The sequence below is a fragment of the Centropristis striata genome, chromosome 19 (assembly GCF_030273125.1).
Source record: "Centropristis striata isolate RG_2023a ecotype Rhode Island chromosome 19, C.striata_1.0, whole genome shotgun sequence".
Classification (NCBI taxonomy): domain Eukaryota; kingdom Metazoa; phylum Chordata; class Actinopteri; order Perciformes; family Serranidae; genus Centropristis; species Centropristis striata.
The window spans coordinates 4,132,129-4,204,217 of NC_081535.1; the positions used below are offsets into that span (position 1 = coordinate 4,132,129).

General features: G+C 35.4%; 2 protein-coding genes and 1 long non-coding RNA gene across 4 annotated transcripts in view; 2 read left to right on the forward strand and 1 right to left on the reverse strand.

The window, feature by feature from the left end:
• Window positions 1-1,455: 1,455 nt before the first annotated feature.
• Window positions 1,456-5,480, reverse strand: si:dkey-175m17.6 (N-acetyllactosaminide beta-1,3-N-acetylglucosaminyltransferase 2). The gene is made up of 2 exons (XM_059357648.1): window positions 5,277-5,480; window positions 1,456-3,151 (listed from the first exon to the last, which is right to left on the reverse strand). Exon 2 carries the CDS (start codon window positions 3,146-3,148, stop codon window positions 1,796-1,798), a length of 1,353 nt encoding a protein of 450 aa, XP_059213631.1. The 5' UTR covers window positions 3,149-3,151; window positions 5,277-5,480; the 3' UTR covers window positions 1,456-1,795.
• A 2,044-nt stretch (window positions 5,481-7,524) lies between these two features.
• smad2 (SMAD family member 2) lies at window positions 7,525-48,006 on the forward strand. Its single transcript, XM_059357647.1, has 11 exons — window positions 7,525-7,675; window positions 14,280-14,782; window positions 27,875-27,964; window positions 30,748-30,941; window positions 32,878-33,012; window positions 33,273-33,347; window positions 34,916-34,969; window positions 36,069-36,281; window positions 38,270-38,407; window positions 43,126-43,270; window positions 47,324-48,006. The coding sequence occupies exons 2-11, from the start codon at window positions 14,526-14,528 to the stop codon at window positions 47,445-47,447; spliced, it is 1,425 nt and encodes a 474-aa protein (XP_059213630.1). The 5' UTR covers window positions 7,525-7,675; window positions 14,280-14,525; the 3' UTR covers window positions 47,448-48,006.
• Window positions 48,007-56,372: 8,366 nt separating this feature from the next.
• The window catches only part of LOC131992601 (uncharacterized), a 58,047-nt gene continuing 42,330 nt past the window's right edge, over window positions 56,373-72,089 (forward strand). For both annotated transcript variants that reach the window (XR_009396232.1, XR_009396231.1), the window contains exons 1-3: window positions 56,373-56,548; window positions 60,276-60,368; window positions 70,926-71,026. This is a non-coding gene — a long non-coding RNA (uncharacterized LOC131992601). The remainder of the gene's footprint in view (window positions 56,549-60,275; window positions 60,369-70,925; window positions 71,027-72,089) is intronic.

Here is a 72,089-nt window from a genome sequence, read left to right on the forward strand (position 1 = left end):
TGATGACTGAAGTAAACAAAACAGGATTAGATATTAAATCTAATGCTGCCCCCGCGACCCGGCCCTGGATAAGCGTAAGAAAATGGATGGATGGATGTTAATGGTGATTTAACCCTATGGAGTCACCAAAAGCGCCAAAGTATTACTTCTTCATGACATCAAGACATAAAAACAAAGCAGCGTGGAGCCCTACTGTAAATTTACCTCTAAAGTTCTGGCTGTAAACTCCATGAGGCCAGTTTCAGTTTGATGATGATATACCAAGTAAAACTGGAGACAAGCTCAAATAGATTTAGTATCAAATGATAGAACTGGATGGAACCCTCTTATATGTTAGATTTGACACCTTTGTTCACATTTGACACATTTAAAATTCTTCATTGAGCATGATAGTGTTTTGGAAGTTAAAATCACATTTTATGTTGAACTTAAGGATTAAAAAAAGACACAAAATGACCAAAAAAAGACACAAAATGACAAAAAAGACACAAAATTACTAAAAAAAAAGACACTAAAAGAAGACACAAAATGACACAAAAAAGACACAAGAAGACCAAAAAAAGACATAAAATAACTAAAAAAGACACAACAACAGAATACAAAATGACCAAAAAAGACACAACAACAGACACAAAATGACCAAAAAAGACACACAAAAAAACATGAAAAGGATTCAAAAATGGACAAAATAGCCCAAGACTCCATAGAGTTAAGTCTACTGATCAAATAGTTTACTGAAGCTTGTTTCATGTTTTATAACTTTGAATCACAGTGTGGCAACCTTTGTTCACATTTCCAACATTTAAAATTCTTACTTGAGCATGATAGTGTTTTGGAAGTTAAAAAAATGTTGATTGTTGTTGAAATTATGTTGTTTTTTTCCCAGTTCAAACTGTTGATCCAGTAATTCAAAATGAAAAATAATTAGCAGGTCATATAGGTGAGCTTGTGCAGAAAAAAAAAGACCTAAATGCCATTTAAACATGTTTTAAGTGGTGTATACAGGCAGGATTAAAAGGATTTAAAAAATGGGCAATATAGCCCAAAAAGACTCCATAGAGTTAAAGAAAATATGAGTAAAACAAAAGAAAAATAAAGATATCTAATCATGCAACATTATGAAACAATATGTATGGTATTACATTTCCGGTTATAGGTAGTAAAATATAACTTTTAGGTTAAAAGGGTACAAATACATACCTGTGTTGATTTAAAAAGTAGCATGTTGTGTAATTTCCCTATATTAAAAGTACCTTTTGGAAGTAAAAAAAAAAGATTAAAAATCACATTTTATGTTGTTTTTTTCCTGGTTCAAACTGTTGATCCAGTAAGTCAGGATGAAAAAATAATTATCAGGTCATATAGGTGAGGTTGTGCAGAAAAAAAGAAATACAGGGGTACAAATACATACCTGTGTTGATTTAAAAAAGTATCATGTTGTGTAATTTCCCTATATTAAAAGTACCTTTTGGAAGTAAAAAAAAAGATTCAAAATCACATGTTGTTTTTCAAAAGAAAAATGAAGATATCTATTACGAAACAATATGTATGGTGTTACATTTCCGCTTATAAGCAGTAAAATATAACCTTTAGGCTAAAAGGGTACAAATACATACCTGTGTTGATTAGAAAGTATCATGTTGTGTAATTTCCCTATATTAAAAGTACCTTTTGAGGTAGATCAGTGTCCTCAGTGTTTGGAAACGTTCGTTTTAGAGGAAATGTCCGTGTTCATCGGGCGTGGCAGCATTCATCCTGTAGTCTATGAATCCTATTTGGCATGCAAATGAGCCCTTTAGCATTTACCTGGCAGGTACTGCAGCTTCTTCCATAGTGTCAGCATCTGTTTGGGACTCCGTCTGTGAACCAGCAGAACAGATTTGTAGGCGCAGGGTTTGCCCCGGTCCGTCTCCGGGAGATCAAAAGTTAAAAACCCCGGGTGATGACTCGGGGTTAAGCCCAGTCTGCGCATGCACATGCCCAGATACACGTCGTCTATGGGGAAAAGGCGAACCCTCTCGGAAACCTTTTTCAGCCGCAATGCAAGCGAGACAGAATACACCACCCCTCCTCCACCTGCATACGGAGGGTACACGCCTTTGTAGAAACGTGCAGGGATGAAGTATTTAGTGGACGGCTCTCGGTTCGGCATGGCGTTAGTGATTACGTCCCCCACAAACAAGTTGATGTCCGTTTTATTTGTATTTATTTCCCGCTGGTTGTGCTCCTCTAACTGCTTGTGCAGGTAATCCAGAAGAGCACCCGTTCGGACAAACACGTCATCGTCCCCTTTGAAAACAAACATGGCGGCCGGGCAGTACTCCTGAAGCCAATCCCAGAAGAGCAGATCCTTTAAGGTCAAGTTAAAGAACGTGTCTCGGAAATCCCACTGGAGGATGTCCCCGTATTTCTGGTTTTCCAGCTCCAGGAGGTTCCTGAGGTCCGGGTGAGGACCCGTGCTTGAGTCCTGGCGTCCGAGCAGGAACACCGTTCGCACTAATCCGCCTTTTTTTTTGGATTGCCCCTTCACCAAACCACTGCGTCCCCACGTTTCACGGATGGCCTGTCTGTTTTCAAAGTTCCCGACTTGAGATTTGATGGCCATGAGGAGCATTGGAGACTCAAAACCAGAATCAGAAGTGTTGCTCCTGCACATGTCAGGCTGGTTGACAAGGAGCTGATAGTCCCTGCAATGCATTGACCAAACAAAAGCTTTTATTTGATCTGGGAAGTTCTTGTACTCCTTCATAAGAGGAACCGAACACTTCTGAGACATGCAGTCCGAAATGCATTCTTTTTCGATTTCTGATAAAAGCTCATTTTTAGGTTTCCTCGTGAGCCCGGTTGTGTTTCCACGCAGTATCGGGTTGTGTTCGCGGTCCCAAGCGTGCTGCAACCGGTTCCACAGGGCACTGTCCACCAGACGGAGGTTCCAGAAAGGGCTGAGTGGGTGAGAGGCCATTTCAGAGGAGTTAGCAGAAACCCCAGAGGCGACATAGTGGACGGTTATTTTCGGAGGAGCGTATGAGATGGTGACAAATATGGTGACGGTGATGTAAACCACAAGGTGGCCCGTCATCATGCACGGCAGCAGGCACATGCAGATCAGTCGGCTGTTGCATTTGCAGATTTTGCAGAATTTGGCCATTTCCTGTATAGTGTAGAAATCACACACACATTACACAGAATGACACATTTATATTTTTATTTTGTTATGTATTTTTTTCTTATTATTCTTCTTTTTTTTGTAGATAGATAGATAGATAGATAGATAGATAGATAGATAGATAGATAGATAGATAGATAGATAATGGATGGATGGATGGATGGATGGATGGATGATGGATGGATGGGAGATGGATGGATGGATGGATGGATTGATAGATGGATTGATGGATGGACGGATGGATGGATGGATGGATGGATGGATGGATGGATGGATAATGGATGGATGGGTGGGTGGATGGATGGATGGATGGGTGGGTGGGTGGATGGATGGATGGATGGATGGATGGAAAATGGATGAATGGATGGATGGAAAATGGATGGATGGATAGATGGATTGTTGGATGGACGGATGGATAGATGGATGGATAATGGATGGATGGATTGATGGATGGATGGATGGGAAATGGATGGATGGATTAATGGATGGGTGGATGGAAAATGGATGGATGGATGGATGGATGGATAGAAAATGGATGGATGGATGGAAAATGGATGGATGGATAATGGATGGATGGATGGATGGATTGATAGATCGATTGATGGATGGACGGATGGATGGATGGATGGATGGATAATGGATGGATGGGTGGGTGGATGGATGGATGGATGGAAAATGGATGAATGGATGGATGGAAAATGGATGGATGGATAGATGGATTGATGGATGGACGGATGGATGGATGGATGGATAATGGATGGATGGATTGATGGATGGATGGATGGGAAATGGATGGATGGATTAATGGATGGGTGGATGGATGGATGGAAAATGGATGGATGGATGGATAGAAAATGGATGGATGGATGGATGGATGGGTAGATGGATGGAAAATGGATAGATAGATAGATAGATAGATAGATAGATAGATAGATAGATAGATATACTTTATTTATCCCAAGCTGGGTAATTACAGTGTAGCAGCAGCATTACACACAGAGACAATAACAACACAATTAAATAAAAAGAAGAAGAACAACAACAACAGAAAGGATGAAGAAGGCAAAGGAGAAGAGGAAGGGGAGGGGAAGAATAAAAATTGAAAAAAGGAAAAAAGAAAAATCAAGCAGCTTCTTTCTTTTCTCTCTTTTGTGACTGCTTATTTATTTTATTAATAAATAACAGATTGCACATTTCTATTTTTTAAATTAACTTGAGTAATAAGCTATGCTTCCGCCTTTTCGGTACAAATGTCTATTATTGTTCATTTTATTTCTCTGTTAACTTATTGTTTACTTTGATCAATGTTTTTATCTGGTTTATTACTTCTGTTTTAATGACATGTATTGACCAAATAAACGGATACGAAACGAAACATCTTTCAATAAATAGTCAAGTGAATATCATTATGAGTTAGTCAGACTCAACTTTTTTTCCATAACAGATAAGAACAAAATCAATCATTGTTGTGTTTTGTCTTTAGTAACAATGAATGAAAAACTATTTGTAATATTCAATCCCTGGTATTGAATCAACAACATTTTCTGCAGCACAAATTACACATAGTGACACTTTTTTTTGACTCACAACCGAAAAAAACAGAGAAATGGCCCACCTGCCTGAACACAACAGTATGGCTGCACCTGAGAGATTTTTATAGCTAACAATGCATGCAACCCTCTGGAGTTTTGATCTCCGTGGTGATGGTCCAGTGAGGGTTATTATCTCTCCTTGTCTACACACTCAGAGCATCATCCTGTGCCTACCTGATAAAAGTCACACAGCCCCTGTAGACAAAATATGGAACATGTAATATGTAATCCCTTTTCTTTTTAGCTCTTAAACATAGAGTAAACCCTGACTGACACGTTATTTTGGAATTTATTTAATAAATAGAGTACTTAAAAAGGGCTTTTCAAGTCCTAAATCTATGTTTCCATTTCCTTTTTAGCACCACTTTGAATCAAAATAATAATTTTGACTGTTATAGATGGAAAATACCAACCCAAAAATCCTTTTTTTGCATCATAAATTTCTCTTTCTTATTACTGTTTGTCAAATCCTTATTAATGAAGGCAAAGGCTGGAATAAAAAGCTTTAAGATACTTACAAGTGACTGAACTGCCTTCGTTGATGAGGTCGACTGAGGTAAAAGACACAGTGACTTCTGGTGTCCACTTCTTCTTTTTTTGGTCTTTTCATCCGGCTTGGTTACAGTTTATAATAACATCATTTATGTCCATAACGATGAAGGATAAAGACAAGCATCCTTTAAATCCACAACGAGCGTCTTCTTTCCGCTGTATTATCGCTACTGAGCAACAGGTCCCAGGTGACTGCACGCACTGCGCATGCGCATCTTTGGCTCTGTGCGACCACAGTGCATGGGGAGGAAAATACTGACAGGCTTAATGTGAAACGGGAAAATGATTTTGCCATAGAACACTTTCATTTGCATGCAGGTGCTGCAGGTTTATGTCGACATATTTGCATGTTGTACCCAAATGACTTATGAAAGGTTTGCTTGACTGCAACGTCCTGATTATCATTAATAGTTCAACATTTTACTAGTTTGGCCAATACAAACACGAATGGGAAATGACTATGGGTCATATAATTACCTTAATTTATACATAGCCCTACATATGTGCCATAGGATAGTAGATTTAACCTGTAGGCTTAAGTAAAATCCTATAATATTATAAGGATAAACTCTAAAGTCTAAAGGATTTTGTATATAAATCACTATAAATTATTCAAAACTACATGTAAACCAATCCAATCCACTTTATTTATGCAGCAGATTTATAGCAAACACAAAAACACAATAAATAGATAACACAATAAAAGCACAATTAAAAAGATAAGTAGACAAAAAACACTAACATACAATATGATTAAATAGAAAAAATTTAAATGAAATAAAATGCACGTAAACACAATGACAAGCCTACTTATCCATTATATACATTTACGTATATATATATGTATATATATATATATGTATATATATATATATATATATATATGCATACACACACACACACACACACACACACACACATACACATACACACATATACACATTCCACACAAGTTAGAAAGACCAACATCACACGAGTGCAAGTCTGTAAAAATGTGATTTGATAAGTGATTTAAAAGAATTCACTGATTCGAGAGGGCTCTGATGGCAAAAACAAACAATGTGCAAATAAAAAAATAGAAAAATAAGTGAATAAGTGTTTTAGCTACATGGTGTAAAGAAAAATACAAGGGAAGCCAAAAGACAGCAGAAGAGGGAAAATAAACAAACAAACAAATAAATAATATAAATATAAGAGTGCAAATATAAAATAAGAAAACATCCAAGGAGGCAGACCATATGTCTTGCTTGTGTCTTATATATACATACATACATACATACATACATACATATATACATATGTATATAATATACATACATACATACATACATACATACATACATACATGCATACATACATACATACATACATACATACATACATACATACATATATACATATATAATATACATACATACATACATACATACATACATACATACATATATCCATATATATATACATACATACATACATACATACATACATACATATATCCATACATACATACATACATACATACATACATACATACATATATACACATATATATACATATATATACATACATACATACATACATATATATATACATATATACATACATACATACATATATATATATATACACATATATACACACACACACACACACACACACACACACACACATATATATATATATACACATATATATACATACACACACACATAGATATATGTATATTTGATTTCTTTTTTGGAGACTTATTGTGTTTTTATTTATTTTTTTGTAAAGCACTTTGTATTACATTTCTATGTATGAAAAGCGCTATATAAATAAAGTTTGATTGATTGATTGATAATAATAAAAATATTAATAATAATAATACTGCTACTAATAATACTAATCATAATTATAATAATAACCAGCGCATTTTCTATTTTTTTCTGTCTTTGAGACTTGTCTTTCTTTGTCCTATTGTTCTATCTAATTGAGCTATTAGATCAGTATTATGCAATTGTAAAAGGACAATCAAGGTACCCACTGATAAACATCACCGACACGTAACAACATATGACGAACACGACCGCCAGCCAATAGAAAACACGCCTGGCAACAGGTTATCGGCTGAACCCCGGGAGCCGGCCAATAGGAAGAGAGAGGAGGCGGGACATGGCGGCGTCGCGTTCCCTGCTCGTGTTTAGCATGAAGCGATACATGTTAGGTTGAGCTTTGAATGAGGGGCCATCATCCCGGCGGCTCGGTCGGTCTGAGCTGGAAAATACACTTTAAAGTCTCTCTGGATGCGTTTAAAATAAAACAAGCAGGCTTTTGTGACAGCTAGCTAAAAGCCCCTTCAACGCCCGTTCATCTCCTCGCGGGGTAAGTGTGTTTTTAGCTACAAAACGTGTTTGATTTGAAGCGACAAAACATGCAACAGACCTGTTTATTTGTCTGTGATACAAAGTAGCGAGATTGCTGCGGATTTTTTCGTACTCTTTTTTTTTTTTTTTGGAGGAGGAGGAGGAGGAGAAAAGAGAGGGAGGGGAAGGGGGGATCAGTCATTTCGAGACAAAAGAAACCTGAATATTTTCACTGTAGCGGCAGATTACAGTAAATGACACCCAGGAGGGGAATAAACTCGCTCTTTGTTGCTTGTTAAAGTCCACATTTGCTGGCTGTTTAGTGTGAAACGCCGCCAGTAGCGTTATTCTTCCAACCGTGTGTGTGTTGTGTGTGTGTGTGTGTGTTGTGTGTTATGTGTGTTTGGTTTCAGAGAAAGAAGTAACCCAAACACACAGTTTCTCACAAGAAAAACGAGACCTTGCAGACAAAATAACGTTTCTTATTTTGCCCACAAGGCCCTGAAAGAAGCCGGAGTCGGCATTTCCACTAGACGAGGAGATACATTGGTTTATTATGGCCACAACATCACATCATGTTGTGCTTTTTGTTCTTTACATTAAGACTTTCTGTCCAAGACAAGGTTTGTCCTCGGGACACCCCACCAACAAAGGTTTTTTTTTTTTGTTGTTTTGGGAGTTTTGTCCTCCTTTGTGTATCAATATTGTGCAAAAATATATACCAACACTCTTGCATTTAAGTGTTTTAATTAAACCTTTAATGCACAACATATAAACATCTACTTCTTTTTTTATATTACAACAGATCATTATAGCCGTTTTTCCTTTCATATTTTATGAAGGAAAATAGTTTTCGTATCATTACATCAAGTTTACACACATGGGTCAAAAATTACCTTGTGCATTAGAAGCATAGTTCTATGTTTGTCTTATTTTTAAAGTTTAATTTTAAAAGAGCTGTTAGAACCACCAGATTATATTCACATAAAAAATCACATATCACATATTTTAACATTTGAGACTTATTAGAGCCACCAAATAATAATTTCAATTGGAAAAACACCAATTTTGTCCCCGGGACACCCCACCAACAAAGGTTTTTTTTTTGTTGTTTTGCGAGTTTTGTCCTCCTTTGTGTATCAATATTGTGCAAAATTATATACCAACGCTCTTGCATTTAAGTGTTTTAATTAACCCTTTAATGCACAACATATAAATACCTTGTAATGCACCACATGGGTCATAAATGACCCATGTGGTGCATTAGAAGTGTAGTGATACAGAAAGTGATGCACTAAATTAACAACTATATTTGTCTTATTTTGAAGGTTTAACTTTAAAAGAGTTGTTAGAACCACCAGATTACATTGGAAAATCACGTATTTATTTTTATTTAATTTCCGTATACATACATTATGGCCACAACATCACATTTTGTGCTTTTTGTTCTTTACATTAAGACTTTCTGTCCAAGACAAGGTTTGTCCTCGGGACACCCCACCAACAAAGGGTTTTTTTGTTGTTTTGGGAGTTTTGTCCTCCTTTGTGTATCAATATTGTGCAAAATTATATACTAACACTCTTGCATTTAAGTGTTTTAATTAACCCGTTAATGCACAACATATAAATACCTTGTATTGCACAACATGGGTCAAAAATGACCCTGTGCATTAGAAGTGCAGTGATACAAAAAGTGATGCACTAAATTAACAATTTGAGTATATGTGTAACTATGTTTGTCTTATTTTTAAGGTTTAACTTTAAAAGAGTTATTAGAACCACCAGATTACATCACATATTTTAATATTTGAGACTTATTAGAGCCACCAAATAATAATTTCGTATACATACATTATGGCCACAACATCACGTTTTGTGCTTTTTGTTCTTTACATTAAGACTTTCTGTCCAAGACAAGGTTTGTCCCCGGGACACACCGTTTAACATCAACAAAGGTTTTGTTGTTTGAGGAGTTTTGTCCTCCTTTGTGTATCAATATTGTGCAAAAATGTATAAAAACACTCTTGCATTTAAGTGTTTTAATTAACCCTTTGATGCACAACATATAAACACCTTCTAATGCACAACAATTTGAGTATATGTGTTCCCAAACTAACCCAACCTTAAAAATAAGACTAACATAGTTCTATGTTGTTGTTTTTTTAAAGGTTTAACTTTAAAAGAGTTGTTAGAACCACCAGATTACATTAGAAAATCACATATTTTAACATTTGAGACTTATTAGAGCCACCAAATAATAATTTCCATTGGAAAAACACCAATTTCTTCATTTTTTTCCCTCCAGTATCGTCCCATATTGGCTTGAAAATGAACTATGGGACATCGGCCAACACGCCGATATAATAAACAGATTAAATGATGGGGTGACATCACCTCTCTGTTGCACCTTATTTGTAGCTCATAGAAACCTATTTATTTATGTTCTGATTAGGGACTGAAGCTGCTGATATTTTTTGTGATTTTTTTGTTTGTTTGCACAGTGCAGATTGAGTCGTCACATATTGGGCTCCTGTTTTAAGTTAAATTTGAATTTAAGCAGCAGTCTGTAAGGTACATGTAGTTTTATTCAGTTTGGGTTTAATTGCTGTACAGTTGCACTTTTCACATATGTGTATATATGTTTACTTGTTATGTCAATTGGGGGATTGGCCAAATTTGCCCTGATTGTGGATATTAGTTGTGTGGGAAAAAAATATCTGTATCGGCTAAATAAGTTGTAAAAAATCGGCATATCGGATATCGGCATTTAGGTGTAGTATTTAAAAAAATAAAATAAATCATAAATGTGTTCTATGTGTCCACTTGTTCTGTGGTATATCCCCCATAATTTTCCTTCAAGGATAAATAGGTTTGGGTTGTTATGGGTTAATGGAAAAGATGGTTTTAAAAAAAAATTAAGAATGTATTTGATGTCAACACCTTAATTATATCATAATTTTGAGTGTGGTAGGGCTGTGATACACCAATTAATCGGCACCGATTTCGTTAATTTTGCATCGATCGGCCGATTCTTTCACGTCAAACCGATCTTGTCTAGCGATCTTATCTACCTCTGCAAAGGTCTGAAATTGCGTCTTCGATAATAACCCCCCACCGGCGAAGCAGTGCTCCCAACTTTATTGCTAAATTTAGCAACTTTTCAGACCCCCTCAGCAACTATTTTTCAAGAAAGCAACTGGAGACAAATCCAGCGACTCCTTCTTACTCTTCTTAACGAAGAGCCGCCGTTAGCGGCAGTTAGTTACAGTTAGCTCTGTAACAGTACAGTGTGATTGTGCTAACAGGCTAACAGTTAGCTCTGTAGCAGTACAGTGTGTATGTGCTAACAGGCTAACAGTTAGCTCTGTAGCAGTACAGTGTGATTGTGCTAACAGGCTAACAGTTAGCTCTGTAGCAGTACAGTGTGTATGTGCTAACAGGCTAACAGTTAGCTCTGTAGCAGTACAGTGTGTATGTGCTAACAGGCTAACAGTTAGCTCTGTAGCAGTACAGTGTGTATGTGCTAACAGGCTAACAGCTAGCTCTGTAGCAGTACAGTGTGTATGTGCTAACAGGCTAACAGTTAACTCTGTAGCAGTACAGTGTGTTTGTGCTAACAGGCTAACAGTTAACTCTGTAGCAGTACAGTGTGTTTGTGCTAACAGGCTAACAGTTAGCTCTGTAGCAGTACAGTGTGTATGTGTTAACAGGCTAACAGTTAGCTCTGTAGCAGTACAGTGTGTATGTGCTAACAGGCTAACAGTTAGCTCTGTAGCAGTACAGTGTGTCTGTGCTAACAGGCAAACAGTTAGCTCTGTAGCAGTACAGTGTGTATGTGCTGCTGCTGCAGGAGGTGTTCACTTAGCGATCTCTGTTTGTTTACAACAAGCACCGGACACTCTGTGCACAGTTAGTGATGCTGTTAATTCACAATCACTATGTTCATGAACAGCAGAGACGCTGTGCATAATTAGCCATGCTGCTTTATTAGACTTATTAGAGCCACCAAATAATAATTTCCATTAGAAAAACACAAATTTAACAAAATAGAATAGTTAATATTTGTAATAATGCACAACATGGGTCAAAAATGAACTTGTGCATTCGAAGCGCAGTGATTAAAAAAAGGGTTTTTATTCAAAAAGTAAGAAATGAAAACAAAAAATTAGGATGTATGATGATCAAAATCAAGTTATTTGAGGAAAACCTGCAATACTGAATGATGGAATTAATTTATTGCAAAGATATAGAAGATAAAAACTCCATGTTGTGCATCAAAGGGTTAAATAAACAAATAAACTAATAATAACCCCAATCAAGGTGACAAACCTTAGAGCATGTTCTGTTTTCTCAGCCGTCTCTTATTTTGCCATCAAAGCTTCTGGTTCTAATAGATAACATGCTTGAATGTTTAGACAATATCAAGCAACTGCAGCTACTGAGATTGTAGTTAATTATTTTCAGGAATGGACTGACTTGTTCTAAAAAAGCTCTTCCTACTCCTGCACTAATAATAAGCAGTCCAAGGGTTAAGCCAGTGAAATTAATTCCTAGAAGGAGCTCGGCCTTTCAGAGTAACATGTTAAAGGCATTTATCCCTTCCTCCCTGGCAGCTAACTTGATAAATCTGCATCTCTGAGTGCTTCTGTCTGCATTTATTTAAGTCTAATTGATTAATTATCTGCTGAACTTCTCCTCACACAACAACTTGTCCATGCAGCGTTGGGTCCAGGGGAAAAGATGTGTTTTTAAATGTGATTTAACAATTCAATTAGAGTATTCTCTGCAGGGTTGACTCTGTCTGAGCATGTGTGTTTCCGCCTCATTAGGCTGGAAAATGGATCTTAGCAAAAACTGAGAGCTATATTATCAGATAATGTTACAAATGCAAGTCAGAGCTCATGTCAACGCCCAGAACTAACAGTTTACTATGTTGCGGCCGTTGAATTCTGCCTTTTAGTAACAGCTGTTTACAGAAACGCTTTATGAATTTCAGTTCAGTGAGTTGCTCACCTGCTCCAGAGACAAAGACGCTGCTCAGCTTCACCCTCTGGAGTCTCCAAAAGCGCCAAAGCATGGCTTCTTCATCATATTCAGACGTAAAAACAAAGCAGACCAAAAAAAGACACAAAATGACCAAAAAAGACAAAATGAGAAGACAGAATAACCAAATAAACCCCACAGAAGACACAAAATGACCAAAAAAAGACACAAAATAACTAAAAAAGTCACAACAACAGACATAAAATTACAAAAAAAACCCACAAAAAAGACACAAAATGACCAAAAAAAGACACAAAATGACTAAAAAAAGACACAAAATGACCAAAAAAGACAAAATGAGAAGACAGAATAACCAAAAAACTCCACAGAAGACACAAAATGACACAAAATTACCAAAAAAAGACACAAAATAACAAAAAAAGACACAAAATGACAAAAAAGACACAAAATAACTAAAAAAGACACAAAAACAGAGACAAAATAACTAAAAAAGACACAACAACAGACACAAAATTACCAAAAACCCCACAAAAAAGACACAAAATTACCAAAAAAAGGACACAAAATAACAAAAAAGATGTTTTGGATAAAATCCTCGTAATTCATGCTAGCAAGGTTTGATACAGTAAGCTAGTTCTGCTCAAATGAATCTTCTTGTATTTCACAGGAGGTAACAGTGGATTTTTTTTTGTAATTTTGTGTCTTTTTAAAATAATTTTGTGTCTTTTTCGGTAATTCTGTTTCTTTTTTTGGTAATTTTGTGTCTCTTAAATACTTTTGTGTCTTTTAAAAAAAATAATTTTGTGTCTTTTTTAGTAATTTTGTGTCCGTTTTTTGTACTTTTGTGTCTTTTTCTACTGAACATGAAACAGAATCAGTTGATGCTTCCAGACTGTGTGCAGGGTGTGTGTTAGTACGGTGGTGTGTGGTGGGGGAGTTAGCAGCAGGGGGCTCTGACAGATTCTGCTCTGGGTAACAAAACTCTTCATGTGTCTGGATGTGTGGCTATAATTGGTGTCATCATTTCAGAAGAACATGTTGTACAGTGAGATGTTTCATCTTCTTATCTTGCTGTTTGCTTTAACCCATTTAGGCCTAAAACGCCTGGAAAAAATGCCTGTAAAACCTCTGGGCGATTTTAAAATAACCCCCTAAAACCTGAAGTTTTTCTGGAAATTCAACGCTCCCTACTAAATAATAGATTTTTCAGCCTCTGTAGCAGATAGAAATGTGCCATTTTTGTGTCTTTTTTGTCTTTTTTTAGGTCTTTTTGTGTCTTTTTTTGGTCATTTTGTGTCTTTTTGTGTCTTTTTTTGGTCATTTTGTCTTTTTTTGGTCATTTTGTGTCTTTTTGTGTCTTTTTTTGGTCATTTTGTGTCTTTTTGTGTTGTTTGGTAATGATTTCAAAGTTCTGGAAAAGTCCCATGTTGCATTGCGACACTCCCACATGTATTCTGATGCATTTCATTGGCCAAGAGACAGAAAATAGGTGGAAAAAACTACAAATACTACAAAACGACGTATCCGCTTTCCCGGCTTTAATTGTTGAAATGCGATAATGCTTTCCCGCCTTAAATGGTTTAACAAGTGTTCTTGTGTCCTTTTCTCTTGTGTCTTAGGTTCCTTGGGTGCATCCTCTCTGCTCCCTATGTTTGGTGCTTCCCAGCTGCCTTAGCTCTTACTAGACATTCATTAAAAACACACATACATACACTTATAACACAGTTTAAAAAGAATCTCCAGCATTCAGAAGAATCCAGCCCACCACCTGCACCGCCCTCCTCCCCCTCTCCCTTTTTTCTCCTTAAGGGCATAAAAAAAACACACTTTAGGACACACGGACACACTTCCAAACACAAGGCACCATGTCCTCCATCCTTCCCTTCACTCCCCCGGTAGTGAAGCGCCTCTTAGGATGGAAGAAGACTCCAGCAGGGAGCGGAGGAGCAGGAGGAGGCATCGGAGGTGTGGGGGAGCAGAACGGAGGAGGGCAGGAGGAGAAGTGGTGTGAGAAAGCGGTGAAGAGCCTGGTGAAGAAGCTGAAGAAGACGGGACAGCTGGATGAGCTGGAGAAAGCCATCAGCACGCAGAACAGCAACACAAAGTGTGTCACCATCCCCAGGTGAGACTCACTTCCTGTGTTTTTAGTTTTTTTAACTCTTATCTTGTTCACGATAACACACAAACACACACAAACACACACAGCGTCACTGTCGGAGGGAACAGTGAGAAGATGTGCCAAGATATTTATGTGAAACACACTGTCTCACCCACACACACACATGCTGCTGGACATAGTACTCACACAAACAAATGTGTTCACAGTGCAAGAAAGGGCTGTCTAAAAATAAGATAAAAACAGTAAATCTGAGGGAAATGATCTAAATTAAAAAAAGTAAATCTGAGGGAAATTATCTAAAATAAAAATACTAAATCTGAGGGAAATTAAGATAAAAACACACTGAATCTGAGGGAAATTAAGATAAAAACACACTAAATCTGAGGGAAATTATCTAAAATAAAAACAGTAAATCTGAGGGAAATTAAGATAAAAACACTAAATCTGAGGGAAATTAAGATAAAAACACACTAAATCTGAGGGAAATTATCTAAAATAAAAACAGTAAATCTGAGGGAAATGATCTTGCTGCATGGACAGGTAATTTCACTTGACAAGATTTCTTAAATTAAGATTATTAAATCTAGAAATAAGCATGTTGAACACTTAAAATAAGAAATTAACTCTTAAAACAAGACAAATTAAAGCTGCCAGCAGTGATGAACTGGCCCGAGCAGATTGCACTGACAATTATTTGTCTTTTTTTGGTGTTTTTTTTGTCTTTTTATGTCTGTTTTCTTTCTTTTTTTGGCCATTTTGTGTCTTTTTACATCTTTTTGGTCACAAAATGACCAAAAAATGTACAAAAGTGGTCAAATTAAAGCTGCATCTCTATCTTACCAAGATAAAAAAAAAAGATTTTAAAGTGTTAGATAATTTGAGTTAATTTCTTATTTTAAGTTCAAGTTACTTTATTTGTACCCAGAGGTCGATTTTGTTTGCAGTAAATAGTCCTCATACACACACACACACACACACACACACACACACACAAAAGAGGCACACATCAAACATCATTCAACTTAAGACAGTGAGTTAAGAAATGGCAAATAAAATAAAAATTCAATTAAATTAAAAATGAAAAGTTCTTACAGGTCCAGACTATACTTAGATATTGATGTGAACTAAAATACGAATAGCAAAAAAAGAAGACAGAAAAATAAAAACAAAATAAAACGGCAAAATAAAATAAAACTTAAGCATTCAACATGCTTATTTCTAGATTTAACAATCTTAATGTAATAAATCTTGTCAAGGTAAATTATCCGTCCATGCAGCAAGATCATTTCCCTCAGATTTAGTGTTTTTATCTTGTTTTTAGACACCTTTTTTGCAGTGCAAGTAAGACAAACTGATTAACTTCTTCTGGCCCCTTTGTTGTTTGATAAATGTCTGAAATCGTCTACTGATTTTCAAAACAAACTGATAAAAATACATTATTTCCGCACGCTTTAAGTTTGTGCTTATGTTCTCATAAACACATATCCGCAGTCCTAATGCACCCTGGTGTACCACAAAACCACTAAAATAGATCAGCAGGGCGATATGTGCCAGCACACATGAAAGTAAGGAGGGTGACAGGCGACCACATGCTTGCAGAAAGAAAAGTCTGTGTTGTGCAACAAGCAGGTCCACTTCCTCATGTTGTTGTGCCAGAGGTTACCAGGGCAGAAGAAGTGAAACCTGATTGGAGGAAACAGATGTCGAATATGTTGCCAACTGAACTTAGTTTGAAGTTGTTAACTATATGGATTAAATGTATTTTAGTGGGGCGGCATGGCTAACTTATTGTTCATTTTGTGATAAAAGCACCAAATTTAGTACATATGTAGCTTATTATATTTGGAGAAAGACTGGATATTGGGCCATCGCATATTCACATTCTGATGACCATGGGTCTCCCTCGCCGAAACGCCCCTAATTTGTATGTGAGCCGCCCCTAGCGGCCGTTTGACCGGCCGTTTTTCGTCCCTGTCGAAGAGCAGGGCCATTTTTCTCCCCTGAAAAAAGCCTGGTTGCTGATTGGATAGAACGCTAAGCAGGATGTGACGTAGTACTCGACGCCCCAGCAACTGTTGCATAATTGCTTAGCAACAGTTTCGACCGTGACGTCACAAACGCGACGGATTAAACACGGGAGACGCAACTGTGGCCGCCGTCGCTAACTGTGCACAACGTCAGCAGCTGATCATAAACAAACCAGCATGGCTAATTATGCACAGCGTCTCCGCTGATCATAAACATAGTGATTGTGAATTAACCGGCATCACTAAATGTGCACAGAGTGTCTGGTGCTTGTTGTAAACAAACAGAGATCGCTAAGTGAACACCTCCTGCAGCAGCAGCACATACACACTGTACTGCTACAGAGCTAACTGCTAGCCTGTTAGCACATACACACTGTACTGTTACAGAGCTAACTGTTAGCCTGTTAGCACATACACTCTGTACTGCTACAGAGCTAACTGTTAGCCTGTTAGCACATACACACTGTACTGCTACAGAGCTAACTGTTAGCCTGTTAGCACATACACACTGTACTGCTACAGAGCTAACTGTTAGCCTTTTAGCAATTTGCAGACTGGACGTAAAGGGGTAAACATCCCCTCCAGCTCTGCAGCTGGGAGAGACTGCTGCAGGAGGACTGTGCCGCTTCCACTCGTTTTTACTCTTCTTAACGAGCCCCGGAGTCTCCAATAACACCAGAAAAAAGTCGCTGGATTTGTCTCCGGTCGCTTTCATGAAAAATAGTCGCTAAGGGGGTCTGAAAAGTCGCTAAATATAGCAACAAAGTCGCCGGCTTTTACAAATGGCGTGTGTTGTTATCGGGAAGAGTACGATGTCACTATCTATCCAATCAGTAACCAGGCTTTTTTCAGGGGAGAAAAAAAGGTATATATGTATATAAATATATATATATATATATATTTAATATATATATATATATATTTAATATATATATATATATTTAATATATATATATATATATATATTTAATATATATAAATATATATAGCATGTATTTTCCCTGTGCTTTGATGTACACATTACCCCCCTCAGTCGCACAGAATTCCACTTCTTGTTCCTAGTGCACAACCTTTTCAACCTTCATAATAAAGGCTATAAAGCAGTCTGAGCCCTGAGACAACGCTGCAGAGAGAAGAGTAATGACACGAGGTATTAATGCATCAAACACTGCACAGCTGTGAAGAAATCATTTCATGTGAAGAGTGTCTTGTTATCACCCCGGAGTCTTTGTGAAGGCTGTCAAGAAGAAGCAAAGCCACAGTGAAAACAAAGCACTTTTTATCCATTATAGTGGTACATCTTTGAAAAAGTAGAACATCTTGAACTTTTATCTTAACATTTTTCAAGGGGAAAAAAAAAAGTCATTTGATAGACTTGAAAGTAATCTTTGTTTGTATAAATGTGCTTTTCTTGCTGAAAGAAACTCTGTGCACCCAGACCTGTCAATGCTGCAGACACTTAAGCCTGAATGGTTACAGGTCATGTGTATTTCAGTATAGATTTCTCCTGTGTCGCATGCATGACAAAGTACACGAGCCGAGTCACCAGACCAGGTGAAACCTTATCATGACAAAGGTGGCAAAGTCAAGGGGAGCCCCATGAGGAGCATGTGATTAACGTCAATCAATCCCCAGAGGAGATAACGAGGCCGCTCCGTGAACATTTTATGAGCTTCCCTTCTCAAATTTTCTTTGTAATCTACCCTCTCTTCTTCTTCTTCCCTCCTCTTTTAGTTTCCTTTGATTATACACTGCAAAAAAAAAGAAAAGTTGGATGAACTCAAAATTTTAAGGCAACAAACTTCGATAAAATTTTAAGTTGGACAATTAAACTAAATATTTTAAGTTTTGTTTTTGAGTTTGCTCAACTCTGAATTTCTCTGGCACGATTGTAACGCCGCTATGAAATGTCAGCTAATGTTGTGACCACAATTTTGAGTTAGCATTGATACGCTAATGGCTACTCTTGTAGCTGTAACAAGCAGCGCCGCTAGCGTCAGTTAGCCGCTAGCATCAGTTAGCCACTAGCATCAGTTAGCCCATAGCATCATTTGCGTCAGTTAGCCGCTAGCGTCAGTCAGCCGCTAGCGTCAGTCAGCCGCTAGCATCAGTTAGCTGCTAGCTTTCGCTAATGACCGAATTTCACAACAAAGAAATAAGAGTTATCAGAACTATTGTCCCTTGTTGTGAACCCCAACTTAAAGATATAAGTAACAACAACTCACCAACTTGTTTTTTGAGCAGACAACTGGCTTCCTTTGTTGTGCTAACTTACATTATTGCCCTAAATGTCAATAATTTCCAAGTTTTACCAAATTAAATCACAAGTTGGCTTTTTTGCAGTGTAAAGTCTCAATAATAGAATTTGTCCCTGCAGAGAAAAAAGACACAAAATGATAAAAAAAGACACAAAATGACACAAAATGACTACTAAAACACACAGAATGACTAAAAAGAGAAACAAAATGACCAAAAGGACACAAAATGACTAAAAAAAGACACACATATATATATAATAGCAGAATAAAAAATTGATTCAAAAGCGGACAAAATAGGCCGAGACTCCAAAAGGTTAATCACCAAACTGAAAGGAACAAACGTGGGAAATGTAAACCATCTTCCTGTATATTTAAATGTGACCTAGATAAATGTGGCACGAATTTCATTGGCAATCAAATCCTGTATTTGCATTTACACCATGTTGTATTGACATGTGTTTGCCTATGCTTTGTGAAACAAGTGATAGGTTGGAGATAAAACAACCATGGCAGGCGGTGGCAATAATGTCCTGCGTGTGTTGACTTTTCCTTTAACATTTAAGGTTTTTCGTCTACGACTCCGGTAATATCAGATTGTGATGTTCCTGGTTCCTGCGTAGTTTCTCAGCAATGCACTCAGAACAGATTGCTGGCAGAGGTCTAAGGGAGATCTAATCACAGTGAAGTCTTAATGGACGCTGTGTGGATCATGGACATGCTACTTTATATATAATGTCTTGATATTAAAGTTATTAAAGAATTGAACCAGTGTAAGTATCAGTGCTGGCTCAGGTTAGTGCAGTTCAGTGGAGAAAAGGAAGAAGTTGCATTAGAGCAGGAGTCTTAAACTCAAATTACCTGGGGCAAAATGACCAAAAAAAGACACGGAATTGTTAAAAAAAGACACAAAATTACTGGAAAAAACACTAAATTACTTACAAAAGATACAAAATGACAAAAAATACACAAAATTATTACTAAATGACCCAAAAAGACATTAAATGACCAGAAAAAGACACAAAATGACAAAAAAAAAATGAAATTACTTAAAATAAAGAAACAAAATGACCAAAAAACCCCACACAGAATTACTAAAAAAAGACAGAAAATGACCAAAAAATTAAATTATAAAAACAAAATTATTTAAAAAGTCACAAGATTATGAAAAAGACACAAACTTATAAAAAAACCCCACAAATTTCCAAAAAAAACACAAAAAAGACACAAAATGACCGAAAAAACGAAATTACATTAAAAAGTCACAAAATGACAAAAAATACACAAAATCATTACAAAATGACCCAAAAAGACACAAAAAAGACACTGAATTACCAAAAAAGACACAATTATTTTTTTTAAAAAAGACACAATTATTAAAAAGAGACACAAAATTACCGCAACAAAGTAATTAAAGGGACCTTCCACACACAACATGGTAAAGTGCCATTCATATAAAACTCACATTAAACTTTCATATCAAGGTGGGGGCCACAAAATATCATCACGAGGGCCACAATTGGCCCGCGGGCCGTGAGTTTGAGACCCATGCTTTAGAGCATGTGAGGCTGAAGTGTCAGATGTCAGGCTGCTGTATTTCTTCACCCTGAGGAATGTCGGATAGATAGATAGAAGCTTCTGAAGTGGTTCTGATAAGGAGATGCTGCTTCTTGTAAGACATTTACTTCAATACTGCTGCTGTCATCTGCCTTCACTGCAGAAAAGGTGTTTAGTCTAAAAACCAGATAAAACAGTACATCTGAGGGAAATGATCTTGTTGCATAGACAGATAATTTACCTTGACAAGATTTCTTAAATTCAGATTATTAAATCTAGAAATAAGCATGTTGAACGCTTAAAATAAGAAATTAACTCTTAAAACCAGATAAATTAAAGCTGCCAGCAGTGATGAACTGGCCCGAGCAGAGTGACCTGATGATTATTTGTTTCTTACCAAGATAAAAAAAACCTTTAGATTTAGAAGTGTAGAAGAATTTATCTTGTTTTAAGAGTTCATTTCTTATTTTAAGCGTTCAACATGCTTATTTCTGGATTTAACAATCGTAATTTAACCCTCAAGTCTCCAAAAGCATCAAATCATGACTTCTTCGTTAATATATATATATTTATTTATTTTTTTTTCTTATATGTTATATTCACAACCTTTAACCATTTAAAATTCTTTATTGAGCATGTTAGTTTTTTGAAAATTAAAGAGACCAAAATAAGACACAAAAAGACACAAAATGACTTTAAAAAAGACACAAAATGACCAAAAAAATACACAAAAAGACAAAAAATGACTTTAAAAAAGACACAAAATGACTAAAAAAGACACAAAATAACTAAAAAAAGACACAACAGACACAAAATGACCAAAAAGACACAATAAAAACACAAAAAGACGTGAAAATTATTCAAAAATGGACAAAATAGCCCAAGACTCCATAGAGTTAAGAAATCTTATCAAGGTAAATTATCTGTCTATGCAGCAAGATAATTTCCCTCAGATTTAGTGTTTTTATCTTGTTTTTAGACTAAACACCTTTATTGCAGTGTTCATCTTATCCCCACGTCAAAGACCCAGACAAATAACCAAAATAGTCTCACAGAAATCCGTGAAATAGCCACGGATTCGCTTAACTCAAAGAGACTAAACACTTTTTTTGCAGTGTTGAAAGAAGAAAATTAATATTTTATCTCAGGATTACAGGATTTGGACCATTATAACTTATGATTTTTAACTCTGAGTTGTATCACCTACTCAGTTTGTGTTACTTTTTATGTTTGTGTCAAACCATCGGTGAATAAGGCAATTATTGGAACACAAACAGAGACAATAAAGACATGATGAAGTGTTTGGTTTGCGGGGTTTCTTGTAATAACTTCACTTGTGCAGCGAGCGTTCAGAACGTGTGCTCACAACGGGTCAATTACTGGCCTCCACTGTTGCTGCTCGCAGCTCTTTTGAAAACCACTCATCCAAACAACTGCACACCCAATACTTTACTTCCTGGGGTCCTCAACAATACACCTGCCAAGTGTGAAATCGATCAGATGAATGGTTGTCAAGGAAATCGAAGGAAAAAAGACACACAGGCGGATATTCCAGTTAGATGCCACAGGGCAGTTAGTTCTCACATGCACAGTTCAGATCAGACAAACTCAGTTGATACGACTAATTTTGGACAAATAATGAAGCAGACGACAACTAAAACATCTCTCTGTCTGTGCATTTATATATTTTTTTTATATTTTATTGTTACTTTTAATCTAAGTGCTTTGCTATCAGTTTAAAGGTCCATTCTGACCTCCTGAGTGTGTAACAGTCAGCTTCAAGCCAGAAACTCCTTGGAAAGTAACAACTTGATACTTTGGGATTTGTCAGAAAAGACACAAAATTACCCAAAAAAGAATCAAATTGATCACAAAATGATCAAAAAAAGACACAAAATGACCAAAAAAGGAAACAAAATGACCAAAAAAGACACAAAATGACCCAAAAACGAAGAAAAATGATAAAAAAAAATGACCAAAGAAATTACATAAAATTAAGCAAAACATGACTCAAATTTACCACAAAATGACAAAAAATGACTACAAAAAGACACAAATTGACCAAAAAAGAAACAAAATGACCCAAAAAAAGAAACAAAATGACAAAAAAAAATTACATAAAATTAAGCAAAAAAGGACTCAAATTGACCAAAAATGACCACAAAAAGACACAAATTGACCAAAAAAAAAAGACACAAACTGACCAGAAAAGACACAAAATGACCAAAGAATTACATAAAATGAAGCAAAAAGGGACTCAAATTGACCACAAAATGACAAAAATGACCACAAAAACACACAACTTGGCCAAAAACGACACAAAATGACCCAAAAAAAGAAGCAAAATGACACAAAAAGACACTAAATGACCAAAAAAGGAAACAAAATTACCAAAAAAAGACACAAAATAACTAAAAAAATTGCATAAAATTAAGCAAAAAAGACATTAAATGACCAAAAAGACTAAAACACATGAACACATGAACACTTTAACACAGTGGAGACAGAGCTGACTAACAAAATGATTTGGAAATCATCTCGAGACCCCAATTGGTTGAGAATAGCTACTATAGGCCACAATAACTTATTGGTCCAGGAGATTGAGGGATAGTGAGTTTAAAGTGAAATATGGCTGTCCAGAAATGTTTCTTTTTCTGATAATTCTTGTCAGAAGGCGGCTGCTTGGTTGAACCATCTATAACTCTCTCTAATATTGAGGTGATTGTGTCATGCAGCCTGATGTTAGTGTGATGTTGGAGCTGACAGAGAACAGTTACAGCAGATAAAACTCTCCTGGCCTTTGATGCTCAGCTCACTTCCCTTTCAACTCACACAAATAAGGTTGATGAAAGTCAAAGATAAATTATCTCTTCCTTTTTTTTTTGTTAGTGGAGGATTGTGACGAGATAGCAGGGCTTTGTAGATTTCTATTAGAGTGGAGGGAAGCAGGAATGTGACGAAAGAAGAGAGCAACAGCTCAGCTGAGTGTTCAGATAGCAGCCGGCAAGGAAACAGACATGACGAGGACTTCAGGAAGAGAGTGTAAGCTGCAAAAGTTTTTTTTTATCTTGGTAAGAAACAAATAATTATCAGGTCACTCTGCTTGGGCCAGTTCATCGCTGCTTGCAGCTTTAATTTTATTATTTGATTCATTTTGTGACCAAAGAATATGTAAAAAGAGACAAAATGACAAAAAAAAAGACACAAAAGAAGTCACAAAAAGACCAAAAAAAAGGACACAGAATTACAAAAAAAAGACCCCAAATGACCAAAAAAATACACAAAATGACTAAAAAAGACACAATTAACCAAAAAGATACAAAATTATAAAAAAAAGACACAAAATTATTTAAAAAAGACACAAAATTACTAAAAAAAAGTAATTAAAGGGACCTTCCACACACAACACGGTAAAGTGCCATTCATATAAAACTCACATTAAACTTTCATATCAAGGTGGGGGCCACAAAATATCAATTTTGTCGTTTTTTTAAATAATTTTGTGTCTTTTTAAAAACAATTTTTTAGTGATTTTGTTTCTTTTTTTTATAGTAATTTTGTGTCTTTTTTTGGTACTTTTGTGTCTTTTTTGTACTTTTGTGTCTTTTTTTTAAATAATTTTGTGTCTTTTTGGTAATTCTGTGAATTTTTTTGTCATTTTGTGTATTTTTTTGTAATTTTGTGTCTTTTTTTGTCATTTAGTGTCTTTTTTTTAAAGCAATTTAGTCTTTTTTCAGTCATTTTGTGTCTTTTTTTTAGTAATTTTGTGTCATTTTGATACCACCTCCAGCGGCCCCCAGGTCATTTTTTGAGTTTGAGACCCCTGGTTTAAATCAGTTTTTCTCAGTTTCACCCAGTTCAGTCTACATGGGGTTTGTAGTTGTTCTACTTATTGTAATACTCTGAGTAGTAGTACTCTACTTTCAGTCGGCTGCTAAGTGTTGAGTTCTGTCTGTTAACTTACCTTGTTCTGACGGCAGAAAAAGAGCAAAAAGAGTTTTAGAGAAGAAGTTCGCAGCATCCTGGATGTCTGCTGGTGCTTCCTTCAGTCACACACACACTTCAATCTGTTTGCACACATTTGTGTTGTATTTTCCTGTTGTCACATCTTGTTTTATACATTTTATACAGTCTGTTAAAACATCTTTATTTCCTCATGTGCACATCACTGTTGTGTTCACACATCACACTTCTCATTTCTTAGGAATAACTTGCAGAAATGCCAGTCATGTGTATGGCAATCAGGTGTTGCAGAAGCTTATTTAACCTTAAAGGGATAGTTCAGATTTTTTGATCTGGGCTGGTAAGAGGTATTTGTTCATAGTAGGGCTGGGCGATATGGACCAAAAGTCATATCCTGATATATTTAGGCTGAATATCGATATATGATTTATATCCTGATATTTTAGCGCTAATTGAGAGCAAATGTTCAGTCAAAGTTAAAGTCAAATATGACATGTCACAAGTAGTTTTATTGAAACTGTTTATTTAAGTGAACATAAATACTGTCCAACAACCAAGGTTATTATAGTTAACGAAATAACGAAAATTTGAATTGAAAAAACACTTTCGTTAACTGAAATAAAAATAAAAACGAGAGTTTAAAAAAAAACAATCACCAACTGAAACTGTATTTTGTGGTTACAAAATTAACTAAAAGTAACTAAGTACTATAATAATGATTAACTATAGTAAATTATAGTGAAAATGTCCTTCGTTTTCGTCTTTGTCAACTTTTTTTCATGCGTAAACCTTTTTGGTTGATATGAAATCTTTTTCATCTATCTGGTTTTATGACTTAATAAACTTCTTGAGGCTGAGATGGATCAGACAAAGGAAATAAAGGAAACATTTATTGTGACCTTATTGAATCTGGTACCCAACAAATACCCCATTATAAAAAAAACTAAAACTAATAAAAACTAAACTAAAACTAAGCATTTTCCAAAAACTAATAACTAACTAATTAAAACTAGCAAACTCACTCTAAAAACGAATTAAAACTAACTGAATTTGAAAACACAAAAAATAACAACGAAATTAGAACTAAAACTAATGAAAAATCCAAAACTATTATAACCTTGATAACAACAGGAGTACCTTAATTAAAAAAATAAAAATAAAACAAAATAAATATATATATATATATATGTATTTATTTTATTTTTATTTTTATTTTTTTAATTAATTATATATATATATATATATATATATATATATATATATATATATATATATATATAGCCTTTATTTCCATTGTATATAATACCACGGGAAAAAATATCTTAAATGAAAATAGTCTAAGAAATAAAATAGGCCAATCTTTTTCTGAAATAAATATATTTATATGAAAAAAAGAATAACGAACATTTCAAAAGAACTAAATATGACAAACCCTAGTAAGGGCAGCATTTATATATAAAGAAAAAAAAACAAACTATATTGATATATGTTATATGGTCTAATTCCATATCACATTTAAAAACATAGCCCTAGATTTCAGTCATTTCTATCATATTTGGAGAAGCAGGAAGGAGAACAGAAACAGAATCTAAGCATTGTACTGCTTTGAAGTGTTTTTAGCCACATAAAAGAAAAATCAATGTACTTTTAAGTTCACGCTATGTGTTTATGTGTATATTTTACTGTTAAACTGCTGTGGCACGTCCCTGTTTTAAGTTCATGCAGGAGAAACTGAATGTGTTTTCATTCTCTCCTAAATGTCACCAAACTCTTTGACAAAAACAGTAATTTAACTCTCAGAATGCAGGAGATGGTCTACCACTTCCTGCATCGGTTAGTTTGTTTGTGTTATTGTGTGACTTTGTTGTTTTAAGGGTTAGTTTGGATTCACCAAAGTTGCACAATAACACAAACAAACTGTCAAATTGGGGCAGCGGTACACCAGACACTCCAAACTCCAAATATGGGAGCAGGAAGGAGGAATAGGAAGATAAATAAATTCATCTGGTTTTATAAATATGATAAGTGACCATTAAACACACAAAATTACCAAAAAAGACGCAAAATGGCCAAAAAAGAGATAAAATGACCAAAAAAACACATAAAATTACCCAAAATGACACAACAAAGGCAAAGAACCCAACCTAAAATTACCAAAAAAGACAGAAAATGACCCAAACAAAGAGATAATGGCCAAAAAAGAGATAAAATGAGCAAAAAACACACAAAATTACCAAAAAAAGACACAATAATGGCCAAAAAAGAGTTTAAATGACCAAAAAATACACTGAATTACCAAAAAAGACGCAAAATGGCCAAAAAAGAGATAAAATGACCCAAAAAACACATAAAATTACCCAAAATGACACAACAAAGGCAAAAAAACCAACCTAAAATTACCAAAAAAGACAGAAAATGACCCAAACAAAGAGATAATGGCCAAAAAAGAGATAAAATGAGCAAAAAACACACAAAATTACCAAAAAAAGACACAATAATGGCCAAAAAAAGAGTTTAAATGACCAAAAAAAATACAGTGAATTACCAAAAAAGACGCAAAATGGCCAAAAAAGAGATAAAATGACCAAAAAAGGATAAAATGACCAAATAACACATTAAATTACCAAAAAAAGATGCAATAATGGCAAAAAAGAGATAAAATTACAAAAAAAAACATAAAATGACCAAAAAAGACGTGATAATGGCCAAAAAAAAATGACCAAAAAATAGATCAAACTCCCAAAAATGACACAAAGAAGGCAAAAAAACACACAAAATGACCAAAAAAAACCTGTAAAATTCCTGAAGACTTCTCTCTATTTTCTCTCTTTCTATTATTGTGTCCACCTATATGACTCAATACTTGGTTGGAGCTGTTTGACTTGAACTGGAAATGGACTTTTCCATCATATTCTAATGAATTGAGATGCAAATAGAGATTGAGATGTAAATCATCCAGCATGCATCACCTGATTGCACCACATCTCCGTCTCCATGTTGGATTTGTCACATGATCACCTGTCATCAGCTCGTGTCTCTTAAAAAGCACAAGGAGGATCTTTTTATTTCCTCCTCTGTGCCCATAAGAGACTCCACAACTGTACGTATTTGTGATTTCATCCTAATTATTTGGAATGAAACGCCTCATGTTTACCATCTGTCTCATCTTTCTTTTATTTTTTTATCCTTTTTGCACTTGTCCTGTGTGTGTGTGTGTGTACATGTGTGTGTGTGTGTGTACATGTGTGTGTGTGTGTGTGTGTGTGTGTGTGTGTGTGTGTGTGTGTGTGTAGTAACTGCTCAGATCTGTGGGGTCTGGGCTCAGGTCACACGATAGAGCAGTGGGACTCTACAGGCATGTACGGATACCCTGACCACAGCAGGTGAATATACATCTCATCACTCATTCATTTTGATTTTTCATGTGTCTTTCTGTGATCTGCAGCATCACTACACACTGTTTCATGTCTGTTTGTTAACCCATAAGAACCAATGGTGACACGGTTGTAACAAACACTTTAAATCTCCTATAATCTCCCATACTCAGCTTTATTATTCTAGGGCTGGGCCATATGGACCAAAAGTCACATCCAGATATATTTATGCTGAATATCGATATACAATATATATCCGGTTTTTTTTTTTTATCCCGAAGTTTATTGTTGTTGCGACTGCTAGTCTTCCTAGGGTTCCTAAAAGACATAGAACATGACATACAAGCAACATAAACAAAAACAGTACATACAAGAAAAACAATAACAAACACGATTAATACATACATGCAATACTGTTTAAAAAAAAAATTCTACATTCATATTTACCCGACGAATGTTATACTGTAAAATTCAGATGTCTATGGTGTCAATATCAGCTGTATACACTTATAATTTATCATTTCATTAAAGAACATTTAAAAGGAAGAATCATCCGGCTACAAATAGAGCAAATGTTCAGTCAAAGCCAAATATGACATGTCTCAAGTAGTTTTATTGAACCTTTTTATTTAAGTGAATATAAATACTGTATAACAACAGGAGCACCTTTTAAAAAAAAAAAAAAAAAAACCTTTTTTAAAAAAAAAAAAAAAAAAAAAATCAATGCTCCATAAATAGAATAGAATAGCCTTTATTTTCATTGTATATAATATAACGAAAACTCAATCTTTGACTTTTAGGGGGAATATTTTTTTAAAAAGCATCATAAATGTGTTCTATGTGTCCACTTGTTCTGTGGTATATCCCCCATAATTTTTTTTTTTAATTTGGGTTCTTATGGGTTAAGAACGTTGAAAGACTTTCAGACCTTTTAATATAATTATCACTAATAATACAGTCTTATCACAACCAATAGTGTAATAATTCTTCATGCATATGAATGAATGAATGCTTTATTTTGGTTACAAAAAAACAAAAAAATAAAATCATGTTTTTACAAAAGAATCCATCAGACAGCAACTGAAAAAGGAAAAGGCTGAAGCCCCACTAAAGGCTTATTTTTGCCTCTCCTGTAGCATCTACATTTATACATTATATACATTATATACATTACATTAACTGAATAATTCACATTGTTACAAAACACATGATGCCTTAAACTGATAAATCAGAATCAAATTTCGAATTTTCAAATTAATTTTAGACTTTAAAGTCTTGAAAACTAACATAGAATTACACATCTTTATTTCATCATTTAGTCCATTAATCCATAATTTTACACCCAAAACTGGGTAATAAGGAAATAATTGAGCTGCATTTGAGTTGCAAAATCTATTACATTACATAAACAAATTGAGGGGTGTGCATATCAAGTGGTTTTATTGATTACTCATCAAAATACATGAATAAAGATGATGGTGATGTCTATAAATATGCTTTGTCTATAATGAAGATGATGTTTTTTCTCTAAAAGGAGGTTAGTCAATTATAGGCTGGATTTAAAAAAGATCATTGTGTTTTTCTTTTGCAAGGTACTTGTTTTAGTTTCAGATTGCGCAGTGGCTAAAACTAAGACTAAAACTAATAAAAACTAAACTAAAACTAAGCATTTGCCCAAAAATAAAAACTCATTAAAACTAGCAAAATCACTCTTAAAAACTCATTAAAACAAGCTGAATTTGAAAACAAAAAATCACAACGAAATTAAAACTAAAACTAATGGAAAATCCCAAACTATTATAACCTTTAAAAAAAAAAAAAAAAAAAAAAAAAATCAAAAGCAGGTAATAAGGAAATAATTACAATATTAATAATAATTACATTACGTAAACAAATTGAGGGGTGTGCATATCAAGTGGTTTTATTGATTACTCATCAAAATACATGAATAAAGATGATGGAGATGTCTATAAATATGCTTTGTCTACAATGAAGATGTTTTTTTCTGAAAAAGGAGTTTAGTCAATTATAGGCTAGATTTAAAAAAGATCATTGTGTTTTCTTTTCTTTTGCAAGGTACTCCTTTTAGTTCAGAGATCACTCTGATTGCGCAGTGGCTAAAACTAACACTAAAACTAATAAAAACTAAACTAAAATAAAGCATTTTCCAAAAACTAAAAACTAATTAAAACTAGCAAACTCACTCTAAAAACTCATTAAAACGAACTGAATTTGAAAACAAAAAATCACAACGAAATTAAAACTAAAACTAATGAAAAACCCCAAACTATTATAACCTTTAAAAAAAAAAAAAAAAAAAAATCAAAAGCAGGTAATAAGGAAATAATTACAATAATAATAATAATTACATTACGTAAACAAATTGAGGGGTGTGCATATCAAGTGGTTTTATTGATTACTCATCAAAATACATGAATAAAGATGATGGAGATGTCTTTAAATATGCTTTGTCTATAATGAAGATGATGTTTTTTTCTCTAAAAGGAGGTTAGTCAATTATAGGCTGGATTTAAAAAAGATCATTGTGTTTTTCTTTTCTTTTGCAAGGTCCTCCTTTTAGTTCAGAGATCACTCTGAGTGTCTCTTTAAAACTCTGCTGCCGAGCCTCTAAAAATAAAGTTGAGCCATAAAACCCGGGTCCAGTGATTGGCGAGCCAGTGGCTTTTCTGGTTCACCAAACCAGAAAGAAAAAAGCTGAGAGATGTTTAAAGCTTCCCTCCCAGTTTATCGTCTCCAGCAGGACATGACTGAGCTGTCTCCTGTCCCCTCAGGTCCCTGGACGGCCGTCTGCAGGTGTCCCACCGTAAAGGTCTGCCCCACGTCATCTACTGCCGCCTGTGGAGATGGCCCGACCTGCACAGCCACCACGAGCTCCGGGCCATCGACGCCTGCCAGTTCGCCTTCAACCTCAAAAAGGATGAAGTGTGTGTCAATCCCTACCATTACCAGAGAGTGGAGACGCCTGGTAATGACCAAACTACATGTGTTTAGTAGTGTTTAGTTTTGTTCTAACTTTTAGATTAGTTAGTTTGCATAGTGGGAAGCAGTTTAGGTATGTTTTAAACTGTATTTGTCTGGGTTTTTACTAGAGCTGCAACAATTATTTGATTAATTGAACAATAATCGATTATTAACCCATTATAAACCCCGTGCCGTCCTGATCAGATCACGTGAAGTTTAACAAAAAACATTCAACATTGACATTCCTAGGTCATGTAAAACCAAATATATGATAAGATAAGATAATAATGCTAATATGTAATTTTGCACATAGCTTTGTTTTTTTGAAGAGTTGCAGCTAACAAGGGAAAAATGCCTATAAATATACATGTTTTTGTGGGACTTTTTTGTATATAGTTTTATTATATTTAAATTTTACCTTATTATATGTTCATATATGCATCCTATGTTTACATTTTCAAGTTCCAAATCAGTTCATTGAGCATATTTGTGGTTTTTATTGTAGTAAATGGTATCATTTTTCAACTCGAATTTCATGATTTTTGTGTATTTTTGGGCTCAATATGTTGATCAAGTAGGTTAAAGTGAAAAAATAATTGTCAGATCATATAGGTGAAGAAAAATGGATACCAAATATGGGTAAAGTAAACATTTTTTATGACGTATGAACATTTTATTGACCAAACAACTAATCGACAGATGAATCGATAATGAAAATCATCGTTAGTTGCAGCCCTAGTTTTGACGTGGGGATAAGGAGAACACTGCAAAAAAGGTGTTTAGTCTAAAAATCAGATAAAAACAGTAAATCTGAGGGAAATGATCTTGCTGCATGGACAGATAATTTACCTTGACAAGATTTCTTAAATTCAGATTATTAAATCATATAATTTTACATCTTTTTTTGGTCACAAAATGACCAGAAAAGACAAAAAATTTGTAAAAGAGACAAAAATGAACAAATAATGACCAAAACAACCCACAGAATTACCAAAAAAGATGTAAAAATGACCCACAAAATATCCATAAAAAGATACAAAATGACCCAAAAAGTAACAAATTACAAAAAAATTATAATAATTTAAGAGTGTTTAAGATTATTAAATCTAGAAATAAGCATGTTGAACACTTAAAATAAGAAACTAACTCTTAAAACAAGATAAATTAAAGCTGCCAGCAGTGATGAACTGGCCCGAGCAGAGTGACCTGATGATTATTTGGTTCTTACCAAGATAAAAAAATATAACCGGTTAGATTTAGAAGTGTTACACCAGGGATGGGCAACCTAAATGCTGCAGGGGGCCACAGTTTTTCATGTTCACTACCACAGGGCCACATATAGGAGCGTACACTTAACCAGATATGATGAAACTGCAATTTTAAATATGTTTACAGTGCAGAAACTTAACATATTTCATGCTCAAATGCATGTTTAACAGTATAAATAGGAATACAAAAGGTTTGAAGTAAATAAAAAAAAACACTTACTGTGATTTCTTTTTTTTTCAGTGCAAGAACAGCAGACCAACATTAATTACAAGAAGTATTTTTGTGCATTTTTACACAGCACTTTTAAGATTTCATGCTCAAATGCATGTAGTTGTACTGAGGGCCACTTCAAGTGAGGGTGAGGGCCTTATGTGGCCCCCGGGCCTCCAGTTGCCCATCCCTGTGTTAGATAATGTATCTTCTTTTAAGGGTTAATTTCTTATTTTAAGCATTCAACATGCTTATTTCTAGATTTAATCATCTTAATTTAAGAAATCTTGTCAAGCAGCAAGATCATTTCCCTCAGATTTACTGTTTTTATCTTGTTTTTAGACCTTTTTTGCAGTGAAGAATGTTGTTCACTCGCGTGATAGAAAGTGCATTTGATTAAACAGTTTTGATTTGTATAGTAAATCCTCTTTGTCTCGTCCGTGACACTTCCTTCTCTGCAGTGCTTCCTCCGGTGTTGGTGCCACGCCACACAGAGATCCTGACGGAGCTTCCTCCTCTAGACGACTTTACTAACTCCATCCCAGAAAACACCAACTTCCCTGCAGGCATAGACCCTCCTAATAACTATATACCAGGTCTGTATGCAGGGCAGGAGGCCAAAACTTCTTATTTCCCTTCTTACATCAGCCATCTCAATTTATATTCAATAGAAAAATTGTTAAGTAAAGTAAAAAAATCTGTAAAAATGTCTGTTTTCTGTTGCACACGTCATCACACATGCACCACTTTGATGTTGACTTACAAAAACACACAGTCATTATTTGCATATTTTGTTTTAAATGTGTTCCTTGTTGCTTGTTTATGTGGTTTTGTGTTGTTGTTGTTTTGTTTACAGAGACTCCTCCCCCTGGCTACATCAGTGAAGATGGAGAGACGAGCGACCAACAGATGAATCAAAGTATGGAATCAGGTACGTTTATCTCACAGGGAGTGGTTAAATGGCCAATTAAAATTAAAATATTAAGTAGAATGTCTTTTCCCATGTACTTTTCCTTTGATCTCGATGAAAAATGTCATGAGGACCAAGGTTATTATAGTTAACCCTCTGGAGTCTCCAAAAGCTCCAAATAATCCAGACCTTCTGGCTGTTCTGGCTGTAAACTCCATGAGGCCAGTTTCAGTTTGATGATGATGATATACCAAGTAAAACTGGAGACAAGCTCAAATAGATTTAGTATAAAATGATAGAACTGGATGGAACCCTCTTATATGTTAGATTTGACACCTTTAATCATTTAAAATTCTTTATTGAGCATCATAGTGTTTTGAAAGTAAAGAAAAAAGATTCAAAATCAAATTTTATGTTGGACTAAAGGACTGAAAAAGACAAAATGACCAAAAAAAGACACAAGATGGCTAAAAAATGACACAAAATGACTTATAAAAGACACAAAATTATTTTAAAAAAGACACAAAATTACCAAAAAAAGACACAAAAAAGACACGAAAAGACATTAAAATTATTCAAAAATGGACAAGATAGCTCAAGACTCCATAGAGTTAAGGAAAACTAAAAAACTGGTTACAAAACTGACTAAAACTAACTAACTAACTAAAATTGCAGTGAAAATGTCCTCCGTTTTCGTCTTTGTCAACTTTTTTCATACATAATCCAGGAGAAGCTCAAGTTAAATTACCGTAATGGAATGTTGGCTGTAAAGAGAAACTTCTCAGCGTTCAGAAAACGTAAATACAAAACCTGGACTGTGTCAAGACGAGGCTACATGAGCTATCCTGTTATGAAAATACATGTAAATACATTTATGCAGGTTAGGCATCAAGTGTGGATCGTTTGTTTATGTGAATGTCATTTGAGTCATTTTAAACTGTGGGACAGCTTTATCTGCTCTCCTGTGGTAAAAGGTTATATGGTCGAATGTATTCTATGCTAAAGGAGATAATAAAAGAAGTATTGAAGCATGTTTTCATCCATTCAGAGAATTCCTCCAGCTCTTATCATGGCGCCCACTTAGATCCTTCCAGGTCATTTCACTCAGTTAGGATCCTTCTTTAGCAAAATAGCCAAAACTATAAGGGTCAGAGGGTCAATTTTGACAACCTAAAAGCTAAAAGCATACTCAAAGCCACAGTTTAGCAGAGAATATTGGATAAACACAACAAAAACGGCATCAATATCTGTATTAAACCGCATAATCTATACTGCCCTACAAGGCCTGACTGCAGTAGCTACATTTTTGGGCGAAATTGAGTTCTAACTAAAAATGAACTCCTTGATGTCTGGTTTATCTTGTGACAAAGTTTAGAGTTATATATATAATATAGTTTTAGATTTAAATTTTGCTTTATTTCTGAGAAATAATGATATAAAATTGCAGTAACAACAAAATCCAACTCAAAACCAAAGCTGACTGCCGTAAGTTCACTGCAGTTAGACTTTAAAGGGCAGTGTACATCAAGTGAAATATAGATTATAAAAAGGTGTAATGTGATTTTTTTTTTTTTTTTTTTTCCCGCCAGGCTCACCAGCAGAAATGTCACCCAGCACCCTGTCACCTGTCAGTCACGGCCTCGGTAAGACTGCTCTGTTATCAGTTTTCAATATTTAAGTCATTATATATCCCTGATCCGCCGTAAATTAACCATCAAGTTTGGGAAATACGTAAACAGATGTTCCTCTCCTCATGTTGTGCTGTATTTCTTTCTGTCCATCTCTGTCATATTATATGTGTGTTTAAGTGTATGTTTGGACGGGTTGATGGCTAATTTAGTTTTCCTAGTACTAGCGATGCACCGAATAGCACATTTTTGATTGCGTCATTAACTCTGTGGAGTCTTGGACTATTTGGTCAATTTCCTTCCTCCTTTTTGTGTCTTTTTTTAGTTATTTTGTGTCTTTTTTGTCATTTTATGTCTTTTTTTGTCTTTTTTGGTCATTTTGTGTCTGTTGTGTCTTTTTTTGTGTGTTTTTTGTTATTTTGTGTCAGTTTTGGTAATTTTGTGTCTTTTTGTGTGTGTTTTTTGTTATTTTGTGTCTGTTTTGGTCATTTTGTGTCTGTTGCTGTGTCTTTTTTGTCATTTTGTGTATTTTTTGGTCATAATCTGTCTGTGTGTTTTTTTTTAGTTTATTTGTGTTTTTTTTAGTTTATTTGTGTCTTTTTTTTTGTCATTTTGTCTTTTTTTGGTCATTTTGTGTCTGTTGTGTCTTTTTTGGTCAATTTGTGTCTGTGTCTTTTTTTAGTTATTTTGTGTCTTTTTTGTCATTTTGTGTCTTTTTTTTAATCTTTTTTGGTCATAATGTGTCTGTGTCTTTTTTTTTTTTTAGTTTATTTGTGTCTTTTTTTTGGTCATTTTGTGTGTGTTGTTGTGTCTTTTTTGGTCTTTTTTGTGTCTTTTTTGACGTCATGAAGAAGTCGTGCTCCGGTGCTTTCGTGGACTCCAGAGGGTTAAAACGTGTTGCTAATATTTAATATATATATTCGGCCTTGTTTTTCACTCATTCCACTGAATACTGAATGTGGCTTTTTTTGCAATATTCGGCCGAATATATTCCGGTATCGAATATTCGGTGCATCCCTACCTAGTACTTGTTACTCTGTGCAGTGACAATAAAGGTAAACCTGACCTCTGACCTCTGGTCTGATGTGTATTGTTGATGTGTGTGGTTTTTCAGACCTGCAGCCTGTGACCTACAGTGAGCCAGCCTTCTGGTGCTCCATAGCCTACTACGAGCTCAACCAGCGGGTTGGAGAGACGTTCCACGCCTCCCAGCCGTCTCTGACGGTCGACGGCTTCACCGACCCGTCCAACTCCGAACGCTTCTGTCTCGGCCTCCTCAGCAACGTCAACAGGAACGCTACTGTCGAAATGACAAGGAGGCATATAGGTACACACACACAGAAATACAATACAATATACAATACCCAGGGTTGGTACGGGTGTTTGAAATCCTTGAAAAAAAGCTTCAATTTAAATGTATTTTCAAGGTTTAAAAAGTGCTTGGATTTTGGATAAAGTGCTTGTAAATGCTTTAAATTCTTACTGTATTTCTCTTGCAATCTGACTATATCCATCTATAGACTATAGATAATCACATGTTCACTGTAAAAAATAATGAGTAGCCTATCTGAAATGAAGACCGTTTCTCCTGACCAAAAATAGATGTAAAAGTGACCAAAAAAGAGACAAACTGACCAAAAATAGATGTAAAAGTGACCAAAAAAGACACAAACTGACCAAAAATAGATGTAAAAATGACTAAAAAAGACACAAAATTACAAAAATGGATACAAAAATGACCAAAAAAGACGTAAAATGACCAAAAATAGATGTAAAATTGACTAAAAAAGACACAAAATTACAAAAATAGATGCAAAAATGACCAAAAAAGACACAAAATTACCAAAAATAGATGTAAAAATGACCAAAAAAGACACAAACTGACCAGAAATAGATGTAAAAATGACCAAAAAAGACACAAACTGACCAAAAATAGATGTAAAAATGACTAAAAAAGACACAAAATTACAAAAATAGATGTAAAAATGACCAAAAAAGACACAAACTGACCAGAAATAGATGCAAAAATGACCAAAAAAGACACAAAATTACCAAAAATAGATGTAAAAATGACCAAAAAAGACACAAACTGACCAGAAATAGATGTAAAATTGACTAAAAAAGACACAAACTGACCAAAAATAGATGCAAAAATGACCAAAAAAGACACAAAATTACCAAAAATAGATGTAAAAATGACCAAAAAAGACACAAACTGACCAGAAATAGATGTAAAAATGACCAAAAAAGACACAAACTGACCAAAAATAGATGTAAAAATGACTAAAAAAGACACAAAATTACAAAAATAGATGCAAAAATTACCAAAAAAGACACAAAATGACCAAAAATACAGTCATGGAAAAAAGTATTAGACCGTTCCTCCTAAAAGTGTAATACCATCGCTGTTGGCATGGTTACGTGAAATCTCCCCCTTTTTAGTATGTAAGTACTCATCTAAAACATGCAATTTACAACAGGTGTAAGATACTGGAAAAGCTTGAAAATTTACCTTAAAAGTCATTGAAAAATGCTTAAATTTGACCACTGCTAAAGTGTACGAACCCTGAATACCAGTGTTGGAAAGTAACTTAGTACATTCCCTCAAGTTCTGTACTTAAGTACAATTTTGAGGTACTTGTACTTTACTTCAGTATTTCCATTTTATGTAACTTTATACTTCTACTCCACTACATTTTGAGGCAAATATTGTACTTTTTACTCCACTACATTTAGCTGACAGCTTTAGTTACTTTTTGGGTCAAGATTTAACATGAAAAACATGATCAATTTAAAGTTACTAGTGTATTTAAATGATACCTCATAACAGTATATGAGGTAGTTAAAATGAGTCTATACAAAATTAAAATGCTGCTTTCATAAATGCATCAATACAAATAATGTAATAATAGATTTAGAATACATGGATAATTATCTGAGTGGGTGCATTCTGCATAACGAGTACTTTTAGATTTGATACTTTAAGTACTTTTTGATGCTGATACTTTTTTACTTTTACTTCAGTAAGTTTTGATGGTAGTTTGTGTGGTATTAGTACTTTTACTGAAATAAGTGATCTACTTTTTACACCACTGTACAATACAAATTTATTTATAAAACGCATTAAAAAACGAAAGCGCTGCACAACAATAAGCATTGAATTACAAAATACAGAATACAGACGGTTAACACAGATTTAAGATAGGAAAGAAAGGAATTACTTAACTGTCGATAAAATCTTTAACTGAAAAAAACTGATGAAATGAAATAAGTGATGTCTTTGTGTCATCATCATTACTTCCTCTCCTCCTGCAGGTCGTGGCGTCAGGTTGTACTACATCGGAGGCGAGGTGTTCGCCGAGTGCCTCAGCGACAGCGCCATCTTTGTTCAGAGTCCCAACTGCAACCAGCGATACGGCTGGCACCCTGCCACCGTCTGCAAGATCCCCCCAGGTTTAAACTCACACATTATGTTTATTCTCTTTAAGATGCTCCACAACTGACAAAGCTGCCTTTTGTTCTTTGATAAAGAGATAAACAGTCATGGAAACACTTATTAGACCAGCCTTTTCTTTAATTTCTTTAATTTTAATGCCTGGTACAACTAAAGGTAGATTTGTTTGGACAAATATAATGACAACAAAAATAGCTGAAAAGAGTTTAATTTAAGAGCTGATATCTAGACATTTAACATGGTTTTATTGATAAAAAAAACAAAATAATTATCAAGGAAACCAAGGAAAATGTCTAGATATCAGCTCTTAAATTAAACTCTTATTTATTTATTTATTTATTTATTTTTCAACTCTTTTTATTGATTTTCCTCATTTTGAGCATAAAACATATCAGACACTACAGACAACAAACACATTTACAAGTACACGTTTACATAAAAAGGTCATTTAAGTTGTATTAACTTATGTATCTCAAAATGAAAAGTAGTAGGAGATTAATTAGAAGAAAAAAAAATATATATATATACATTTATCTCTACCCAAATATGTATATCTTCAAAAGTAAAAAATAAATACAAATTAAAAAAAGATTATGCATATATCTGTACCCAAATATGTATACACTCTTCAAAAGTAAAAAATGAATAATAATTAAAAAAACAAAACAAAACAAAAAAACAGACAGGAATATAAATAAAAAAATTAAATGAAATAAAAAATAAAAGTTATTTCCTTCTATTAAGAGCACTTCTATAACTTGCCCTCAGACTGTGTTCTGGTTGAAATAATCAATAAAAAGTTGCCAAATTCAATAAAACTTTTTTTCCTGATTTTTCAGTAAGAATCTGATTTTCTCCAGCTCTAAATGTCTCATAACATCAAATTAAACTCTTATGAGCTATTTTTGTTGTTATCATTACATTTTTCCAAACAAATCTACTTTTAGTTGTGCCAGGTGTTAAAATGAACAATAAATTGAAGAAAACAAGGGTTTAATAATTGTTTCCATGACTGTATGTGCAATGACATTTACTTGAGAAGCAACAGAAATCATGAATTATAACTAAAACGATCTGCAGTTTTAGGAACGTGACTTTTTGTCCGAGTGATATTGATAAAGTGAAGCTGGAGGGAGATTACTGATGCCCTCCACATTGTGACAGTTTCTCTCAGACTCTCACCCACACACAGTGACTCATGTAACTTTGAACATTTCATTCCCAGCCAAATGAACAGTGTGAACAGTATCATTAGTGAGGCACAGAACCGGAGAGAGAGAGAAGGGAACAAGGATCCTGCAGACATCCAGGGTCGGGACTTGTCAGCCTGCTGGAGAATAATCACCAACATGCAATACACCCACACCTTAGTGCAACTACAAGCTGCTTTTAGTTTAACCCTTTGGATTTTGAGGCTATTTTGTCGGTTTTGGGCTCCTTTTCATTCTGCCTGTATGAACCACTTCAAAGTCTTTACCATGACGTGTTGGTATCATTGTTTTCAAGACAACCTCACCTATATGACCTGACTATTTTTTTCATTTTGACTTACTGGATCAACATTTGAACACAAAAACACACACAAAATTACAAAAAACACATAAACTCACTCAAAACACACCAAAAACATAATAAAAATACAAAAAACAAACACAAATTAAAAAAACACATTAAAACACACACACAATTACAAAAAACACACACACAAAATTACAAAAAACACATACAAACTCACTCAAAACACACCAAAAACATAATAAAAATACAATGAAACACACAAAAAACACATAAAAACTGCCTGTACAAACCACTTAAAAATCTTTACCATGACGTGTTGGTATCATTGTTTTTCAAGACAACCTCACCTATGTGACCTGGTTATTTTTTTCATTTTGACTTACTGGATCAACATTTGAACACAAAAACACACACAAAATTACAAAAAACACATAAACTCACTCAAAACACACCAAAAACATAATAAAAATACAAAAAACAAACACAAATTAAAAAAACACATTAAAACACACACAAAATTACAAAAAACACACACACAAAATTACAAAAAACACATACAAACTCACTCAAAACACACCAAAAACATAATAAAAATACAATGAAACACACAAAAAAACACATAAAAACTGCCTGTACAAACCACTTAATAATCTTTACCATGACGTGTTGGTGTCATTGTTTTTCAAGACAACCTCACCTATATGACCTGATTATTTTTTTCATTTTGACTTACTGGGTCAACATTTTGAACACAAAAAAACACCAACAAATTGCAAGAAACACACATAAACATGAAAAACAAACCAAAAACACACACAAAATTACAAAAAAACACATACAAACTCACTCAAAACACACCAAAAACATAATAGAAACCCCAAAAAACACACAAAAATAAAAAAAAATCACATAAAAAACACAAAGAAATTACAAAAAAACACTAAAAAAAAACCACAAAGAAAGTATTTTTTTTAAAAAAACTGTAAACACTTAGCCTGGCTAACACCAGACTATTCTCAAATGAGGGCTAGTCTGGCAACGAGCAATGCATTTCTCCGTAGAGGAGGTGTGGTTTACGATCCTCCGGAGCCGTTTATTGGACGCTTAGAATGTCTATCAAAGCGTCTGTAGGTAGCTCTTAGCCAATCAGATCAGTTATACCAGATGACGTAGTAGAGCAACAGAGATGGATGTTTGTTGTGTGTGTGTCTGTGAGAGAGTGTTGCTTGCTACTTTGCTTCTCCAGTTCTCGCTTTCTGCAAGATTATTTATTTTCACGCTTTATTCCCCCTCATGTCCTTCAGCCACACACATCCACTGATTTTATGGGCAATAATCAAGCTGCTGCGGGCCTTTCGGCGGCACCGCTGTCCCCCGGCTCGGAGCCAGATCACCGGTGGTGACCGGCGGTCTCGGCGGTCTCGGTGGTTACCGGCGGTCTCGCCAGTGCGGCGCTAATCACCGGCGCTACCGGTGATCTCGCTCCGAGCCGGGAGACAGCGGTGCCGCCGAGAGACCTTTCGCCTTTCAACTTTCGCTCTTAACTGTTTAAAACGCCGTCTACAGCTAAAGAGAGGCTGCGGTCGAATAGTCAAAAAAATCAGCTCCTAAGTCCTTTCCTAACCACTTTTCCTTAACCTCAATGGAAAACGTCACGAGGTCAAGGAAAGATGAGAAGGAGAATTCATGAGGAGTTAGGAGAAGACGATCGCGGTGTTTAGAGAATCCGACTGCACTTACACTTAGTCTACGTCATCACGCGACGGCGAATGTTGATGACGTCGAATGTCGTGGTGAAACTACAATTTTCCGAAGATGGACTACAAAAATCAGCGTTCTCACGAATATTAGGCGATTACCATGATTGGAAATGAAATGTAACAAAAAAGAATAATAGACCACGCCAGTCACAAAAGTGAAACAAAATGGTGATCACATTGAGAAAGGTTGATCATGCACCTGTCCATTCATATTTATAGACAAAATACCAATAGGTATGATTGAATGAAAACTGATAAATCATGGCACATTAACAACGTTGAGTGCTACAAAGCCACTACTGTACATGTTATTATTATGCTTTTAAAGCATACCTTTATTATTCAGATCTTATTCACATATACACAATCTATAAAATTGCTAAGAATTAAAAAAAATAAAAATAAAATTGGATGAATTGAGATCCTATGTCATTATTCTTCATTTTCAACATATAATTAAATTAAGATGAAAACACATCAGTAACTTACACGACGATCTGCGGGATTTGTCAGTCATTTTGTTCGTTTCTTCTCGTGACCGGTCGGCCTTATATGCTGCTACCGCAAGGAATTGTGGGACGGCATTACCTCCTTTCCTTTCGTAAAGGATGGTCCAGTGTATCCTATGCTAAAGGAGATACTAAAGGAAGCATTGAAGCTTCTTTCCTTAACAGTAAGAGAATTCGAACAGCTCTTATCATGGCGGCTACGATAATACTTCCGGGTCATTTCACTCAGTTAGGAAGGTTCCTAAGCAAATTTGACTATTCGACCGCAGCCAGAGTTTCGCGTCTGCAGCAGCCATGTTGGATCCGGAAAACTACAAGCTTCCAAATGCCGAGTAGTACGCGTCATCGTCTCACCGTCCCTCCCCGCTCTGTGATTGGATCCCTAAAACAGGGCTAGGAATTCTTCCTGGATTCCAGACCCTTTCGCAGTTCGAAATTAAATTTGAGCGTGCAAGGCAGTCTGGGTATACCCAGGCTAGTAAACACTAAAGATTGCATTACAAATGCTAAATGCACAAAGCTAAATTAGAAAAATCTCTGCCAAAAAAGTAAAATTATGTTAATACACTTTGGAGAAAAGTTGACAGCAGTTTGCAGAAAATGGTGAAGTAAAATCAGCTGGTTTTGCATTAACTAAGAGTTTTCCCTCAATAACCTCAGAATTATTGCTAATTAGTAGTAAGTAAAGAAGTTGTTGTATATGAGTAGTTAATGTCTTACTGATTGTATAATAAGGCCATGCAGAATAAGGCATTAATAACTACTTAATAATGACTAATTAAGAGCCAATTGTTACTTATTTGCATGCTAATAAGCAACTAATTAATGTTGAATATGTGTTCCCTGATATAAATTGTTGCTGTTTTTTCTACTCTCTCTGATAGCGATGACCTCCATACGCCTCACACCTCCTTTTTCTCTTGTTTCCAGGCTGTAATCTGAAGATCTTCAACAACCAAGAGTTTGCTGCACTGCTGGCCCAGTCAGTCAATCAGGGGTTCGAGGCGGTCTACCAGTTAACCAGGATGTGCACCATCAGAATGAGCTTCGTCAAAGGCTGGGGAGCAGAGTACAGGTACGTCACTCTATGTAATGCTATGACACTAACCTGGGCAGGTTTGCTTGCAGTTACAAACAGTAACTGAATGACAGTTTTAAAAGCTTCACCTTAATATCTAAACCTGGCCTGACAGAGCGAGAGCCCAGCCGAGCCTGCAGACTCTCCAGATTTTAAATTCTATTTAGTGCTTCCAGCCATCTGCGCTGAACACTGACTCACAAAATGACACCATACGCCCATTATAGAACTACTATTATCATTGCAGAGAGAAAGAAACACAACTGCTTAATAGGGATGCAAGATTATGGCCAAAATGATAATCATGATTATTTTGATCATTATTAATCACGATTATTAATCATGATTATTCATCATTTTAGGGAAAACATCTGTATTTTTATTGCACTACTTTTAAACAAACAACAGGAACAGTTTTTAGTGTCCGGTACTTGTTGTAAACAAACAGAGATCGCTAAGTGAACACCTCCTGCAGCAGCAGCACATACACACTGTACTGCTACAGAGCTAACTGTTAGCCTGTTAGCACATACACACTGTACTGCTACAGAGCTAACTGTTAGCCTATTAGCACATACACACTGTACTGCTACAGAGCTAACTGTTAGCCTGTTAGCACATACACACTGTACTGCTACAGAGCTAACTGTTAGCCTGTTAGCACATACACACTGTACTGCTACAGAGCTAACTGTTAGTCTGTTAGCACATACACACTATACTGCTACAGAGCTAACTGTTAGTCTGTTAGCACATACACACTGTACTGCTACACAGCTAACTGTTAGCCTGTTAGCACATACACACTGTACTGCTACACAGCTAACTGTTAGCCTGTTAGCACATACACACTGTACTGCTACAGAGCTAACTGTCAGCCTGTTAGCACATACACACTGTACTGCTACAGAGCTAACTGTTAGCCTGTTAGCACATACACACTGTACTGCTACAGAGCTAACTGTCAGCCTGTTAGCACATACACACTGTACTGCTACAGAGCTAACTGTTAGCCTGTTAGCACATACACACTCTACTGCTACAGAGCTAACTGTCAGCCTGTTAGCACATACACCTTACTGCTACAGAGCTAACTGTTAGCCTGTTAGCACATACACACTGTACTGCTACAGAGCTAACTGTTAGCCTGTTAGCACATACACACTGTACTGCTACAGAGCTAACTGTTAGCCTGTTAGCAATTTGCAGACTGCTGGCTAAGGGGTTAACATCCCCTCCGGCTCTGCAGCTGGGAGGGACTGCTGCAGGAGGACTGTGCCGATTTGACTCGGTCTTACTCTTCTTAACGAGCCTCCGGCCCCCGCGAAGAGTAAGAACGAGTCTCCAAAAGTCTCCAATAACACCAGAAAAAGTCGCTGGATTTGTCGCCAGTCACTTTTTTGACTTTTTTGACTACTGGTGTAGAAAGTGCTTGATTAGATATGCAGGAGAGATGCATTTTTTTTAAAAGACTATTATTATTATTATTATTTTTTTCAGCATTTTTATGCTTTTATTGGAAGTGATCGAGTGAAAGGGGGTGATAGAGGGGAAGACATGTGGCAAAGGGAGCTCAGGCCGGATTCGAACCCGCCTCCGCCGCAGCAGGACTCAGCCTTAGTGGTAAGCGCGCTACCAGTGTGAGCCACCGGGACGCCCCAGGAGAGACGCATTTTAAAATGGAAATATCGCAGACGATCAGGTTAATTTAATCATGGCGGCCAAAATCGTGATCACGATTAAAATTCTATTAATTGTGCAGCCCTGCTGCCTAAGCATAAATATGCTCACTTCCAAAAATATCTGCAATAGTTCTACTGCAATCGATCTAGAAAAAGCGATTAAAAGACTGAAGATACCAATCCAGCTGAGTGTTAAAAAGCACTTTAAATGTTACCTTTTACATTCTGAATCACCACTTCCTTCCTGTGCACAGATCCAACCTGACACTATTTAATTTAACAAATAGGGTAATTCTCCTTTGTATTCTCTCCTCCACTGTGTAATTCGGATAAACGATGACAGGTTAGTAGCGACATCAGAAGCCAGGGTGTGTCTATGTACATTATGTAAACAAGCGTTGGACAGGTAAAAGGTTTGTTTGAGCATGTGCTTAATTTCTTTTATATTCCTCCTTTTGTTGTTAAATGTCAGCGATTAGAGCATCTGTCTGTATCTCCAACCGTCCGTCCAGTTAACATGTGTTCTGCTGCTGGTTTGGCTTTGTGTGGAGCCCTCCCAGGAGCCAGACAGCAGGGTTTGTGGGGGTGTTTTGGCTTTCGGGTTAAGCCGCTCTGTGTAGCCTGTCTGGTTAGCAGTCAGTGTGTGTGTGTGTGTGTGTGTGTCTGTAGAGGACAGGGCCCAGCTTGGCAAGACCACAATGCTGTCAGCTGTGTTTGATCTTCTGCTCAGACCTGGGCAATGCAAGCTCCCATTCACTTTTTATTATTTGCTGTAAATCACTTAAAGAAAAGTGCTCCACCGCTACTACTCACACATTTTAATAACACTACAGCTACTACTAAATTGTATTTATTGATTCAAATTAGAATAGGGCTGTTTCCACTACCGCCCAATACCCAGAATGAGGCTGGTCTCACTCGACGAAACGCCCCTAATTTGAATACGAGCCGTACGGACCGGACTTTTGTTGGGGCTTTTTCTCGAAGAGCAGGATCTTTTTTCTCCCCTGAAAAAAGCCTGGTTGCTGATTGGATAGATCGCTAAGCAGGATGTGACGTAGTACTCTATGCCACAACAACACGCGCCATTTGTAAAAGCCGGCGAAGCAGTGTTGCCAACTTAGCGACTTTGTTGCTATATTTAGCAACTTTTCAGACCCCCTTAGAGACTATTTTTCAAGAAAGTGACTGGAGACAAATCCAGCAACTCCACCGTTAGCGGCAGTTAGCAACAGTTAGCTCTGTAGCAGTACAGTGTGTATGTGCTGCTGCTGCAGGAGGTGATCTCTGTTTGTTTACAACAAGCACCGGCCACACCCTCTCAAAAGTCCGCTCACTCTGCGTGTCTCCATTACAAGTTGGTTTTAGCCATCACTAACTGTGCACAAAGTCAGCTGCTGATCATAAACAAACCAGCATGGCTAATTATGCACAGCTTCTCCGCTGATCATAAACATAGTGATGGTGAATTAACAGCATCGCTAACTGTGAACAGAGTGTCTGGTGCTTGTTGTAAACAAACAGAGATCGCTAAGTGAACACCTCCTGCAGCAGCAGCACATACACACTGTACTGCTACAGAGCTAACTGTTAGCCTGTTAGCACATACACACTGTACTGCTACAGAGCTAACTGTTAGCTTGTTAGCACATACACACTGTACTGCTACAGAGCTAACTGTTAGCCTGTTAGCACATACACACTGTACTGCTACAGAGCTAACTGTTAGCCTGTTAGCACATACACACTGTACTGCTACAGAGCTAACTGTTAGCCTGTTAGCACATACACACTGTACTGCTACAGAGCTAACTGTTAGCCTGTTAGCACATACATACTGTACTGCTACAGAGCTAACTCTTAGCCTGTTAGCAATTTGCAGACTCCGGCACTGGGAGAGACTGCTGCTGGAGGACTGTGCCGCTCTGATTCGTTCTTACTCTTGTTAACGAGCCGCCAGCCCCCGCGGCTCGTTAACAAGAGCTGAAAAGTTGCTAATTATTGTGGTGTCAAGTACTACGTCACATCCTGCTTAGTGTTCTATCCAATCAGTAACCAGGCTTTTTTCAGGACCCTGCTCTTCAACAGGGACGAAAAAAGTCCTGACAAAAGTCCGCTCAGGACGGCTCGTATTCAAATTAGGGGCGTTCCAGCGAGTGAGACCCCCCTCATTCCTGGTATTGCCTGGTAGTGGAAACAGCCCTACTGCAGAGCCCTAAGAGACTTCCATTATCTACAAAATCCCACGTTGGTTGTGTCAAACATTATACTCATGATATATAATAGGCTAATAACATATCACAGCCATGTGACTGTGTGAGCTCAACCAGGTTTTTCTTCCCTCTCATGTTGTGTTTCCTCCCTGCAGACGTCAGACAGTCACCAGCACTCCCTGCTGGATCGAGCTGCACCTCAACGGCCCCCTCCAGTGGCTGGATAAGGTGCTGACCCAGATGGGCTCCCCATCAGTGCGCTGCTCCAGTATGTCCTAAAGAAGGACCTCCTGCTGCTGCTGCTACATGCAAAGTCAATCAGACATTTCACAACATCTGACCAGAACGTCCTAATGAAGACAGTCTGACAACATTACCATTAAGGATTACACAGCAGGACGGGAGGACGGCGTCTCTGATTGGACTGTTGATGATGTCACAGTGGGCCTGATCACCTGTTGGCCCACATGGATTAATGTTAGGATGACATTCCAGTAATCATGGACCTAATAATTGAAATCACCTTGCAATATTAAAGTGCTGGGAGTGATGTCACAGCGGACCAGACTCTGCGTTCATGTTCCTGGTGTTTGACTGATCCAGAAACAGGAAGCGGGACGGAGATTTACCGTCCTGCTCGGTGACACGGCGGCTGTTTTTTTTGGAGGATTGAGCATGTGACGTCTCTCCAACCACTAGTCCACCTTACTGCTTCACTACCTACCGACCACAGCACAACTTTGATTCAGGATTTCTGTTTACACAAAGTTGACCAACAGTACTACTGCCACTCCAGGCTCATATTCAACCAAAGTCAGCTCCATGGCCTGGACATGATTTTTTTCTTGTTTTTGTTTGTTTTTCTCTTGGTTTTGGTGACCAAACTTCCAATTTATCTAGAGATTTCCTGCTTTTTTCCCCCTCTGTGATCACAGATGTGATTCTGCTGGACCGAGGGTCTCGGGGTGACCACTGGGAGAGCATGTTGGTGTCTGTAATTATTACAAACCCTTTCTTCACATGAACACACACATGCACCACAACACAGACCAACCAGTTCACCTTTTAACTTTTGACATGGCCACAAAAGATTTCCTCTGCGTCTTTATATGTCACTTGGTCCATGAGGGTGAATTCGGGTAGATGAAAACCAGCATAGATGACTGGAACTGAGTCATTCCCAGTAAAAACACTGCAAAAAAGATGTCTAAAAACAAGATAAAAACAGTAAATCTGAGGGGAATTATCTTGCTGCATGGACAAGATTTCTACTATACTTTTTTCTTGAGCAAATGCATCCACCACTGTAAGGAGGAGTCAGTAAAAATGCAGTTGAAGAATCTAAAACCTTGAAGAGGTGTAGGATTAAGTGTAATGTAATGCATTCACTTGAGAAATATACTATTTACCCAGTTTTTTTGGAATTAATGAAACAATTATCTCATCTAAAACGAGAGATTTTTTGCCCCTGACTTACCAGAAAAACATGGAAATATATATTTTTTTTCTCTTGAGCAAATGCATGGAAAAATGTCTTAAATTAAGATTGTTAAATCTAGAAATAAGCATTTTGAACACTTAAAATAAGAAATTAACTCTTAAAACAAGATAAATTATGTAACTTCTAAAGTCCAATGATGAGTCCAATTAAAATAAATCCAAATATACTTATTTTGAGCAATTGTGACTTGAATAGCCCAACTGTAGTGACATTAAAATAAGCCAGAAATACTTGAAACGAGCATGTTTTGATGGTAAAAAATGCTTTTGAAATAACATTTAAACTACATGCAACTAAAACTCTCAATATTTTAGGTAAAAACTCACCATATTACAACAATTATAACATCTTAACATATTAACATATTACAACATAACATAACATATTACAACATATTATAACAGTTGAATAGCTTGAAAAGCATGAAAAAGCTCACAATGTCAATCCTATAAACAAGAAGTCTTTAATTTATCTTGTTTTAAGAGTTAATTTTGTTATTTTAAGCGTTCAACATGCTTATTTCTATATTTAATAATCTTAATTTAAGAAATCTTGTCAAGGTAAATTATCTGTCCATGCAGCAAGATCATTTCCCTCAGATTTACTGTTTTTATCTGGTTTTTAGACACCTTTTTTTGCAGTGTTCATACAGTCTTTCAACTTGTTTTCAGGCGTTTTGAGTTAGCCACAGTTTGTTTCTTCTGGTTTTTTAAGACGCATCGACTCCGATTCCTCCCTGCACACTCTTAAACTCTCTCTCTTCCATTCTGTTCATCACCTTTTTATAGTTCTATCATCTTGCTTATGAAGGAGAGTTATATGTTGGACTTGAAGAGGTGTGGGACTAAGCGTAATGTAATGCTTTCACTTGAGAAATATAATATTCGCCCAGTTTTTTGGAATTAATGAAATAATTATCTCATCCAAAACAAGAGATTTTTCCCCCTGATTTTCCAGAAAAACGTGGAAATATATATTTTTTTCTCTTGAGCAAATGCATTCACCACTGTAAGAATAAGTAAAAATGCAGTCGAAAAATCTAAACATTGAAGAGGTGTAAGATTAAGCGTAATGTAATGCATTCACTTGAGAAATATAATATTCGCCCAGTTTTTTGGAATAAATGAAAGGATTATCTCATCCAAAACTAGAGATTTTTTGCCCCTGACTTACCAGAAAAACATGGAAATATATATTCTTTTTCTCTTGAGCAAATGCATTCACCACTGTAAGAATAGGAGTCACTAAAAATGAAGTTCAAGAATCTAAACCTTAAAGAGGTGTAGGATTAAATGTAATGCATTCACTTGAGAAATATAATATTCACCCCGTTTTTTGGAATTAATGAAATACTTATCTCATCCAAAACGAGAGATTTTCCCCAAAAATTTTCCAGAAAAACAAAAGAAATATATACTTTTTTCTTCAGCAAATGCATTCACCACTGTAAGAATAGGAGTCAGTAAAAATGCAGTTGAAGAATCTTAACCTTGAAAGAGGTGTAGGATTAATGCATTCACTTGAGAAATATATTTGCCCAGTTTTTTGGAATTAATGAAGCAATCATCTCATCCAAAACGAGAGATTTTCCCCCCTGATTTTCCAGAAAAACGTGGAAATATACATACTTTTACTCTTGAGAAGATGCATTCACCACTGTAAGAATAAGACTCAGTAAAAATGCAGTTGAAGAATCTAAAACCTTGAAGAGGTGTACTTGAGAAATATAATATTCGCCCAGTTTTTTGGAATTAATGAAACAATTATCTCATCCAAAAAGAGAGATTTTTTTCCCTCTGATTTTCCAGAAAAACATGGAAATATACATACTTTTTCTCTTGAGAAAATGCATTCACCACTGTAAGATTAGGACTCAGTAAAAATGCAGTTGAAGAATCTAAACCCAGTGTCGCCCCCTGCTGTCGAAAATAAAAATAAGCATAAACGCCCATGACAGTTTGATTATTCTCAGACTTATGCACAGTCTCACTGTCCCACTGTTGACATTTTATTGATAGGAAGACTTTAAAAATGGCTTCTATACTGTACTTGCACTTCCCCAAATTATGCACACTTGATATTGCTACAAGAAAGTTGCCTTTGATGTAAAAATACAGCAAGATATGCTTTGAAATGTACAGATAGGAATGTCGAAAAAAGCCCAATTTGAAATCCTAGACAATTACAAAAAGATATCTTCCATATTTTTAAGAATGTTCACCATAGAGTTTTTTCATGTATATTGTCTGAATTGGCTTATTAAAGAGCATTCGTTTGATTTTAATAAAATGTCCCGATCTAAAAGCCAGCTTGTATCTACATGGGTAGAGTCCAAATCTCAAGTATTTAAGCTTTAAGTATTTGACAAGCTAGTTATACTGCACAGCTATTATTTTCTTTACACATTCTTTTAGCTACATTTTTGTATTTTCATGTATTTTTTATATATGAATATATTTAAAAAAAATCTTCAAAGCTTTCTTCCCTTTTCTTAGAATTCAGTATTTTTTTAGAATACGCCCTCTGTTTGAAATGATTGCAGCTTGATGATGATTTATGAAGTATGTAGCATAGGATAGAACATTTTCACTGAATTTACCGCAGTTTAGATGTTGTGACTGAGAGGCCAAGTCATCATAATAACCACCTTCTTTTCTTCGAAATTCAAAAATCGTGATTTGGCTGCAAAAATGGCAAAAATCTCCGGTGAATTTTGGAATCTATTAGCTGTGATTGCTAGTGGAAAAAGGTGTTTTCTTGCCTTACTCTCACTAGTTTTGCAGCTCTATGGGTGTAACCCAAATTGTGAAAGTGCTGTCCCAAAGACTGAATATATGTATTTACAATATGTCCTGTACTCTGCAGATCCACTGTGTCAAAAACCAAACTGCTGATGAAAACCTAAACGCTCCAGTTTAGTGTCTGCTATTGAATTTTATTGGCTTTATCATTTAAACTTGCCGACTTCTCTCTGTTGTTAAATCATAAATCAGGACAACAAGTGTTAAAAGCATCCAAACTAAAGTAAAATTCAGACTCTTTTGGAGAGATTGGGATTCAATCCAGCAGCTGGGTATTACAGTATTATTGTCCAGTATCAAAGCAGTTGGTATTCATTATAAAAGCTCCGATTTTGAGAGGTGAATTAGTTGAATTCTGTCTTATTCTAGTAACAAAGGACATTCCAGTATGCAGTGAATGGGCTGAAATATGTGCCAACAGAAACTGAATTTGAATTATTTATATTTGAATTGCTTAACTTGAATTATTGCATTAAAACACTGAATTTGAAAAACATAATTTGAATTTGTATTGTTCAATTTGAATCATTGCATTGAAAAACTGAATCTGAATTGTAATTTTTAAATTGAATTTATTAGTTTGGAACTGAATATTTAGTTCTCACAATTCAAATTCAGTTTGCAAAATTAAATTTAAATTTTCTGCGACGAAAATCCGGGTAGTTGAGGCAGAGCAATCGAGCTCAGATACACAGAGCGCCTCTTCGGCCAATCAGCACCTCTGTTTTTTTTGGGTAACATTTGTTGCCACCCGGTTGCCATAGCGCCTCTTCGACCAATCAGCACCTACGTTTTTTTTTTTTGTAACATTTGTTGCCACCCGGTTGCCACTCATTACGAAACTAGGCTGGAATGGAACGGAAGTGCTGATTGGCCGAAGAGGCGCTATGGCAACCGAGTGGCAACAAATGTTACAAAAACCCCCCCAAAAAACGTAGGTGCTGATTGGCTGAAGAGGCGCTATGGCAACCGGGGTGGCAACAAATGTTACAAAAAAAAACGGAGGTGCTGATTGGCCGAAGAGGTGTTCTGTGTATCTTCGTCGCAGAAAATTGAAATTGAATTTTGCGAACTGAATTTGAATTGTGGGAACTGAATGTTCAGTTCCAAACTAATAAATTCAATCTCAAATTTCAATTCATATTCAGTTTTTCCAATGCAATGATTCAAATTGAACAATACAAATTCAAATTATGTGATTCAAATTCAGTTTTTTAATGCAATTATTCAAGTTAAGCAATTCAAATTCAAATATAAATAATTCAAATTCAGTTTCTGGTGGCACATATTTCAGCCCATACAGCTGCTGCAGCTCTGCAGATGTTTAATTCACATTTCTCATGTATTGGTTAAATTACAGTGAGCGTGTTTACATGCACACACGATATTACATCTCATCTCTTTATCTTAAGTGTGTTCCTTATACACATATCCCAACATATGAGCAGAATGTCAGCACAAAAAAGTGGGATATGTAAATATATGTAAATTGGACTGGGTGCATACATTTCCTCGCCATCTTGGCTCATATCCAGAAACCTGACAGTGGTGTTACCTCGGTGCACAGTAATGTTGGTGTGCATGTAAACACATTCCTGTTTAATATGCGACTGAAAATGTTGATTTGAATTTGTTTTAAAATACAAACAAATTAAATTTGTTTTCAAAATAAAGGCTTACTTCATCATACAGGCATGGAAAAAATTATCAGACCACCATTGTTTTCTTCAATTTCTTGTTCATTTTAATGCCTGGTACAACTAAAGGTACAAATATAATGATAACAACAAAAACAGCTGATAAGAGTTTAATTTAAGAGCTGATATCTAGTTTTCCATGGTTTTATTGATAAGGATTTTGGTTATTATCAAGAATGTTTCCATGACTGTAGATGTAAAAATGATCGAAAAATGCACAAAATGACCAAAAATAGATGTAAAAATGACAAAAAATCACACAAAATGGGCAAAAATACATGTAAAAATTACAAAAAATACACAAAATGACAAAATATTGATGAAAAAATGACACAAAATTATCTAAATAGGAACAAATTGACCAAAAATAGATGTAAAAATGACTTTCATGATAATGATTTTGGTTATTATCAAGAAAACCATGAAAAATGTCTAGATATCAGCTCTTAAATTAAACTCTTATCAGCTATTTTTGTTATCATTATATTTGTCCAAACAAATGTACCTTTAGTTGTACCAGGCATTAAAATGAACAAGAAATTAAAGAAAACAAGGGTCTAACATTTTTTTCCCATGACTGTATAACGGTTAAGACAAGAAGTCCAGAAATCCTCCAGCATCCTGCAGAAATGTTCGATTTCAAGATTTGCAACTTCTCCTACCAGTAAATGTACTTTAGCACTTGGACCAAACCAAAAGATCGATGCTTTTTAAAAAAAAAACCTGCAGGAAAACCTGTTTTAATGTTAGTTTGACTGCATCAAATCATGAAGTTTTAGAAAAAAACACGTTCTTTATTCATTAAGCATTTGACAGGGTGATTTTTTCCCACTTGTAACCAGACTGAGACCAACCAAATGCATTAATGTTCATCTCTCTGTACGTCTTCTATCTGTCCTGTCTTTTAGCTGCTCTGTCCTTGTATTTTATTTTCAATTATGAGGTAAAAAGTTGACTTTTGCCCAGGTCCGCACTCATGAAATGAAAATCTCGTGTTACCTTTCTAAGGTTGTTGTTCCATTGCTGATCTCCATGTTTGTTCTATGCAGTGACATCACATTGTTTGGACTGTGATCTCCATCACATTTCCCCAAAGTGTATTTTCTATATGATACATGCTGTTTTATGCATTTTGCCAGAGTCCAGCAAAAGCCTTTGTATCAACTTTATTTTTTCTCTTGTTTCTTGACAAATGAGTGCCACCCAACACCAACCAGCTTTTTTCTCATTTTCTGAGGAATTCTGCTTCGGAGATGGAAGATGAGACCAAAATAAGGTTTCATGTCGGCTCCATCTTCATATTTTGAGGGTCCACATTCCTATTTACAGGTTACATTGTATTTTTTTTTCTCTGTTTATTGTGATGACAATTGTGTATTCCCCAAACAAGCCTCTTTTTGATGACTTCCAAAGAAGGTGGCTTTTTGGAGGAAGTGAAGTTTCTACACGTCACTGGTGATGTTCTTGTATAGTTGTACTTTTATTATTTGACCATACATGCTGTTTCCTTTTTCTCGCTATGAACGGATTCCATTAGACAACAACGAGCTGTTAGATTTCTGTCTTCTTCAAACACTGACGACGATCTTCATAGGCTTTCCAAACTATTCTACATATACAGACAACTTCTTACAGTGTACACTAATAAAGCTGTTTTAATTCAACTGGAAACTAACTGTGTCCTGTGTTGAAGTGGTGGAAATATTCACTCATTATAATAAAACACTGTACAAATACTCATTTACAAGGAAAAGTACTGCACTGAAAATGTTTCTTAAGCATAATTATGGAAGTAGAATCAGGCAACTTAACTTGAAGTATTAAAAGGAAAATTATTCAGTGGGGGAACTGTGACTGGTGTACTTTTATATCTTTGTTATTACTTATTATTTTCCTAATGGGTTAATCTGCTGATTATTTTTTGGATTAATTGATTGATTTTATGTTTGAAAATATACATTTTTTATATGAAAATGTAGATAAAGTGACACTTTCCCAACGCCTGTTTTGTGCAACCAGATGGATGGATAGATTACTTTATTCATCCCTGAAGGGAAATTCGGTTGTCACAGCAATCTGGTATTTGAGTACAATAAAATACATTAGAAAAAAATACTGAGGTAGAATATAGAAAAACAGAATAGAACGGACACTTAAGTTATAAAAAAGATAAATTGGTAGGTAATGTACAGTGGCAAGATGATGGTAATTATACTGATGATATGATGGTAATAATGTTGTGACTTGACAGTATATGATAGTACAGTATGTATAAAATAATAATAATATATATATATATTAATAATAATAAGGCCAGTATAATAATAGTAGTATATTACAGTATATAGTAATAATAATAATAATTGTAGAAGTAGTAATAATAATAACATAGCAATGTGTCATGTATTTAGCCTGTGCAGGGTGTGCATACATACATAACATAATATATAATATGTAAACATGTATAAATGTATATATATATATATATATATAAAATATATATAAAAAATTATACAAATATATAGATATTATATCATGTTATGTATGTAAAAACAGTGCAGGCATTATACAAATGATGCAAAACACATAGAACCATGCAGACATGTAAAACAGAAAAATATACAAAAATATGCAGCGCCAGGGGTTTATGTTGGTTTAGCCAACATTGATAAAGAATGTAAGAAATTCAGTAAATAATAAAAAATATAGTATATATATATCTATCTATCTATATATATATATATATCTATATCTATATCTATATATATATTTACTGAATGTTAGTGAGTATATAATTATAAATGCATATATATATATATATATATATATATATATATGAATGTTAGTGAGTATATAATTATAAATGCATATATATATATATATATATATATATATGCATTTATAATTATATACTCACACACATTCAGTAAATATCTTAAATCTGGAGCACAGAATTACAGTCTTCACAGCTTTTTGGTTGAGGGAGTTAGACAGCGTTTTGTAAAGCAAATTACTTTTTGAAGGCACAAAAAAACCAGGTTGGGTTTTTAGAACCTCGCATTTATGAATATAGATAAGATTTCCTAATTGAAGTTGTCTTTGACTTGTGTTTACCTTGTTAAGGCCGACCAATGGCGGGCTGGTGGGGGCGGGGCTTATTAATTAATTGGGTCAACAGGAACCAGGTGTGTTGAGAAGGTGAGGACGTTTGGATGAAGCTATCTGGAGCTCTCTATGACAACTGTCTCTGTTTACCTCCTATCTGTCAACAACTGTCATATGAAGTAAACACTGTGCCGTTTGGCTTTTTTCCTCTTCGGACTAAATTCAACAGTAAAACATGAAGGAACACACCTGGAAACAGATAACTTTACAGTGGAGGTAAGAGCAAAACAAGACATTGTTAGCTAGCCTTTTCTTTTCCCACTCCAACACCCAACAGACATACACAAAATGTCCACTTCCAGAAAAAACGTGATAAAAACTTTTCAGATTAATATTTTTTCTACCTTTTTCTGCATAAACCTCTTAAACAACTTCAGTTCTGCTCCAAACTACCAAATGTTTAAACATTCTTGGCATTTTAACCCTTTAAATGTCAATTTGATTGCACAATGTCACTAATGTTTTTATGGGAAAAAAACACAAAAATGTCGTTATTTTTCATATAATAAATAATTTTTTGGCTGGGCCATTGTTTTTTATCACAGCCTTGGATATATCAAAGATTAAGAAGAAAATGTATTCTGATGCATTTTTAGTTTTTGTGTAGTGTCAGATTTAAAATGTACTCCCCTTTCAGACCCTTCGGGCTGAAAATGTCCACCTCCAAAAAAATGCTATAAAAACTTTACAGATGAATCATTGATCTGAAAAAAATATTGATGTATGGTGACTTAATAGCAGTTTTAGTGTGCATGGCCCTACATAAAAAATACTAATGCAATCAAATCAATTTTGTTGCTAATCTTTGACTTATCCAAGACTCTAATCACCACCAAAACCCTAGCTCCCTACTATTTATTTTATGCAAAAAAATATTTTTTTTGTGTTCGTTTGAAAGAAATTATGTAATATTCAAATGTATAAAATGGCATATATAGGGTTAAAATTCTGAAAATGATTTAATGGTTGGTAGTTTTGTAGTGTGAAGTTGTGTAAGACATTTATGAAAAAAATAAAACTATTGACGTATGGTGATTTAATAGCACCTCTTTATATGCATTAAAAAACATATATATGCATTAAAAATATAAATATATATATATATATGCATTAAAAATAGAAATATATATGCATTAAAAAAATATATATATGCAATAAAAAAAATATATATATTAAAATATATGAATAGTTGCACAATTTAGGAATTATTACTATTATTCCTCATTTGATTTTATACTTAAAATAAGATATTCAACTGAATGAAATGTATGCAATTAATATATACCTGAAACAATAAAAAAAGAAGTGTCCGTCGTTAAATATTGGTGCTTTATGTAATACACATTAGCAGCCAGTAGAGGGAGCTAGAAGCACATTAATGAGAGTTCTGAGTGTGTATTCATCAAGTTGAACCTATCTCCATTGTTTATTACTTCATCTTTCTACAGTAACTGTTATCCCATTCTAATGTCTGATGTTTTTTATAACCATCTTTTTGTGAAATCTAGTAATTTTCAAGAGAAATATGTGTCCTTTTGCATAGTTCTGACCCTTAAAAAAGTCTGTTTACAAGGTTTAGCCGTAACTGAAAATGATTTTCATTATTTAATAATCTTTCTTAATAACTGTTCAGTCTTTTAAATGTCAGAAAACAGAGAAAAATGTCCATTCGAGTTTTTAAATGTATTTTTTTTGTCAGAATATTCAGTTTTACATGAAATAAAACAAAGAAAAGCAGGGAACCTCTACATTTGAGAGGCTAAAAAAACTGCATCTTCTTCCATTTCTGCATGAAAAAATGACTTTAATGATTAATCGATGATCAAAATAGTCGGTTAGTTAGGTTTTTCAAGTGCTTTTTTTGTAAGAAGCAGAAATTGCATTTCAAAGCAGACACAGTTACACAATTGGGGTCTGATAAATCCAATCTTCCTCTCACAATTATCATTTCATTTTCCTTCTTTCTACCCTCCACAACAACTGCATAGACACACACAGACATCAGATCACAACCCTGAAACAGTAATTGACAAATAACAACTAAATAAAATGTTAATTTCTCCCTCTGAATTATTTAGATTTGTTTACTGTCAGCGAGTGAACCGTGGCCCCTCCCTGCTGCAGCAGGCTACTTAGGGAAATGACGACCTTACAGTTAAACATCTCCGAGACATTAAAACACATTAAAAACCAGCGCAGTTAAAAGGTTTGCTGCTCTGAGAGGAAACAGGCTTTCAGAGCACAGAGACTTCATATGAACGGCTGGTTTTCACTTCATTTATTAGGAAAAAGCACCATTTTCGATACCGCAAGGATAAAAAAAAGACCCCGAAATTTAACAGATATATTTTTATTAACAAGAAAAATGCAATAATAAAAAACAGTTGTGCAAAAAGAAACTGCAACTATGATAACAAGCTTCAGGTGTGAGGTAGTGCAAAAAAATAAATAAATACAGTAAACAATAACAATTAGAACAGTATCGTATCTGAATACGTTTTAGTATCGTAGTAGTATCAAATATTCACAAAGTAAATAACAAACCATAAGGTAAACAGACAAACATATATGAAGCAAACTGGTATTTCCCAAATGAGCATCTCAAAGAAAATGAACAAACAAACAAGCAAAAAAAAGTTAAAATAATAGAATAAACTAATGTGTGTGTGTGTGTGTGTGTGTGTGTGTGTGTAATTTAGTTCATCTCCTTAATTTGATTAAATATTTCCACTGTTTTTATCAGCCTTTTTTTACAGTATAACTTATTCCAAATATGTATTTGTTCCCTATTTCTAAAAGTTGGTCTTTCCATCTCTAAACTTTGTTCTGCTGTTAATTTTGGTGTATTTGATAATTTCCATGCTTTGGTCACCTGCTTCATGGCGGTTACTCTCGCTATATATATATATATATATATATATATATATATATATATATATATATATATATATATAAAGAATGTCCTTTGCTCTTATCTTTCCTTTTAATCCTCTGGAGTCTATGATAACGTGAATTTTTTCAAAGTGCTGTAACAAAAAATGAGTGGAGCTGCTGTCGACTTCACTCCAAATTACAGGCTTGAAACTTTCTCCAGTTTTTTTGTTTGCATGTAAAACCAAAGATATGATCGTTTTAATTTGATAGTACAAACATACTTATTCAAGTGTAAAAGTAGGATGGGACGAGGCAGGCGTGGCATTTAGTAAAAATGGGGAAAAAGGGCTCTAATCATCTAAAACTGTTCCTATAAATACCCATGTTTCTATGGTAATTTTTTGTGTATATTATTATATTTGAATTTTACCTTTTATATGTTCATTTATGTACATTTTTCAGGTCTGAAACAGTTCATTTAGCATTTTTTGGGGTTTTTTTTGGTCATAAATAGTATAATTTTATTTCAGATTTCATGATTTTTGTGTATTTCTGCAATATTGGTTAGATTAGCTTGACTCTGTACACTGTATTTATATGTATACATCTAATTCATACAGCTACAGATTTTATATTTCACTGTGTTGTATTGTATTGTGTTTCTTTTTACTTGTATGTTTGGCTTGATCGGGCCTCAGTACTTAATTTCGTGCCTCATCATGTGCATGCATCTTAATCTTGATCTTAATTTCTGGGCTCAATTTGTTAAAAAAGTGGAAAAATAATAGTCAGATCATGTTGAAGAAGAGAAAAAAACAAACATGGGTATAGTAAATAGTATATGGTATATAAAGAGCAAATAGGCTCAGACCCCAGAGGGTTAAATAAATACCTAACCAATGTTGTACCTGCAAAGGCCCTTTAAACTCAAAAATGTACTTTTTGTAGGATTTTACTGTGTTATGATGTAAATGCACGACATTTTAGCACATTTTCAGCTGCAGACTGTGAATTAATTGATTTCTGTATGTGTGTTTGCATATTTTAGCTTTGTATTTTGTGTCTCCAGATAGAAATCCTTGGCTCCGATGTACCGGGTCTTCCCATTTGCGTCTGCGTTAGTGCACATGTGTGCGAGCACGATATGTTTTCTCCTGCCGGAGTGAGTACTCTTTCTAAGTGACCCGCTTGTGCTCCATTACCAGAGCATCATTAAGCTGTTGTTGTTGCTGCTCGCCCTCCTTCTGATGCTCTGGCCTTGGATCTCCTCCCTTCCCCTGAGCCCTATTACACTACACAGCAGTAAGCATTTCCCAAACAAATTAATACTATATCCTGAGTGTACCTAAACTTTCTGGAAGTGTAATATAGACTGGTAATGGTGGCAGTCATTTTTTATCTCTTGTGGTTGCACAACGGATTTCAGTTTATGTTTATGTTTCTGAATGGTTTATAGACTGGGCCACGCTAATTCCTGTGACTGTGGCGTCTGCTTTATGGGCCAAACATCGATCCGACGTGCTGTAACCATGCTGCCTGCTGCAGCCGCCGCAAATGCAAAATGCTTTCCAATAACTATGAGAGTAATTCAGGTTGGTAAATTACAGGCTGCAGCAGCAGCAGCAGCATGCTGGACATATTGTAACGTTGAGTTTAGCCTGTTAGTCTACAGTGAGTTATGGATTTCATATGAACGAGAGGTTGGTTTGATCCAGAAGAGTGAAGACAGGTTCAGATTTCTTTGCTGGTAAGCATCAACTTCTAAAGAAGAGAATATTTCTCTTAATGTCATGTTGCATTAAGAGTAGTAGATTATCATGGGCCTTCATTGGTTTCTGTGTTAAAGAAACTAGTGCAGTAACTGTAGGAAGTATGTATTCATATAATTCCAAAAATGTTGGGACGTTGTGTTAAAATGTAAATAAAAACAATTAAATCATCATTAAAACTGTCCATAATGTTTTGGGGCCTGTTTGTGACAACAAGTTCCCTTTTTCTGAGAAAAAACTCTTTGGGTCCCGGGATTTTTAGCTGTCTGATGTTGCTTCAGCTTGCAGGGTTTCAAACTTTCATTTGCCAGTTTCTCACTGCAAAAGATGCATTCAGCTCTAATTTTGTCCATTGCTTCTATGAAGCCGAACTCAATCTAACTTTCATGGTACCCTCTGTTTTTCTTTTTGAGATATTCAGCATTCTCGTCTCCCTGACGCTTCGCCATTTTTCCATTAGCTCTGTGTTTCTGTTGTTAGGCGAGGTTACCACTAGGTGAGGTTACCGCTAGGTGAGGTTACCTCTAGGTGAGGTTACCGCTAGGTGAGGTTACCGCTAGGTGAGGTTACCGCTAGGTGAGGTTACCTCTAGGTGAGGTCACCTCTAGGTGAGGTTACCTCTAGGTGAGGTTACCGCTAGGTGAGGTTACCTCTAGGTGAGGTTACCTCTAGGTGAGGTTACCGCTAGGTGAGGTCACCTCTAGGTGAGGTTACCTCTAGGTGAGGTTACCGCTAGGTGAGGTTACCTCTAGGTGAGGTTACCGCTAAGTGAGGTTACCGCTAGGTGAGGTTACCGCTAGGTGAAGTTACCTCTAGGTGAGGTTACCGCTAAGTGAGGTTACCGCTAGGTGAGGTTACCGCTAGGTGAGGTTACCGCTAAGTGAGGTTACCGCTAGGTGAGGTTACCGCTAGGTGAGGTTACCGCTAAATGAGGTTACCGCTAGGTGAGGTCACCGCTAGGTGAGGTTACCGCTAGGTGAGGTTACCTCTAGGTGAGGTTACCGCTAAATGAGGTCACCGCTAGGTGAGGTTACCAATAGGTGAGGTTACCGCTAGGTGAGGTTACCTCTAGGTGAGGTTACCGCTAAGTGAGGTTACCGCTAGGTGAGGTTACCGCCAGGTGAGGTTACCGCTAAATGAGGTTACCTCTAGGTGAGGTTACCGCTAGGTGAGGTTACCTGTGTATACTGCAGGAGGGATGTTACACGTCCTTATTCTCGCGATATAGCCTTTATTTTTAAACTTTTCTATAGTGATTTTTCTATTTAAATAAATGAATAAACGTTTAATGTAGCCCTTATTTAGTTGTTTTTGTCCCACTAATGAATTTAATGCTGACTCATCTGTATTTAACAAATTAGATTTATTACATCCCTTAAAATCAAGAGGGCTTCGCGACCCCGGTTGGGAATCACTGCTCTAAAGGATTAGCAAGTTATCACATTTTATTTACTTTTTAGACAACGTCCCAACTTTTTGCAAGCAAATTTTATTTGCTTGATTTGTTAATGTGTTGGTGTCTATTCTATTCTAACTATCCATCTCTGCATATCATCTATATTTCTATGTATAAATTCAGCTGTCACACACGGGGGAGGATTTTAAGAAACACATTTAACTCTCCCTGTCTGCCATCTTCCATTCTTGGTGACATCCGACCTGAGCGCTGACCCCAGACTGTCATCCATCATTAATATGACTTTTGTTTGTGACGTTGTTTTTGTGACGTTCTGGGGTAAGGTTCCTCCCAGGGTTCCTTACATTTCACCTACCTGACCCCTAGATCCTAAACCTTAGACACCGTATGTGTGTGTGCGCGGTGTGTTTCTTTCCTGGACAAACTTCTTCTTTACTTCTTGGCTTTAGCTCTTAGAAAGGCACTTTTCACAAAATGACCTAAGAAAAGACACAAAATGACCAAAAAAGACACAAAATGACCAAAAAAGACACATAATGACCAAAAAAGACACAAAATTATTAAAAAAAAGACAAAAGTACCAAAAAGACACACAATTACTAAAAGAAGACACAAAATTACTAGAAGAAGACACAAAATTACTAAAAGAATACACAAAATTACTAGAAGAAGACACAAAATTACTAAAAGAATACACAAAATGACCAAAAAAAGACACAAAATGACCAAAAAGTACACAAAATTACTAAAAAAGACACAAAATTATTAGAAAAAGACACAAAATACCAGATTAAAAAACTAAATTGCTTAAAAAAGACACAAAATTATTAAAAAGACACAAAATTATTAAAAAGACACAAAATTATTAAAAAAAGACACAAAATGACAAAAAAAAGACACAAAATGACCAAAAAGTACTAAAAAAGACACAAAATTATTAGAAAACGACACAAAATACCAGATAAAAAAAATAAATTGCTTAAAAAAAGACACAAAATGACAGAAAAAAAAATACCTGACCCCTAGATCCTAAACCTTAGACACCATGGTGTGTGTGTGTGCGCGCGGTGTGTTTCTTTCCTGGACAAACTTCTTCTTTACTTCTTGGCTTTAGCTCTTAGAAAGGCACTTGGTGTGTGTTTGTGTGTGTGTTTAGGGGCCATAGGTCTTGAAGAGGGGTAATCATGTATAAGTCATGTCAGCTAATTAAGACTGGGCCCTAACCTATGGCTGACCCTGAGGACATAACAAAGCTCCATGTAAAAGCCTTTGTACCTGTATACCTGCGGCCCCTTGGCCACACCAGAGTGTCTGATGTCGTGTGTGTGTGCTCCGGCTGGCTGGAGGAGCAGGGAGACCATGATCTGGTAACTGGAGCACGAGGAGAGGAGAAATGAGAGAGCAAAGAGAAAAGGACGGCGAGAGAGTGGAGGAGAAAAGAGAAGGGGGGAAAGAAAGAAAGTGCCTCTTCAGTGAAAGAAAGTAAGAGAGTCAGAAGCCCAGGCCATGTAATTAGGCCTAAATGAGTTTTCCACTGACTCAGTGGGTCGTGGCCATGCAGCACTGGGACAAAGATAGACTGGAGGTCAGGGAGTCACCCAGTCACCCAGTCATGCTCTAGTCGTATGGAGAGAGGAGAGCAGGAAAGGATGCTGGAGCTGGAGCTGTTCTCTGGTTCAGGTTTTTAAGCGCAGATGCTCAATATGTATGGTTTTATTTCTGTTGTTGCTTTAGAGCAGGGGTGTCAAAGTCAAATTATCTGAGACGGTATCAAAATGACAAAAGAAAGACACAAAATTACTAAAAGAAGACACGAAATGACAGAAAAAAAACTAAATTACTTAAAAAAGACACAAAATGACCACAAAAAGATACAAAATGACCACAAAAAGACACAAAATGACCAAAAAAAGACAAAATGACAGAAAGAAACTAAATTGCTTAAAAAGGACACAAATTGACCAAAAAAAGACACAAAATAACCCAAAAAGACACAGAATGACCAAAAAAAACACAAAATTATTTAAAAAAAAGACACAAAAAAGACACAGAATGACCAAAAAAATACACAAAATTACTGAAAAAGACACAAAATTAATAGAAAAAGACACAAAATTACCACAAAAAGATACAAAATTACCAAAAAAAGACACAAAATGACAGAAAAAAACTAAATTGCTTAAAAAAGACACAAATTGACCAAAAAACACAAAATTATTAAAAAAAGACACAGAATGACCAAAAAAATACACAAAATTACTGAAAAAGACACAAAATGAATAGAAAAGACACAAAATTACCAAAAAAGACACAACATTACTAAAAAAAGACACAAAATTATTAAAAAAAGACAAACTTATTTAAAAAAGACACAAAATTTCCAAAAAAGACACAAAATGACAGAAAAAAAAAAAAAAAACATTACAAAAGAACTAATTATGACAAACCCTAGTAAGGGCAGCATTTATATATAAAGAAATCAACATTTTGTAAACTATATTGATACATGCGATATGGTCTAATTCCATATCACATTTAAAAATATATTGATATAAATCGATATATCGCCCAGCCCTACTGATTGCTTGCTGTTATTTGGATTGGGAAAGATCATTAGCTCTTGGGTTTGTTTTTAAAATACAGTGAAAAACCTGGAAAATGCACATCTGTCAGGCTAAAACAAGCATGCTAGTCCCTCTGGTTGTAAAATGCTAAAGGAGCAGACTCTGTGGTTTAGGCCTGGAGGTGTCACTGTTAAAATCCATTAAATAAACCACAACTAGTCCACTTCAGGGCCGTTCAGCCGGTCTACTGTCCCAGATGGGAGAACCAAAAACAGTCCAGCTTCTCACTGACCAACTTAACTCGATCAATCTGCCAAAAATCAATTCAGTAAGTGGAGTTCAAACACACTTTTTATTCTTATTGGTCACCTGTGAGTTCTATATCACCAACCAACCCACCAACCACAGGCCATTATGATCCAGCAGCAGGAAGTGTGTTTGTGGTCGGAGTGACATCACCGCGACCCGTCGGTGACCTGCACTCAGGTTGGGTTCAAAAGGTCACCAGATAACAGCGTTAGGAGGACGCAGGGTAATAAAGGAGCTCCTACAGTAACTTTGTACTCTGTTGATGGCTCCTCTTGGTTTAAGTGTCCCAGTAAACCACGCTAAGGACCCAGCAAGCAGAGCAGCAGATATTATAAATATTTAGGGATCACTATTGAGCAGAAGCTCTTTTAAACCCCATATTGAAAGCTTTGTGACAAAACTGAAACTAAAATTAGGATTCCTTTTCAGAAATAAACCTTGTTTCTCCTATTGGTAGGAAGGAAATATTTTATTTCTGCAACTTTTTTGCTTTTTTATCTCTCATTGGTTAGTTTTTATCTCTCGTTGGTTAGTTTTTATCTCTCGTTGGTTAGTTTTTATCTCATTGGTTAGTTTTATCTCTCATTGGTTAGTTTTTATCTCTTATTGGTTAGTTTTTATCTCATTGGTTAGTTTTTATCTCATTGGTTAGTTTTTATCTCTCGTTGGTTAGTTTTATCTCTCATTGGTTAGTTTTTATCTCTCATTGGTTAGTTTTATCTCTCATTGGTTAGTTTTTATCTCTCGTTGGTTAGTTTTTATCTCTCGTTGATTAGTTTTTATCTCATTGGTTAGTTTTATCTCTCATTGGTTAGTTTTTATCTCTCATTGGTTAGTTTTTATCTCTCGTTGGTTAGTTTTTATCTCTCGTTGGTTAGTTTTTATCTCATTGGTTAGTTTTATCTCTCATTGGTTAGTTTTTATCTCATTGGTTAGTTTTATCTCTCGTTGGTTAGATTTTATCTCATTGGTTAGTTTTTATCTCTTATTGGTTAGTTTTTATCTCATTGGTTAGTTTTATCTCTCGTTGGTTAGTTTTTATCTCATTGGTTAGTTTTTATCTCTTATTGGTTAGTTTTTATCTCATTGGTTAGTTTTATCTCTCGTTGGTTAGTTTTTATCTCATTGGTTAGTTTTATTTCTCACTGGTTAGTTTTTATCTCTCATTGGTTAGTTTTTATCTCTCGTTGGTTAGTTTTTATCTCTCGTTGGTTAGTTTTTATCTCGTTGGTTAGTTTTTATCTCATTGGTTAGTTTTATCTCTCATTGGTTAGTTTTTATCTCTCATTGGTTAGTTTTTATCTCTCATTGGTTAGTTTTATCTCTTATTGGTTAGTTTTTATCTCTTATTGGTTAGGTTTTTATCTCATTGGTTAGTTTTATCTCTCATTGGTTAGTTTTATCTCTTATTGGTTAGTTTTTATCTCTCATTGGTTAGTTTTATCTCTCATTGGTTAGTTTTTATCTCTCGTTGGTTAGTTTTTATCTCTCATTGGTTAGTTTTTATCTCTCATTGGTTAGTTTTATCTCTCATTGGTTAGTTTTTATCTCATTGGTTAGTTTTATCTCTCATTGGTTAGTTAGTTTTATCTCTCATTGGTTAGTTTTATTTCTCACTGGTTAGTTTTTTATCTCTCATTGGTTAGTTTTTATCTCTCATTGGTTAGTTTTATTTCTCACTGGTTAGTTAGTTTTATCTCTCATTGGTTAGTTAGTTTTATCTCTCATTGGTTAGAATTGTAACTGTCTGAACTGATCACAATCGGTGAATTTAAATCGATTTTAGAGGATAAAGAAATCTCTAATAAGTCTCTACTGAGGCTCCTTCAGTGTTGTTGTGATGCTGTATTTGTATTTAATTGTATATGAACGAATTAAATGTTGAAACTCTTTTTGTGCTGCTTTCTTAGCCAGGTCTCTCTTGGAAAAGAGATTTTTTTTTAAATCTCAACGAGACTTTTACCTGTTTAATAAAGGAGATATAGTATATAGAGTCATGGAACTGCTGCTCTGCTTCATCGTTAATGTTAATAATTACACCTGTGCTTTTCCTGCAATGAAATGTCAAAACGTCTACTGTGGAAGAGGTATACAGCACAAACTAATTAAGTATAGTAATGCACTTAATAGTCATGCTATGCATTGCATTACTTGTGTGCTGCAGTCGTTTACTGAAGGCCAAAAGCCACAGATCAGCATAGCATCATGGTAGTATTACTTAACAATTATGTATTATATATTATTTTTATTTCTCTTAATTATGGCAGTGATGTTCTGTCTTACATTTTAATGTGTTTACCAGATATCTGGGACTTATATTGATCAATTTAAAGCAACTAGTGCAGTACCTGTATGAAGTAAGTATTCAGATAGTTGGAGATTTTTCAATTCTGGCCAAATGAGGTTGTGTGTGAAAGTGGGATGTACAATGAGGTGTAATACTCTTAATTAGTAGTGTTAATATACAAAGTATATATTGGGTAATACATGGATGTACATTGAGATTTAAAGAGATGGATGTGAATAACAGAACTCAAATTTCCGTGAAACTGACACGGATTTCGCTATAATGCAAGTTAATATTTGTTCCTATTGGTTTGTTCCAAGTCACGTGACTTTCAAGGTCCCAGCGGTCAGAACAAAAAACATGGCGGACAGTTCTCTCATTTTTAGTGAAAAAATCAATATTTTGACTTAGTTTCTGCATAAAAATGGATTTTGATCACATTTCTAGCGAGAAATATATGTTTTATTATTTATTCTAAATATTCACTCAGTGAATGTACATAATCACTTTGTATGTTGGAATAGCCATGGGATATGACTGTCATTAACTTGCATTGTAGCGAAATCCGTGTCAGTTTCACGGAAATTTGAGTGATTCCGTGGCTATTCCACGGATTTTGAGTTAAGCGAATCCGTGGCTATTCCACGGATTCCTGTGAGACCAGGTTGGATCTACAGGATGTTTTCACATCTTATCTTGTTACTCTCCTTAACAATGAGATACTGTAAGCGCGCGCACACACACACACACACACACACACACACACACACACACACACACACACACACGTATATTCACACCTTTCCTTTCTTATCATCACACACACCTCCACCCCCCTATTATGCCTCCCCCTCCTCCCCCTTCATGTGCTACATGGCAGGGTGTGTGTGGGGTTATGAAAACAGTTAGGCTTAATAATTGATGTTCTGCATTTCAATCAATTTTACCACAGTGTTAGGCTAATTAAGGTTAGCGCCATCCTCCCAGGGGCTGTGTGTGTGTGTGTGTGTGTGTGAGCATAAGTGTGTGAAAGAAAGTGTGTGTGTGTGTGTGAGGGACAGGATATGTGTGTGTTTTCCTGTTCCTGGGGGCTCCACGCTCCATTTTATATCTGAGAATACATGGGAATTCTCTATTTCAGGAACAAGAGATGAGAGATAGCAGCTCTCTCTCTCTCTCTCTCTCTCTCTCTCTCTTTTTGTATACCTCTCTGTCTTTTTTTTTTTCTCTCACTCTGTTCCTCCCCTCCCTTTCTCCCCAGGCAGGATCCTAAATGCAATTAACACAGCCGCTTTACTGCCTGCTAATTATTAACACACACTCACATGCACACACACACACACACACACACACTGAGTACACACACACACACACACACACACACAGAGCGGAAATGATTATTTTATGCTGGACTAATTTAAAGTTCATTGACGATTGTTTTAATTAATTAAATAAGAAAAGTACACACTTTAAAAAACGTCAGGCTGCCAGGCGGGCACTGCAGGCGTTTGCATATGAAGGTAATAATTATCCTCTGTGTGTGTGTGTGTGTGTGTGTGTGTGTGTGTGTGTGTGCATTGTGGCCCACCTACAACATCATTTTTGTGTGTGTGTGCATGGTTCACCCAGCGCCATACAACCTTAAGGTTTGTGTAAGTGTGTGTGTGTGTGTGTGTATGTGTGTGTTAATGAGTCTTTAAACCCTCTCTGCCAGTATTTAACATTAACAGGAATAACTAAAGAGTCCAATTAAGAAGCAGAGACTGCTTTATGTGCAGCAAATTTGTTTCTATGATTAAATAGTCACGGGTGGGCCATGCTTACCAGAAGAGGCTGGACCTCTCCTACTGTAGATCACTTTAATTTGTTTCTGTGTCAGTCATAAATCCAATAAATGCCAAGTATAAATAGTAACACGCATTCTGTTTAGAAATGCTTATTGTCAAGAATGTTTCCATGACTGTAGATGTCAAAATGATCAAAACATACACAAAATGAGCAAAAATAGATGTAAAAAGGGACAAAAAAGACACAAAATGACAAAAAAAGATTGAAAAAATGACCAAAAAATTACACAAAATTATCGAAATAGGAGCAAATTGACCAAAAATACATGTAAAAATGATCAAAATATACAAAAAATAACCAAAAATAGATGAAAAAATTACTAAAAAATGAGCAAAAATAGATGTAAGATAGAGTGGCGTGACTGGCGAAAATGTTTATGGCTTATGTAAACAAATACACATGTAAACAACAATTATCGAGTCCACAAAAACTATCGTGTCCATTTTTATATATCAAACGATAAGTCGATATATTAATTATCAGGCCTAATATCTATTTAGTACAATTACAAAGGGACCATTTAAAAAAAACAAAAAACATTTTCAATCTTTCTAAAATCTTTCTTTTGGAATTTTGTTAAGGTCTCCTGATAAGTGCTCATCAGTCCAAATGTAAAATATGCACATGCACGTGTTCATCACATGCAGATGTTAAATAATTAAATAAATAAACTATTAGCAAGTAAAGCAAATGTATTCAAGGTGTTGTTTTAGGCCTAAAATGTCAGATCAGGCAACCAGTTTGATTTAAATCAAGGTATTTTGGTATTTTACTCTTTTCTGAGGTTGGCTCTAAACTTGTTTATCACCAGTAAGTTTTTTTCCAACTGCATAGGTTTTTAATTACAGGTGTATCTCAAAAATTTGAATAACATAGAAAAGTTTATTTATGTCAGTAATTCAATTCAAAAAGTGGAAATAACACATTATATTATATATTATATTATACATTTATATACACATTTCATGTCCTAATTTATTATAATGATTATGGCTTACATTTAATGAAGACCTAAAATTTAGTGTCTCAAAAAAATTTGAATATTATAAAAGACCAATTTTAAAAAGTATGTTTAATACGGAAATGTTGGCCTCCGAAAAGTATGTCCATCTATATGCACTGCAAAAAACATGAAGTATTTTCCTCTTATATCTAGCAATAGTATCTTAATTGTCTTGTTTGGAGTATAATTTACCTAATGACAATGGCTTAATGTGCCTATTTTAAGAACAAATGTCTTTTTTTGTCTTGTCTAGTTGATAAAACCTAAAAAAATCCAATGGAAAACAACACTAAGATTGCAATCGTTCTCAAAAAGCTAAAAGTAAAGTATTTGTTGTTGTTGCAGACGGTACAAACACCATATCTTTCAGTATGCACTACTTCAAATAAAATATATTTTTCCCCTAAAATGATTTTGTATCATCTAAATTTCCCATTGACTGTCACTCATTTCCGTACTGTGCTTATGGCACCATCTGTTATCAAAGTTAGAGTTGAACCTCTTCCCTTTTCTCTTTCTTAGACCTCCTTTTGATTGCACAAGATGCTGGACAACAGTGTTAATAACTACAATGCCAGTGAAGTATCCGCGGAGAAGCAGTGGACAAAGAGACGAACACAGAGGTAAGAAGAGCGAGATGATTGGATGAACTGATCTCGTGTTTGAAGAGTGACCCATGTGTGGCCTGGAGAAACCAGACACCAGGTGTGTTTGTTTAATAATGTCAAAGGAAGAGGAGGAAAAAAAAGAGCCAAACAAAAGAGACAGAAAGACTGTAATATAAGTAAAAGATGAAAGAAAGTGAATGAAGAGTGAAAGACCTGACATGGACATGTGTGTGTGTGCTTGTATGTGGAGGACTCAGGTGTTAAAGTACACTCCCACTCCCACTCCACTCCAGACACGAGGCAGGAGACGCAGAGACACCTCCTCCCACCTCCTGACCCCAGCTCAGCCCCTCATTTTGGTTATTATCAAGAATGTTTCCATGACTGTAGATGTAAAAATGATCAAAAAATACACAAAATGGCCAAAAATAGATTTAAAAATTATCAAAATATACACAAAATGGCCAAAAATAGATGTAAAAAAGACACAAAATGACAAAAAATAGATGAAAATGACAAAAAAAGACACAAAATGAGCAAAAATAGATGTAAAAATTACAAAAAAGACACAAAATAACCAAAAATAGATGTAAAAATGACTAAAGAATACACAAAATGACCAAAAATAGATGTAAAAATGATCAAGAAATACACAAAATGACAAAAAATAGATGAAAATGACAAAAAAAGACACAAAATGAGCAAAAATAGATGTAAAAATGACAAAAAAGACACAAAATGACAAAAAAATTACACACAATTATCAAAATTGGAGCAAATTGACCAAAAATAGATGTAAAAATGACTAAAGAATACACAACATGAGCAAAAAAGATGAAAAAATGACACAAAATTATCGAAATAGGAACAAATTGGGCTTACACCTAAAGATGTCCCCAGTCCCAGACTAAAAGCTGAAAGTCTTTAGTAAATCTAGGAGTTTTACTTGTTCCGTCATCTCCATGGTTCAGTTTAAGGTAGAATCTGCTCTGTTTCATATCAGTCTTTTCTTAGTCTTGGGTTTCATATCAAACATGTTTCAGTAGCAGTTTCAGTAACAATGAAACATCATAAATGT

Coding starts and splice junctions, on each gene's coding strand:
- si:dkey-175m17.6 (XM_059357648.1), bottom strand. CDS start 3,148: ATGGCCAAATTCTGCAAAATCTGCAAATGCAACAGCCGACTGATCTGC.
- smad2 (XM_059357647.1), top strand. CDS start 14,526: ATGTCCTCCATCCTTCCCTTCACTCCCCCGGTAGTGAAGCGCCTCTTA. Junction 38,408..43,125: donor CGTCTGCAAGATCCCCCCAG/GTTTAAACTCAC, acceptor TCTTGTTTCCAG/GCTGTAATCTGAAGATCTTC. Junction 43,271..47,323: donor GGCTGGGGAGCAGAGTACAG/GTACGTCACTCT, acceptor TCCTCCCTGCAG/ACGTCAGACAGTCACCAGCA.